At 42.8% G+C, this 72089-nt stretch overlaps 2 protein-coding genes across 5 annotated transcripts in view; both read right to left on the bottom strand.

The window, feature by feature from the left end:
- The window catches only part of ISOC1 (isochorismatase domain containing 1), a 22462-nt gene extending 13990 nt beyond the window's left edge, over window positions 1-8472 (bottom strand). For 2 of the 3 annotated variants that reach the window (XM_084834002.1, XM_084833999.1), the window contains exon 1: window positions 7438-8472. In XM_084834002.1, coding sequence (XP_084690128.1) covers window positions 7438-7899 — 462 coding nt within the window. In that variant the 5' untranslated portion in view covers window positions 7900-8472. The remainder of the gene's footprint in view (window positions 1-7437) is intronic. The other variant, XM_084834000.1, reaches the window with a different exon arrangement.
- A 5394-nt stretch (window positions 8473-13866) lies between these two features.
- On the bottom strand, window positions 13867-59973 carry SLC27A6 (solute carrier family 27 member 6). Of its 2 annotated transcripts, XM_084833997.1 has the most exons (11): window positions 59436-59973; window positions 58212-58418; window positions 56394-56552; window positions 55110-55234; window positions 45550-45744; window positions 31509-31599; window positions 27703-27901; window positions 23459-23556; window positions 19186-19316; window positions 17622-17781; window positions 13867-16631 (listed from the first exon to the last, which is right to left on the bottom strand). In XM_084833997.1, the coding sequence occupies exons 1-11, from the start codon at window positions 59917-59919 to the stop codon at window positions 16528-16530; spliced, it is 1953 nt and encodes a 650-aa protein (XP_084690123.1). In that variant the 5' UTR covers window positions 59920-59973; the 3' UTR covers window positions 13867-16527. The 2 variants fall into 2 exon arrangements, with proteins under 2 accessions (XP_084690123.1, XP_084690124.1); XM_084833998.1 differs by lacking the exon at window positions 13867-16631 and having other exon boundaries at window positions 17018-17781.
- Window positions 59974-72089: the final 12116 nt, after the last annotated feature.

The following is a 72089-nucleotide window of genomic DNA, read 5'->3' as shown; positions in this document are numbered from 1 at the left end:
CCACAAGATGAGTGGAACACGCTTTTGGATTTAAGTAAATACAAGACATGGATGAAAATCAGATCATGAACATGATGCTTTCAGCAGATTGCAAGGGCACTGTTAAGTAGCTTAGGATTCAAAAGTTACCACTCTAACTTCAGAATTCCAGTGTTTTTCAGATTTGACTACTCAACTGTACTTTTAAGTTACTCTTTGTAATGAGAAATGTATTTTCAGTAAAGAGCTGGGATCAAAAGCATGTGCCCACAGGCATTTGGGTTTCCTCTCTCCCTCTTCCAGCAGGAACCCCTTCCACCCACCCCCAAAAGACCCAAGAAAGTCAAAGGGTGCTCCAGAGGAAGAACTGGCTATTACACACACGCGCACATGGGTCTCTCTGCCTGTCTTAACCCATTTCTCTCATTTCTGAATCATATCGCAAACTATTTCTCTTTTAAATAATGCTAAAGTATTATCTCTCTTCATTCTTGTTGATGCAATTATAAGAGATCTTTATATCAATCATTATGACAATTAAATAGATTGGCAATCCTATCCATATTTATGTGGAAATAAGTCCCATTATTTTTAGTAAGATCTACTCGCACGCAAGTGTGCATATTATTGCAGACTGGAACGTTTATGTTGCAATCTTTAACATGCTTACTAGGGAATAAACCCCACTGAGTACAATAGGACCTACTTCTGAGTAAACATGTATAGGATTGCACTGTTAAAGAGCCTTACTTCTGAGAAAAACAAACATAGGATCGAGCAGTTAAAGTTTTACATGAAGAAAATAAGATACTTTAAACATAATTCACCTGACTATTTCATGCCTGGACTGTTTTTACATTTCAGATGGTTGTTGTTGTTCAGTCGTTAAGTCTTGTCCGACTCTTCGTGACCCCATGGACCATAGCACGCCAGGCCTTCCTGTCCTCTGCTCTCTCCCCGAGTGTGCTCAAGTTCATATTCATTGCATCGGTGATGCTATCTAGCCATCTCATCCTCTGCCATCCCCTTCTCCTTTTGCCTTATGTCTTTCCCAGCATCAGGGTCTTTTCCAGTGAGTTTTCTCTTTGCGTTAAGTGGCCAAAATATTTTTCAGATGGTATCAGGGATCAAAGTTGACTTCAATGGTATTAAAGCACTTTAAATGTATGCAGGATTGCAGCCACTGCAGTGCCTTGAAGATGGCCTTATCAATTAAATGCATCAGACTCTGATCATTACAATGTATCTTTGGTCCTTTTCTCTATTTAAAAAAGTACCTAAATAAATGGCAAATGATAAATATGTAACCTGTGCCATTAATGGAGGGAGCAATCCTGAGGCCACTGGACAGCGGCTAGACGGCCATAGCATATGTTGTTTTCCAGGAATTGACCTCAGAGCCCGCACTCCAAGGTCAGTTCCCAGAGAACCGACCTCCCCTGATTTCCGTGTGGCCTTGGAGGCAGCATGGAACAGCCCTGTCCTCCGCGCTCGCAAGAGGAGATTGGAGTGGCCAAAAAGGGGTGTGGCTGGGGGCATTTCTGGGGCGGGCGGAAATGCCTGTACGACGTATCCAGTGTGTCGTACAGCAGCCTCCTTCCCTGCTCTGTCCTCCTGCAGCTAGCTAGATATTTCGGCTGTCTAGCCAAAAATTCAGGGCAGGAAAAGCGCAGAGGGAACGATCCTCTCCGTGCTTCTCCTGCCCTGCTTTGGATAGGCGGTCGCCTCTGAGTTCTGAGGCAGCCGTCTATCTGGATAGGATTGCGCCCTAAATCAGTTTCTCAAATTGGAGAAGCGCACAAACTAAGGAATATGGGTCATCAACAACAAAAAGAAACACTGAATTAAATGTACTGCAAATATCTAGCTTCCAAGTTTAGTGAAATAAATCTAAGCAGTCTGTTTGAAAACAGTATCAAATACTTCTCATGCAAGTTTGCCTATAAACATCTGGCTGTTATAGAAAGCAGATATCTAAAGGTAAACCATTATTCCTAGCCCTTCAAATGCTATGTATTAGGGATGAAAATTTATTCCATGTAACTGGAAGATACTCAACTAAAGTTTTAACTGATTAATTGGTACAGGAAATTTTTAATCAATGGAAGCTCACAATAATTGGAGGGATTGAGATGGCTTCTTCTCTTATAGCAGTTTTGGCTCTTGTGTGTTACTTTAATGGGAAGTAAAAAATAAACATTGAAGGACTTTTTCTTCCAACAACCAATGGTAGCTTTGTTTCATAAAATGCAAGTTCTCACATTTTTAAAACATCCTGAAAAAGGGCATTACCACAAAGATACTGTTAATGCAGACATACATTTAAACTTAATTAATTTACCTATTTATTACTTAAAAGATCAATCAACTAAGGGTGCAATCCTATGGCCGCTAGTCAGTGGCTAGACTGCCATAGGATAGGTTGGTTCCCTGATAATCAGCCTCCACCCCCTCCCGCGCTGCCTCATGGGCAGCGCGGATTGGCCCCATGCTCTGTGCACATAAGAGCAGCATAGAGCAGCAAAAACAGGGTGCTCCTGGGGGCAGGCAGAAGTGCCTTTCCAACGCTTCCTATGCGTTGTCCAGCCTCTGCCCCCCCACTCCAATTTCCCGTGGCTGGACAGCCAAAATCAGCTGTCTAGCCACAAATGCAGGGCAGCTGAAGTGCGGAGTAGATCCCCTCCACGCTGCTCCTGCCCTGCATTGGATAGGCAGTTGCCTTCAAGTTCGGAGGCGTCCCCTTATCCTGATAGGATTGCACCCTCCAACATCTTTAAAATCAGTGAATATATAAATTAACAAACATTTGTCAGAATTATATGCTTGCAGCAGCACTGTGTAACATAGTGGCCAGGTTTATACATAACAGTAAGCCACATTGCGATTTGTTGAATTGTGGATTGTCTTCATGTCCAAACTTGTGTGCTGTATCTAGGAAAATTCTATAATTCACAGAACATCTAGTAGCTTCTATATTTATTTTCTGTTTCTTCTGTAGCACCTTTCAGCCCAAACACTCAAGGTTACAATTTAAAAATAATAGCTAGGAGTCAATATACAAAAGGAAAATGGGACAAAAAGAGAACAGCTCTTCTCTGAACAGTATTAGATTGCAGACCTTAATAAAATAGGTTGTTTTTCAACAATGTAAAATTAATATCTGCTATACTGCATTACCATACATTTAAGCCTTACCTTATCCTGTTCCACTTGAGGTGAAGCTTCTCTCAGACATTCTACATAGTTGTTGGAAGTACAGCACAATCTTAAATATGTCTATTAAGAAGTCCGACCAAGCAAGGGCACCCTAGTTGATGTGCTTAAGATTATAATCGTAAAGACATCATCATGGAACCCAAATGTGCCTAGAAGTGCAGTTATTTAGTACCTTATTCTTATACCTCCTTAGGTGAAAGTACATACACCCCACTAAAATCAATTAGATTTACTTTCAAGAAAATGTATTTACGATGGAGGTATTTCACACAGTATATTTTTCATATTTATTTTTTTTTAAACCAAATACTGATGTATCTGCAGAATGCATACTTTACTAATACATCCACATTATCATATAATACATCCAGATATCAGTGCAGTTCTGCAACTCCCACTTTTTATAAATTCAAACTTATTGACCAAGACAAGCATATTTTAACAATGAATCCTATGAGTGTAGACAGCATATCTAGAACTAGAGACTGTGTAAAAAAAAAAGGCTGCAGCTCAGGGGTAGACCATGTACTTTGCATGCAGAAGGCCCCAGGCTCTCGGTACCCAGGTAGGGCTGGGAAAGATTCCTGTCTGAAACCCTAGAGAGCGGGTCCGTGTAGATAATACTAAGCTAAATGGACCACTGGAATGACTCAATGACCTGGTTCGCACATCACGCTAAACCGCGGTGGGTTGTCACCATGGGTGGTTACAGCGTGGCTTAGCATGACGTTCAAACCCGGCGCGCCTTTTCAGTCGTGGGTTCTCACAAAAAAGCCACCCTGATAACCTATGGCTTGTGATAGGGTTGTTTAGGATGGCTTATTCTCAGGGTGACTTGTCGTGACATCTGAACCTGGCAAAGCTTCAGTGTGGGTTGTTCAAAACGACGACAGAGTCACCTGGCAAAAGTGGTGAAAAACCCTGCAAGTCACTCCTTGTGATCTCGCTGACAATATCCCCTCTCTATTACATCTTGAATTGACAAAAAGACCCACACACACACTGAATTTGCGCAAATCTCCCCAAAGGAAAGGAAAAAATTCTACATAAAACCCTCTACTCTGCTAATGAGCACAAATGCGTTCATTATCGGAGTAGGCTGCTGAGGCTGTGCTGCAAAGGCCCATGGGATATGTGCCAGGAGCAGGCGGGAGGACTAAGGGGGAAAGCAGTCACAGCAAGCCACACCACACCTGATCATCTGTTGGGAGTGAGTAACACAGGTTAGCAAGCGAACCACCCGCTGTAGCTTATTTTCAGGGTGGCTTATTATGATGTGCAAACTTGCCCAACATAAGGCAGCTGCCTATGTTTCCAAAAATATAGGATGGAATCTAAAGAACTATGAGCAGAGTTCTGCTCGTGCAGCAGGGCTTTCCCACCTGCTCCCTCATGCTGTTGCCCAACCCTGCCTTGTGTTCCTGTGGAGACCCTCCAGAATGGCACAGGGGGATGTAGCTGGAGGAAATCACTCTCCTCCCTTGTGAGGGTCAAAGTGTCTTACACAGGGGGCTCTCTGGATCTCACCTATAGTTTGTCAATATCGTGGGCAACTACTTTAGAGTCATTCTATGTCCATGACCAGCATGCATAATGTTTAAAAGATCCAAGCCAAAGCTTGCTCGACATCATTTAATGCAGATTGGCTAGCCCCTAACACACTTTGAGCATCCTTTTGTGCACTCGGTATGCTGTCAAGATGGTAACCCCCCCCCAGCATATTCAGTATGGTCTGCGACTTCCACTATCCTCTGTTCAACTCACTCATTATCATGAGCAGAGGTACACTAGCGAATGTTATTAGGTCTTACAGAGGAGGAGAAAACATGCCGTCACAGACACGTGCTTGCTTCCATTTCTATTCTCAATGCATTTACTGGGAATTTTCATTGATTTAAAGTGAAATTTACACATTAACAGCCTCATCTTAAAAACTACTCACCTAACCCCGCACAGGACCAGGCTGTTAGTGTGCTTTAAAGCTAAGGATGGTGGAGAATTCCGCCACGGATTTCAGTGAGGCCGAATGCACTGGCATTCGGCCCCCCGAAATCCGTGGCGGAACGGCCTGCCCCCTCGCCCCCCCGCGGATTCCCCCCGGGACGAAGCTTACATGGGGCGGATGTTCCGGATGGCGGCAGTTCTGGCTGGTCTTTCGACCGGCTGCCACAGCTGCCATTTGCATCCTGGTCTTTGCCGTGATAGGCTACGTAAGTATTTACGTAAGTATTTACGTAGCCTATCACGGCAAGCCAAGCAAAACAAAAAAAACAGCATATGCAAATGGCGGCGGCTACAGCGGCCGCCATTTGCATTGACTATTTTTCGCCGTTCTAGCCTACGTAAATACTTATGTAAGCTATTACGGCGGGAAAAAAAGGAAGCAAGTAGTGCCCACTACGCTATTTGCATTCCCCCTTTTTTCACCGTAATAGCCTACGTAAATATTTACGTAGGATAAAACTGCAAAAAATAGGGAACGCAAATGGCGGCTGCCGTAGCCGCCGCCACTTGCGTAGGCTGTTGGGGTTTTTTTGCCCAGCCGTGATAGGCTATGTAAATACTTACGTAGCCTATCACGGCAGCCTGGCTGGATGCAAATGGCAGCTGCCATTTGCATCCGCAGCAGCCCGTCTGTAGCCGGAAGTCCAGCTGCGGACAGCCCTGGCCAGCTGCTCCGCAGAGCCGCCATGGAGCGAAGCCAGCCGGGCAGGATTCCAGGGGGGAGGACTGGATCACCTCCCCCCCCCCCGTCGAGGATTCTGGGGGGACAGAGAGCCCCCCCCCACAAATCAATCCTGCGAAAAGGTAAGTGACTTTCGTACATCCCTATTTAAAACCACAGGCTAGTGAAGAGGCACTACTCATCTACTGTTTGTACCAATCATCTGTCCTTGTGTGTTGCGATGGATGATAAAAAGCTGCCTCCGTACATTGAGGTTCCTTGCTCTTACACATTTCTAATCTACTCTGCCTTTCACAGTGGACAAAAATCCAGGATTCTTTAAAACATGGACCAGCACAGCTACCTTTGCTTTTCATGGTGGATGTTTCTCTCGGCCTTTACGTGATTTGTCTCAGATACCTAATTAACCTTAAATGCATTTCCTAACATGTCATCTGTTCTTGCTTTTGTTCCAGATTAATGAATTGAGAATATCTTCCATGCCAGCTTTGAGCTAACAGGCATCAGAATTTCCACTTGCCACCCAAACATATTTGGGGATGCCATCTTGTACACATTTAGCAGGGTGTAAGCCCCATTGACCTTAGTGGGAATTACTTCTGAGTAGACATGCTGAGGATTACACATCTGTGAAAGCGTGGAGAGAATCCACCCCTTCTTGATGCTTTTGTGACTATCTCTGCCCTCCTTGGAAAGAACCAAGAATTTGGGAAGCATGCCCCTCTGCTCTTATCAGATGGGTATTTGGGATGAAAGGCATTTCTAGTTCCTAGCTGGGATTACAGCAGATCTCTAGTTCTAGTTTAATTCTCATCAAAACTGAGAAGGAACAAGTACAGACTTGTCAGAAGAGTTTGCCCTCCACCCCCCAAAATAGCAATCAGGCAGGTGGCTGTATTTGCGTATTTCTGAGTGGCCAGAATTTTAACCAAAGATGAAAGTGCCAGTCGGCACATGGCGGTAAGTCCCATTGAAATGAGCGGGCTTAACTTAGAAACGATCACCCCGGGGCCAAATCTCTCTTCACCCAAGTACTCCAAACGTGGCCTTAGGAGGCAAGTCATTATCCCTCAAGCTCAGCTCCCCACCTACCACAGAGGAATCGACCTACTTCAGAGGGTTGTTGTAAGGATTACTAAGCACACTCCGTTTGGAAGGGCCCGCTGTCTGCGGAGCCCTCGGAACACTCAAGGGCGCTCCAGAAATGCTTCCTATTCGCATTTATGCAAGTTGCTGCGTTGCACACCGCGCAGGAGGAACACGGCGTGCGCGTGGGAGGACGCGAGTTCGCCAGGCTCGTCCCTACTCCTGCTTGCTTGTCTGACTGGAGGTGGGCCACCGACGCCTTGCCACTTCTTTCACCTCCGCCGCCGCCAGAGTACTGTGGGAGGAGAAGGGAGGGGAGGGAGCCTCCCCTTCGCTGGGCTGGAGGAGGCCGTGCGGGTGCGCGCGCGCGCCACTGCGCAGGCGGAGGCGTCCTTTCCTCCGCGGGCGCCCGGGGCACCGACGGAGCGGCGGGCCGCCTTGCGCGCGGGCGCGCCCTCGCTCTCACCCACCTGTATCTGCAGCGGCACGAGGCGCACTCTGCAGCGCTCGCTCACCAGGAAGCCCTTGGGCAGGTCGATGTATTGGCTCCATTCCTCGGAGAAGAGCTGCGCCACGAACTTGCGGTGCATGTCGAGCTGGTCGCCGTAGAGGCTCAGGAACTTCTGGATCAGCGCCTCGTAGCCAGAGCCGCGCGGCACCGCCGAAGGCCTGGCGAACACCGAGAAGCAAAAGAGCACCGGCACGGAGCCGGAGCCCCCGCCGCCGCCGCCGCTTGGCGGGAGAGGAGCGGCGACGGCGGAGGCTTCCGTGAGCAGCTGCTGCGCCGCCGCCGCCGCCATGTTCGGGGGCAGCCGCTCCAGTTCCGCGCCGCCGCTGCTGCTGCAGCTCCTCCTCCTGCCGCCGCCGCCGCCCGGCCAGACGGGAGGCGCCGGCGGCCCCCAATCCCGGCTCCTGCTCCTCCTCCTCAACATAGAGGCCGGCCCTGCCCCCCCGGGGCGGGCCAGACCCAGCCAGGTGGGGGCGGGCGCTGCTCGGCTGTCCCTCTCCCAGACCGCGGCTGTTCTCGGCCCACAGCCGCCGCCGAGGAGGAGCCCTCCAGCCACAGTCGCCTTCTCCTTTGTGATCCCCTCACAGCAGAGAGAACGAGCGTCTCGCACGCTCGTCGTGCTGCCCGGCGTGCTGCGGGGGAGCCAGGCGGGCGGTGACGGCGGTATCGGGGAGCGGCCCCAGGGAACCGCGGCTGCCCGCCTGCTTGCCGCCCTTGCAGGGCAGCCTGAAAGCGAGGGGGGGCTCGGAGGGCGGGAGATTCACGACGGAGTTTTCCCTCTCGGTTTTCTCCTCGCTGCGTTTAATCTCGGTTCTCCTGGCGGGTGGTTGCCGCGTCGCATCCCGCGCCTGGCAGACTTCATCTCCAAAAGGTGCTGTGGCATGAGTTGTGCCAGTCAACTATTTGTTACAGTGATCAGATGCATGGTGAACTGAGAAAACGGTGGGTGTATAGACCCTGAGTTACGGTGAATTGGAGAACAAGTCAAACGTTTAGCTCATTTAAAAAAAAAAAAAATACTAAGTACAACTTTCCAAGGCATCTTACAAAATAAAATTTTAAAACCTATAATTATATACAACAATCAATATAATTATTAAACCAACAATTAATAATCCAATAACAATTTGCCAAAGGACTGTAAAAACAAAAAATTCAGCCTGGGAAAATAAAATGGTCTTCACTGGCAACTAAACAATAAAAGTTAATAACATAAGAGCCATGCTGGAGCAGACCAAGGGTCCATCTCCTCCAGCATTCTGTTCACATAGGGGCCAGAATGTGTGACTAGATGGCACCAAGTGAACATTAAAGGAGCAATCCTAGACTTGAGACCTGCAGGTTGAGGGGCTGTGGGATTTAATGGAAGTCCTGCCATGCTGGCAGAATGTGAGATATGCCAGCATCATCAAAGATATGATATACTGCTGGTGCAGCTGCCCCACCAAGGATGATACACCTGTGGAACTGCCAACACAGGAGAGTTGTGACCAAGATGGATGACACAGGGAAGGAGTACACCTGCATTGTATCCTATACTCCACCAGACCACAGTCATGGTGGCCCCGTTGGCAGTGAAACTTTATGCTAGCCCTGTACTTGGTGCAAGGCATTTCCTTCCCATTGACTCCCAGCAGGAGGGCGGAATTCAAAAGTAGCCATCCTCACATTGAGACATGGGCAGGTTGGTTATCAATGACAGAGCATAGCACATGCTGTACGCCCACACCCAATCATGGCCCACCACTAGTATATAAACCGAACATGGGGAAGCTCAGATGATACGGCGTGCAGCTTGGGGCTATACCTCTCTAACCTCACTCTTAAAGCTCGCTAGGGGGTGCTTTGGTGGGGAAAGCAAGAAGAAGGGGCACTTTGCACAAAACAGCCTCTCTCCAGAACACACATGGCAACTTCAGTAGAGAACAATTTAAAGGACATTATTTAAGCTCCTATGCATACTTTACACAAAAAAGGAAATCGTTACGTGCCATCTGTATTGGTTATGCAGAAGTAAATTCACAGTTCCAGTTCAAAGTGAAGGGATTATCCCAGATTTCTTATCTGCTGCTTTCTTTGCAAGTCATTGTGGCCCATTCTTGCTTACAGTTTATCCATACATTTTATGCAATTGCCATAGAGATTTGTTTCCAAGAGAATAATTACTGTCTGTGGTAGAGAGAGAGAGAGCACCCTGGGAAAGAATGGAGAGGGCCCTACTTGTTAACTTACCTGACCTGAATAGCTTGGGACAGCTTTGCAGCCAGTCACTCTGAACAAGTAACAGTTCCTTCACTAGTCTGATGCGGGTTCCAAGCTCCTTATTCAATCCGGAAGTGCATAAGTAGCCTGAATGATGAGCTGAACATGACACATTTTTGCCTCCCAAAATAAGCTTTGGGCCTGTCCATATACCCCTGTCAGCAGGAGACTGTCCCCTACAAGATACCCTGGCAAAATCTGTGGCCCATAGGTTTGTCATGCTGCTGCAAAATGCTTTTTCCCTGTGATGCCCCAAGACATATAAATAAGACCATATGAATAAGAAACGGGGGTCATAATTCTTTCCAGATGAGTTGCTTGCCAGATCTAGCAGACTGCCCTCTGAAACACTGGTATTAATAAATGTTATATGTATGAGAGTAGATAATTAGTATGTTTTTGAAAAGCTGGTTCCAGAGCAAGACTACGTACTCCAGATTCCTGTTGCCCCTGCTTTCACCATGCCTATAGCAGCCGGTGAAAATGTTCTGAGATTTGCTCAACTGAAGCAATGATTTCTGCAAACTTGGCCTTAGGATGCAATTCTATGCATATTTAGACAGAAATGGGGAATGCTGGGAGTTGTAGGACTTATTTCTGTCCAAATATGCACTTTAATGTGCTTTTTACTTTTCTTTTTTTTACTGCACCCTGCCACATTATGTGGCCAGTTTTGTTCTTACAAAAGCAGACTATTTTAATTATCCTTCTAGAGGTTAATCGGAAAGTATCTCATAGCTGTGGGCTACTCTCACATACTGTCTAGTGTGCTTGAATGGAAGAAACACAGGCTGAAATCCCTTTTCAGTTGAGAAGTTCATTGGGTGGCTTTGGGAAAGTCATTGTAGCTTTTTCAGGGTCACTTCAGCTGATACCTGAAAGGGCAGATCTAGCCTATTCACCCTTAGAGAAGTGAATGGGGCTTTCAGCCTAATCTAGTTTACAGGGTGGTTGTAATGCTAAAACACTGTTTAAAGAAACATTCAATATAAATAATAGTTATATTCAAACAAACAGGGTTGCATGCTGTCAGAGGAAAGGGAGGTGTAGTTCTCCTTTACAAATATGCGCATTTCTGTTTAGAAGCCTGACTTGGATTCTGGGGCTCATGCATCTGTGATTATATAAGCTTATCTTTTTTATGTATTTGTTTCTTAAAGTATTTTTATCCTGCTCCTGCGAAAAAAAGCTCCTGGAGCGATTACAATCAATCAGCAAAAACTAAAGTCTCTGCCTACAGGTCTACAATCTAAAAATCCATGACATACAAGGAAAAAGGGATGGGAGAGAAGAGGGGAAAAAAATGTCAGCAGGGCTGGTGGAATAACCCTGCTTCTTCTCATTCTGAGGGGGGGCAGTCCAACTGGAGTTCCCTTAGCCTGCTCTTGTCTCCCTTGCTGCTTCTTTCCCACAGGACAGTTGGTAGCCCTGTGGAGCTTGGAGAATCCAACTGGACCAGGCCCTAATGTTCCATTTGCCTGCTGCTCTCTCCCTCACTTTTTCCTCTACCAGCTCTTACATATCGATGGGTCTCACAATATATTTCTTTCCTCATCTTCCTGCTTTTCTACTTGTATCTTGTCTCTGAGATCTTCTATGTTAAAAGCATTGTTCTCATGCTGCCATGCTACCACCATCCAAATATTGTATCCCCAAAACTCTGTCTTATACATACTGCCACAAAAAGAAAAAAAATCTGTATTCAGTGGCCAATTATCCATTATTTGAATTACTCAGCAAGGCTTATGCTAATGCTGATTGAGTTCATGACTGCATCCAGTCATTTAATGCTGTTACAGCAGAAGCTTGCCAAGTGGTCAGTTGTATGAGCTACTCATTAACCAACTTTACTCGATTCCAGTTCCTTAATTGAAAAGTGATAGTGTCAATCCTATTTAGCTGTTTTGATATAATCAGCCTTAATTTGACATGTGTTACTGGAGAAACGAAGTGGACATTTAACATCCGGTACACAGTAATACTCAGTGTTTTACAGCTTCATTGTAAATTTAGTGCAGTTTTTATAAATGCATATATAACATGTAATAGATTCGGTTTTGCTTTTTGCAGAGAAAATGTGAAGTTATTCTGTTAGTTATTCTCCTCCCCCATCACATCCTAAAGTCTGCTATGTAAGAAGAAAGTACATAGGATCGCACCAGCACAACAACAACTATGCTAGAATGTCGCACATATTTAGCAACTCGGGGCAGGGATGAGAAGAACATGAGAAGAACGCAGTACAGTGGAGGCAAAATAGGGCTGTTGCTCTATTAAGTATAATCCAATCCATGTCAACCAAGCCAGGAAATCCCTTGCACTCCTGCAGTGTTACTCCTACAGGAGTCACATGATTATTTAACTTGGGGTCACCTTACCCGACACCAAACACCAGTGACTCAGAACGAAGGGCCACTTCATATTTATTTTTATTTTATTTTTTATTATTTTTTATTTATTAATTACATTTCTATACTGCCTTAATAGCTGAAGCTTTCTGGGTGGTTCACAACTCTTTTTTTCTCATATGCTATCTGAGCAGTTGGAGCACTTTCCCTACCATCCCTATTCTGAAAGATTAAAGCATTTAGGGCACAATCCTACACATGTTTAAGCAGGAAAATGTCCTACAGCTCTCAGCATGTGGAAATCATGGATGTATTATCCCTTCTATCCATATGGGTAGACACCATTATAGGGGGCACCCTTGATAAGGACACCCCTATGTTCTTATAATTAACTTACTGAATTCTCTCCCACAAGATGTGGTCATGGTTGGGTAGCCAGATGCAAAAGAGGACAGAGTTACTGCACCTTTAACTGTTGAACAGAAGAGGGACATTCAGCAGGTAAAGCTTGCATGAGAAGCTACAACAGCTGAAATGTTTTCTTCTACACAAATCAAAGGTGTAGGCGCCCTGTCCTCTTTTGCGCAACTGGCCACCCTAGGTATACCTCTATTTCCATAGACACACATACATCTCTTTGTTAGCCTCTAATTGGATTGAACCAGTACAGAAATCAAAATTGTTTCTGAAATTATGTGTCCCCATCTCTAACTTATGTGCAACATTTCAAGCATAAAAGCAAAATATATTATTTTGAATATGGAGAAAAGGGAAGCACAATTCAAAATTTGACAACAGCAGGCTACCTGCCTCCTGGAATATATTATAATTGGGAGCAGTAGGGTAATTGCTTTAGGGGTTTTGTGTAGAAAGCTGAGTTGCTGATTGACGTCAACTCCTGAACTTGAATTACTTTTTTAGTGCATATTCCTGCTTGAATCACAAATTAGCAGAAAATTTTATGTCGTTTGTGTGACTGGTGTCTTTCTGAAACAGTACGTCTGTTCGATGTAGGACATATGCACCATGCTGATGTGTTGTTTCTTTCTGTAATACTTTGGGTTTCCATTCATGCACTCATCTTCACCATTTTCGTTTGCATTTGTTATAGTTAGTGTTTAGCTAAAGATGTTTCGTCGTATGTGTGTGTGTAATATATAATATTCACAAAGGGAAATGCTAGAATGTGAGGGCTAAGCTTGTTTTCTTCCTTCTCATATTACTCTACAAGTTTCAAACTGAAAAAGCAGCAGTTAATTAAGGCCTAATGCTATTTTGTAAAGCATGGTCATCCCAACAACAACAACATCTCATTTCCGTTAATATGCTGAAACAGAAAAAGAATTGACAGAAGGATTGTTACAAATGTGTTTTATATCTGGTATGATGTATGTCTTTTTTCCATTTACTAAATGGAAATCAGTGAGATTATCTCCCAGCTTCTGCTTGTGGTCATAATGGAACAAATAGGGGAAATCCATTAAAAATACACTACTGGACATGTTGCAGATGGATAGCAGGATTGCAACTATTTAAATAAATAGATGTAAGCACGTTAAAGTCCCATTGATTTCAATGGATGATTTAAGTTATTTGAATCAAGGAAATGCTAAGTGTGGCTAGATAGCATCACAAGTGTTTCCCGTGTACCTTAGGTAGGGTGACACGACGCAAAAGAGGACACAGCGTACATTCCAGAGCTAAATCCTGAGAAACAAGCTGGTGCAAATGTATCCTAAGCGTATGATTATTCATGATAAAACTGAAACAGAACTATATTACATTTTTAAAATATCGATCCTTTAATATTTATTAGAGCAGTATATTCATATATTTTGTAATTTGAAATCTCAGGAAAATTATAGGAAGTTTCCACGTACCAGATTGGAGTACTTGTTCATCTGACCCAGAAATGTCTATTCCAACTGGGACCGGCTTTCCAGGGTCTCAAGCAGAGAAGGATTTTTCACAGAATCTGCCACCTGCGCCTTTTAACTGGAGATCCCAGTGACTGAAGCTGAACCTTCTGCATGCAAAACAGGTTTTTCACCACTGAGCTATGGTGCCCCACCACTTCCAGATTTGCATGCATTACAGTAGCCCTTAGATTGATACAGCAACGCCTTCAAGCAAAGTTATGCAGCTGACAGAGTTGGATACATTGTGCCCACCCCCGCTTGAGGGCAACCATGGCTGCTGGCACTGCTAGGCATGGCCCCAGCCATTGTACACTCCTGTGGATCCTTGAGGGAGTTGTCTGTCCCATCCATTCCTCTGAGAAAGAGCTGTCCCGCAGTCGTGGGGAGGCGAAGCCATATAACTGTCCCTCTGACTACTCCCCCTGGCTTCAAACTGTATTGATTGGACTGCAAAGCTATGCAGTGGTTAGGGATGTCTGCCACCTAGTGACTGAAGATGATACTTCAGGCTTCAAACACAGAGACACACTTAACTAAAATTAGGGCACAATACTTGCACCCTTGTTGATTGCACCCTTGATTGGAAGCCCCCAAAGTTGGAGGCTTCCAAACATTCAATGCAAGGCAGGAGGAGTGGCGGAAGTGATCTTCACTTCCCCATCCTACATATTTTGCTACAAAGGCTTATAATCCCATCTAGCTATGGCACTTGGGGCAGGGGGAGGCTGGTAGAGGCTCAGGATAGCTCATATCCTGGCCTCTCCGGTCTCCTCTTCCTGCCCATGGCAACGTCCCCTTTTCCCTCTCTCCAAGGTTGATTTTATGACCTCAAAGGGCAGCCAGTGTGGTTCTTTCCATGCTGGCTGTGAGGGGATGGAGGGGAGGTCAGATCTCCGACTTCTCGTGAGGTCGGAGTGCTGTCCCCAACCTTGGAGAGGGGAATCACCAGTATCCTATGGCCACTCAGTGTCTGGAGCCATAGGATTGCTCCCTCCATTAATGTGTTTTGAAAATCAAATAACCCCGAGGTGCACACTCCTAGGGCCCCCTTACTATGCATGCTAAATCTAAGTTTCATGTGCTTGGAGCTATGGCACTGATTAGACATACATTCTGTTTTATTATTATAAACAATAAAAATTAATACGTCTGTGTGAAATGAGAAAGGACCTCACTTGTAATTAAGTCAATAAGTAACATTTAAAGAATTGGTATTTTTATTTTATAATTTATGATTAATTTCCCCCACTGACTAGTAGTCTGCACTTCTGTTTCAACAGAATTGGCTTAGAAGTGTTTTAGGCTTTTTATGGTATATCTTACTCTTACAGAATTATCATCATCATGCAGAACAATCATGCATGGTGAAGTCAGTGCTGAAATCTGTCTTACAGCACAATCCTATAAATGTCTACTCACAAGTCCCATTGAGTTCAATGGCACTCCCAGGTAAGTGTGTATAGGACTGCAGCCTTTCTGCGTGGGTATCCTATTTCTTACCAACAGTGATTCCTGGTTCGCCACTCCTGACTTTTGTTCTGAGAATGGAGAAGGGCTTTCTTGACTCCCTTCTGAAGGCCACTGTGCCCCTGAAAACCTGTTTCTGAGGACTGGGGGACCCTCTGGAACAGAATGACATTTCACAAGGGATGGTTAGACAGGAAGGGAATCACAAGAATTGGGGGGGGGGAATGAGCGGAAGTGCATTTCACCTTGCACAGAACAGCTTTGGATCCAAGCCATAGGTTTCTAGTGCCCTGGTCCACTTAACTTCTCAAGAGACAAGATCACATAGAGATGTTCCAAAACAATGGATGTTTTGTCCATTGCATGCTTGCAGATAGAGGGCTCCTATAGCTAATGATCAAAAGACATAGAATCATAGAATAGTAGTGTTGGAAGGGGCCTGTAAGACCATCGAGTCCAGCCCCCTGCTCAATGCAGGAATCCAAGTCAAAGCATCCCTGACAAGTGGCTGTCCAGCCTCGTCTTGAATGCCTCCAGCGTGGGAGAGCCCACCACCTGCCTAGGTTCCATTGTCCTATTGCTCTAACAGTCAGGAAGCTTTTCCTGATGTTCAGCCGGAATCGCATTGTGCAGCTATTCCGTTATTCCTTAATCAATTTTTTTCTGTTAAGAAAAAAGATGGAAGAAACAGTGGGAAAGCTTGGGAGAGCTACAAATTGAAGACAACATTGTCTGGACTCCCCATAAAATTCTGTGAATTAGGTAGTGTGATTGCATAATAAAGATTCGTCTGGAAGCACCCCATGGGTCAGGATGGCATGATGTACAGGAGATAAACTTTTCAGTCTTTTATTCTGATCGGCCTTCAGTACATTCTGATGCAGAAAGTCAGGTTTTTTTAAAAAAAAAAATGAAATAAATCTTGATGTTCAGCTAGGAAAGCCTTTATTTTCTGGCTGCTTTATACATGACATCTTTCTTACATGGGGGTTGAAAAACATTTTGTACCCACTTGTAAAGGATAAGTATGTGCTTATTTTACCACACATACACATTTTAGGAAGGTGCTTTTCCTAATGTGCAAGGTGCATGTTCCAAACATGCAAAAGATATATGCATCATCTTCTCACATGACTGTACGCAGGTTTTCTTCCCCATACCTATATAGGGGGAAAAAAATCATGTGTGATCTTTGTTTCAGTCTTAGAATAAAATGTTAACAGCACAAACCTATATGTACCTACTCAAAAGTAAGCCCCACTGAATTCAATGGAACTTACTCCCAGGTAAGCGTATATAGGATTGTAATCTAGTCATTTCTGAGATTAGTGCAGAGCGCTAATATAAGCAGGGGCTGAACAAAGGAATATGGAATGCCATTGTGGTTCAGAAGCTATTAAAATGAGAAAGCATGTGAAAATAAAGAGGATGTTAGGAATTTGTGCCTCAGTAAAATAATGTGGCAGTCCTTTGGTGTGTCAAAAGTATCTCAAAACAATGTTTTTTTTTATAAAGATGGCAATCCAAAATTCCAACATTATTTCTCCTCCTTTCAACTATTTTATTAAAAAAACAACAACCATTTTTAGTTGAGGTGAATATTGTTGAAACCTGTCATCTATTGCAAATAGTTACTAGTTTTTGTCCAGTATAAGGAACATACACTATTAAATACACAACATAAGACAACTACACTGCAGCTTTATTTTTCCCCCCTCTGAACATCCTTTGTGCCTGTCATAAGATCATTCAAAGGAAGTTTAAATAGGATGACATTTTTGTGAAAACAATATATTGAGTCAATGTTTTTAAATATATTCAGCTACATTTGATATTTTAGTCTGCAATTCTATACACACTTCCCTGAGAGTAAGTCTTATTGAACTCAACAGGACTTACTTCTGAGTAGACATGTGTAGGGTTGCACTGTAAGAAGTAGAAAACAATTAGTACACACTGATGGTCAAAACAGAGAAAGATAATAGGAAGTAATATCCTGTCCTCCAAATGTTAACTGTAAAATTTCTAGTGTACAAATCTCACCCAGGAAACCACATTTATATAGCTACCCAACCATGTTTAAACTTTTATTATGTTGCATGCACTAGATTGCACAAATCTAATAAATCAACATTAAAGTTTGACCTGACCAGATAAGATCTTATCATGTAGGTCTTTGGTTAATAAAATGTAAGACTTTTTAGAACCGTCCAAAAAATAAAGTGGATCACTGATTGCAGATGGATTAAATCCTTCCTCCACCAAGTGAAATTTTTGTTGCTTGAAAGTTCCTGTAATTTCCATTATTTCCTACAGACAAAAGAAAAAAGATTTATTTTGTTTATGGTTGAAAAATTAAGCTTGTGGAATGAAGAACAAACTATTATACTTGACTCTATAGTGGCATTTCTTGAGCCCTTTATTTCATTGTGGCCTCAGCTTCCACCAAGTGCCCCAGCCAGAGATCTACTACCTTTTCTTTTTTTGGATTTGAGTATCTGCCGACCCCTTATTTGTCAAAGCATCAAGCTTGGAGTTCTGAAGCTTGCATACAGGATCTTTGAGCTAGAATGTATAAATAACAGCTACCCAAATCTGCTCTAATTGGCTGAGCTTTTCAGTCTATAAAATAAAGTTTGAAAACTATAAAACATAACGGTCATTTTACAGAAATCTTGAGTGATAATCTATGATACAAAAGGGCATCTTTTTCGCTCTCGGTAAATAAGTTTCCTCTGAGTCATACAACTGTCACAGACATCAATGACAGAAACGGCCAATTAGTGAATCTGGCTCATCTCTCTACCGAGACAAGATTTATTATCAATATCTGTTTGTGCTTTGCCCAATCTAAAGATATTCCTCAGGAGCCAATAGGGACAACTATGTTTATCTACCACTACAGGAATACATATAGTTACATTTTACTTTGACCCGGTTTTTATTTTCACTGTTATCCTACTGTAGTGCTAGGGGATATCCATAAGAGGTGTACCTGGTCACATTAAAAAGCAATACTTAAGGGCAACATATTTTATTCAAGATATATAAAGTTTTTCAAGATTCAGTTCCAATATGCATCTTTCAGTCTCACTCTGGAGAGCCTTCTTCGGTACCCAGTATCCCACACACTCACCCATGAAATTATTGAATTGTGATTGGTATGAGTTAGGCCCCCAAATATCCTGACTCATGCATTCCCATTGACAAAATCTAAGCCCAAAGATTCAAGGCTTTATGGAGACAGTCGTATGTGTGTATTGTTGCCAGCCTTGGACCGACTCTTGAATCGGAACCCACCATTACAAACATAACTGTATAACGGACTTCACTTTTCAAAGCAGCATGACACGCTAATGTAATTTCTAATGTGCTGTCCATTCCAGACACAGTATCCCTATGTTCCAACCTTTGTTATCTGCAACCCTGAATTTCATTTGTTATTCCCAGCCCATGCTTCTAATCTCTCTAATCCCCTTTTATTATCTTCCATGGGGTACACAACTTTTTCAATTTACTATAATCTGTAGTTTTCATTAGTGTGCGGTATAATTCCAGGTCATTAATGGAGATAGTAAGCAGGACTACTATGAAATACCCCAATAGATAGCTCCCTTGGAAGTCAAGACATATTTTTCAGTATGTGTGGATTCATAGATTGCTGTAGCAATGAAGAGTCTTGAAGACATGTCTACAGTACTTGGTGTACATTACCTGGAGTCTTAAAAACAGCGGACGAGCATAACTGGGCAGATACCTCACCACATATTCATAAAGTTGTTCCAAATCTAAGGACTTATTATGCTTTAAGATGATAGAGGCCATTCCTGCTTTCCCTTCATAACCTGTGGAAAATTATTAAATTATAGGATTAATGCTAAATCCATTCAAAGTTATAGATTTCCAACAATCAACAGAGATATTCAGCATTTCTCACAGTTTAAATGAATTCAAAACATTATAGTTGTTCTTGGACAAAGGAAAGAAGACACTGACCCTATTCCTACTGCAGCTGGGCAGAGCTTAATAGCCAAGGGATAGTTGATCGTGATGTCTGAACTGAGTATTCTGAGTTGTTGGGGGGAGACCCAAGAACAAACGATGAGTTACAACTCTGCGTTGTCTCTCCCACAATTCTTGGTTCAAACATCACAATCAACAACCCAGAGACAGAGCGTCCCTGGGTGCTTAGTGCATTGGGAATGGGCAGGTGGGTCAGAGTCAGCGTGCTCACTTGCTCCTGAGTATAATCAATGGGTAGTTGTGACATGCAAACTGGGCCTTGAGGATGATAATAATAATAATAATAATAATAATAATAATTCAAGGAATGTGGTCACCTGTCCACCCACTGTTTGCTTGAGCTTCTCCCCTTAATCCTTTATCCCAAGAACTGATATGGGCCCCTCCAAGTCATACCTGCCAAAATGAAGCTCAGCTGCTTCAGTTTCCAAGATGGGTTTCCAACACCCATGTTAACTGTGTGTACAGTTTTCCTTTTGCCTTAAGGCTCTTCCAGATGCCAAGACATTCTGGATTTATTAGAGTTAAAGAATGCAGTTTACATTAAATACATTAAATGTGGAAAAAAGAAGTTGCTATCAGCAACTGAAAAAAGAAGTTGCTATCAGCAACTGAAAAAAGAAGTTGCTATCAGCTCCAAAGGAGGAAAAAGACAGGAACAGCATCTTTACGTATATTTTATCTCCCATGAGGAACTAATACCTATAGGATATAGGTATTACTGCTAAATGTTCCTCCGTGGGGCAAATAACAGCTTTGGGAACATTTTAACTGTAAAAATGGCATGAGGAAAGGGTTAACTTACTCTCCTATAGTGCTGTGGTCACAATCCAACTCAAGAATACTTGCAACTTCTTTTTAAACAAATATTTAAAAATGTGGCAGATCCTAATCACAGCTCTCCCTTGTAATGTTAATTTGGCTGTCAGTTCTTTGGGGAAAGGGACCTGTCTGTATGTAACTCTATAAAGCAGGGTGAGCCTCATATGACCCATGGGCCTCATGCATCCTTTGGCCTGTTTCACAGTCCCAGCCTACTCTCAAAGCGCCACCACTGCTGAATTTCTGCTGACTTTTGGAGATGGCAAAAAGGCTGCATTTCCCCTTGAAAACAAAGTGCACAGTGAGTGTGTACCTTGTGTTGATGGGTCTTCCAGGAGCATGCTTTGCCTTTAAGACAAGGTGTATGCTCACCACATGCCTTGTTTTAATGGGGAAATGCAGCTTTTTTGCCACCACTACTATCACGTTACAAAAATTCAGCAGCAATTTGGAAGCAGCAATTTCAGTAGCACGGGGAGGTACAGCCCTAATTTGGGCAAAAATCGGCCTCTGGATTCTCCAAAGTTGTTCACCACTGCTGTAAGTGCCATGTGTATAAATGGCAGTATATAAATAATAGATAATTATTAAATAATAGAGTTCTGTAAATTAAAAAAGTCACAATTGGGTGGCTGGCTGGCTTGTCCATTATTCCTGAGAGATGATCACCCACTTGGTGGCTTGCTGTGGCTTGCTTCTCGCTTAGAAGTGTCAAACCAATTGGGATAAGCACACTGGTGAAGATAAATAATATCCCCTCAAAATCTGATATTATTCTATCTATCCTGCATGGGAAGCCTCTTGAATGAGTGAGACTACTGCAGTTCCTTGCCTTTTCCAGGACTAGATATTCATAGTGGAGCTTAAGGCCATTTTTACTGTTCAGATATACATGTGGTCTGGCATGTGTATATATTATTTGTAGTTTAGCAAGGTCCATGAATTTGTGCCTGAATTGGTGGCAACACTATAGTATCCTATAGTGTCTATAGATATGAGAATTTAGGTCTGAAACATGTCTGTTTCTATATAAGCCTATACACACATGCACGCGCACGCACACTCTCTCTCTCTCTCTCTCTCAGACACACACACACACACACACACCTTTAAACATACTAGACCATTTTATACACTAGACCACTGAAGAAGAAGAAGAAGACGACGACGACGACGACAATGACGATGACATGTTAGTGCTGTGCTGAAATTTTCTCCCACATTTTTTCCGACCATTCTCATTTGATCTGATAGAAAATAAATTGCTTTTGAAAAGCAATTCAATTGTGAAGAAATTTTGGAGAAATTCTCATGGGACGAGTGCAGGGTTCTTGTGCTTATCTTACTGAGGAGGTTGCTGAGGAGTGTGTTCACATGTCCTGTTTTTCATTGTACAATCATCTTTCTGGTAGCCGGTAGCTTCCCCGGCTTCCTGCTCTTCAATTAAAGCCCAGGGGAAGACATCATGAGGTAATTCTTCCCATAGGGCTATTTCAGATCAGGAAGCACAGGCAGCCTGAGAGCTGCAGAGCAATGAGGAGATAGAGCTGCAGAGCAACAAAGAACACACACAGCACCTCCGGCCACCTCAAAGGGATTAGGTAAGCTCAAAAAATCACAAAAATGAATGACAAAACACCCTAAGAATGAGGCAGAACAATGGAAGCCTCTTTTATGGAGGAAAAAAACTTTCAGTAAATTGGAGGACAGATTTTGGTTCAGTGCTAGCTCCATCTCTTCCCTGGAGATAGATGTGTGCTAAACATATGCACATTTCAAGGCAGAGCAAGGACTGAGTGGGGAGACATAGGCAAATTTCAAGGGACAAAGGTGAGGCAGATCACTAAAAATATGCAAATTTCATGGCAGAGCAATAAAATGAAGGGGAAAATTATGCAAAATTCCTAATAGTGGATGTTCACCGAAAATAAAAGTAATAATTCAGGACACTCTCCGGTGTCCTTTATTTAAGATTTTATGAAAAAATGTAAAAATCTATTCTGAGGTGAGAGCACTGAGAAAGGATGAGGGGCTAGCGAGATCTGAGGAGCAGCAGAGGTTTTCATCAATCTTGCCAGGCGATTCTCCAGCTGTTCCTGACAAGCCACAATGAAATTGCCTTGGTGGGTTGAGACATCTCAACAAGCCACCCTAAAGAGCCCTACTACAAGCCATGGATTCTCAGGTTGGCTTGTATGCAAGAACAACCCATGATGGAAAAACCATCTGGGTTCTGATGTCACACTAAGCCACCCTGCAACCACCCAAGATAGCAACCCACCATGGCTTAGTGTGATGTGCGAACCAGGTCGCTGTTAACAACAAATGCAATCTCCCCCCCGCCCTGTAAAACTTCATCTGGAGCAGACTATCACCTCTGGAAATAGCTAATATTGCATGTATACCTTTTAAAGAAGAGCAAAATAAGCTGCACACAAAACCAACACAGACTTGTACTGCAACTTCCAACTAGAAAACTGGCGTACATCTTATCTGTTCGGTGCCTTATGCTTCCCATTTATTGTAGGTTTTCTAAACAAATATTTTACTCTGATATTTAAAATAATTAAAAATAAAATGGGTCACAAGTTATATTATTTACATTTTAGTATTGTGTGGGGTTAAGTTGTTTAGGGCGCAATCCTATGGCTGGTAGACAGCGGCTGGATGACCATAGTATTATTCAGTTTTTGGGAATCAACCAACCTCGGAGCCTGCGCTCTGAGGTCAGTTCCCAGAAAACCAACTCCCTGCCCCCTCCCCCGCTGCCTTGTAGGCAGTGTGGATTGTCCTCAGGTCCGCACTAGGAACAGCAGCACAGAGCAGGAGTAAAGGGGGTGTTCCCGGGGGCAGGGAGAGGAAGGAACCTTGGAAGGGCTGATACGATGCTTCCTATGTGTCCTCTGGCAGGGGCCCCCCACCCACTCCGAAGCGCTGCAGCTAGACAGGTGAAATCAGCTGTCTAGCTACAAATGTAAAAGTCATTTCATTTGTGAGTGGGCCTTCTTTTCTTTGTAAAACATCACACAGTTTCCACCTCCCCCACCCCACCCCACCCCACCCCATCCCAGACTCCTTAAGTTTGCAATTCTATACAATGGGTTCACTTTATTTACAAAATGGAACAAGAATATTTTCTTACCTTGCACAAAAACCCCATAAACATTGGCTTCCTGTATGAAATCCAACATACTAATGACATCAGAAACATCAGTAGTTGCAACATTCTCCCCTTTCCATCTAAAATGAAAAATGTGCAGATATGTATGTATATATAAAAGCTCATTAAAAACTCATAAAAGCTCTCAACTCTAGTTTAAATTTTTAACTGATTATAGAAAGATATTAAGCTCTCATTTCTTTTAAGGACAGTTCTCTGCAAAACAGACATTTTGCTTCAATTGGGATTTTCATTGCATTCAGATATAATGATAAACTATGGTTTATATACATGAATAAACCTCAGGCTCATGCACACTCTTCTACTCCTCCTCCATCATAGCTGCAAGGAGAGCTTTTACCTTTTACCTTTTCCCATTTTTCAGTTAATTGCAGTTTAGGCATTACATCCAAGCCCTAAACTACTACTAATCTTAACCATTTTTTAAAAAAACATGCCAATTTCATAGACAAAGGTTTGAAGTCAGCTTGTTTTGATTAAACACACTGTGTCTGTGTTTGGACATAACACTAAACTGCAGTTAGTTAAAAAGGAAAACAAAAGCTTCCTATTTCCTCCACACAGCCATGCCAGAAGAGAGGGGTGGGAAGAATGTGTGAGTCTAAAGCCCACCACACTTGTTCATGTAACAATCTATCCAAATGCTTTGAGTTAAACATCTTGGGGAATGCAGCTTACAAAGGTATGCTATGCATGTAGTTGTTTTTGCTATATTAATTAATTTGTAAACGTCAAAGCAAAATGTAGCCATAATGAATTCCTGTGTTTTTAGTCTGCAAATATATTTTGTTTTTTACTCCCTTTGCTTTTAATTCTGAGGATCTTTTTTCTTGTAAAATATTTCCCAAGACAGAAAAAAAAGGTTGCGGTCAGTGGCTTGTTAGCAAAAGCATTACATGAAAATCTAAGTCTTCTGGACCATATAGGGCACAGTGTGCAGAGATAGAAAGTGAATGCAACATTATAGTCTCTCTTGCATAACTCAATGAAGCCATAAGCTATGCCGTGCAGGGCCACCCAAGACGGACAGGTCATGGCAGAGAGTTCTGACAAAATGTGGTCCACTGGAGAAGGAAATGGCAACCCACTCCAGTATTCTTGCCAAGAAAACCCCATGGAACGTATCACAAGGCTAAAAGAGATGACGCCGGAAGATGAGCCCCTCAGGTCGGAAGGTGTCCAATATGCTACTGGGGAAGAGCAGAGGGTATTTCCAAGTAGCGCCAGAAAGAGTGAAGCGGCTGGGCCAAACCCAAAAGGACACTCAGCTGTGGATGTGTCTGGTGGTGAAAAGAAAATCCGATGCTGTAAAGAACAATATTGTTTAGGAACCTGGAATGTCAGATCAATGAATCAAGGTAAGCTGGAGGTGGTCAAACATGAGATGGCAAGATTGAACATCGACATCTTGGGAATCAGCGAACTAAAATGGACAGGCATGGGCGAATTTAATTCAGGTGACTATCATATCTACTATTGTGGGCAAGAATCCCTTAGAAGAAATGGAGTAGCACTCATAGTCAACAAAAGGGTGGGAAAAGCAGTACTGGGGTACAATCTTAAAAATGATAGAATGATCTCAGTACGAATCCAAGGCAAACCATTCAACATCACAGTAATTCAAGTCTATGCCCCAACCACTGAGGCCGAAGAAGCTGAGGTTGATGGGTTCTATGAAGACCTACAACACCTTCTAGAACTAACACCAAAAAAAGATGTCCTCTTCATCATAGGGGATTGGAATGCTAAAGTAGGAAGTCAAGAAATCACCGGGATAACAGGCAGGCATGGCCTTGGTGTACAAAATGAAGCAGGACAAAAGCTAATAGAGTTTTGCCAAGAGAACATGCTGATCATAGCAAACACTCTTTTCCAACAGCACAAGAGGCGACTCTACACATGGACATCACCAGATGGTCAATATCGAAATCAGATTGATTATGTCCTTTGCAGCCAAAGATGGAGAAGCTCCATACAGTCCGTAAAAACAAGACCTGGAGCTGACTGTGGCTCAGATCATGAGCTGCTTCTTGCAAAATTTCGGCTTAAATTGAAGAACGTCGGGAAAACCACTAAACCGTTCAGGTATGACCTAAATCATATCCCTGATGAATATACAGTGGAGGTGAGGAATAGATTTCAGGGATTAGACCTGATAGAAAGAGTGGCTGAGGAACTATGGACGGAGGTCCGTAACATTGCTCAGGAGGCAGCAACGAAATCCATCCCAAAGAAAAGGAAATGCAAGAAAGCCAAGTGGCTGTCTGATGAGGCTTTACAAGTAGCTGAGGAAAGAAGGGAAGCGAAAAGCAAGGGAGAAAGGGGAAGATATACCCAACTGAATGCAGAGTTCCAGAGAATAGCAAGGAGAGACAAGAAGGCCTTCTTAAATGAACAATGCAAAGAAATCGAGGAAAACAACAGAATGGGAAAGACTAGAGATCTCTTCAAGAAAATTGGAGATCTCAAGGGAACGTTTTGTGCAAAGACGGGCATGATAAAGGACAAAGAAGGCAGGGACCTAACAGAAGCAGATGAGATTAAGAAGAGGTGGCAAGAATACACAGAAGAACTATACAGGAAAGATCTGAATGTCCCTGATAGCCATGATAGCGCGGTCACTGAACTTGAGCCGGACATCCTAGAGAGTGAAGTCAAGTGGGCCTTAGGAAGCATTAGTAACAACAAAGCTAGCGGAGATGACAGTATTCCAGCCGAGCTATTTAAAATCCTAAAAGATGATGCTGTTAAAGTGCTGCATTCAATATGCCAACAAATCTGGAACACTCAACAGTGGCCACAAGACTGGAAAAGGTCAGTTTACATTCCAATTCCAAAGAAGGGCAACGCCAAAGAGTGTTCAAACTACCGCACAATTGCGCTCATTTCACATGCCAGCAAGGTGATGCTCAAAATCCTACAAGCTAGGCTTCAGCAGTATGCGAACCGAGAACTACCGGAAATACAAGCTGGGTTTAGAAGAGGCAGAGGAACTAGAGATCAAATCGCCAACATTCGCTGCATCATGGAGAAAGCAAGAGAATTCCAGAAAAACGTCTATTTCTGCTTCATTGACTATGCTAAAGCCTTTGATTGTGTGGATCACAACAAACTGTGGCAAATTCTTAAAGTGATGGGAGTACCAGACCACCTTACCTGTCTCCTAAGAAACCTGTACGAGGGTCAAGAAGCAACAGTCAGAACCAGACATGGAACAACCGATTGGTTCAAAATTGGGAAAGGAGTACGACAAGGCTGCATATTGTCACCCTGCTTATTTAACTTATATGCAGAGTACATCATGAGAAATGCCGGGTTGGATGAATCAGAGGTCGGAATTAAGATTGCTGGGAGAATTATCAACAACCTCCGATATGCAGACGATACCACCCTAATGGCAGAAAGCGAAGAGGATCTCAAGAGCCTCTTGTTGAGGGTGAAAGAGGAGAGTGCAAAAGCTGGTTTGAAACTCAACATTAAAAAAACGAAGATCATGGCATCTGGCCCCATCACTTCCTGGCATATAGAAGGGGAAGAAATGGAAGCAGTGACAGATTTTACTTTCTTGGGCTCCAAGATCACCGCAGACGGTGACTGTAGCCCTGAAATTAAAAGACGCTTGCTCCTTGGGAGGAAAGCTATGGCCAACCTAGACAGCATAGTAAGAAGCAGAGACATCACCTTGCCGACAAAGGTCCGTCTAATCAAAGCTATGGTTTTCCCAGTAGTAATGTATGGCTGTGAGAGCTGGACTATAAGGAAGGCTGAGCGCCGAAGAATTGATGCTTTCGAACTGTGGTGCTGGAGAAGACTCTTACGAGTGCCCTGGACTGCAAGGAGGTCAAATCAGTCCATCCTAAAGGAAATCAACCCTGACTGCTCATTGGAAGGACAGATAATGAAGCTGAAGCTCCAATATTTTGGCCACCTAATGCGAAGAGAAAACTCCCTGGAAAAGACCCTGATGCTGGGAAAGACTGAAGGCAAAAGGAGAAGGGGACGGCAGAGGATGAGATGGCTAGATAGCATCACGGATGCAATGAATATGAACTTGAGCACGCTCCGGGAGAGAGCGCAGGACAGGAAGGCCTGGCGTGCTATGGTCCATGGGGTCACGAAGAGTCGGACACGACTGAACGACTGAACAACAACAACTCTTACACACATACACATACTACACAGACTGATTAGATTATATTGCTGACCTGAATGTATCCCCAGTTCTGTCCCAAAAGTAAAGAAAATTATCTTGATCTTCAACCATTAGATCTCCTGTATTAAAATAAAAATCTTCTTCCTTAAACACACCACAGAGTAACTTCTTTTCCGTTTCTTTTTTATTCCCAGCGTAGCCAAAGAATGGATTCTTTGAGTTCACTTTGGATATTAAAAGTCCAGGCTCACCTATGCATAAAATTGTACAGAGGAACATAGGTACAAGTTAGCTCAGTATAAATCTGCATTACTTTACCAAGTTGTTTGAAGATAGGCTATTAGAGTGACAGTCCTTAACCCACTTATCTGATAATAAGCCCTACTGATCTCAAAGGGACTTACTTCTGAGTAGACATGAAGAGGACTACATGGTAAAACACAGCATGCCTCTTGAAGCATGGTTCCAAGGAGCTAGCAACAAAGGTGGGTGAGTGGGTGTGATGGATGTGTATGTGAGCTTCTATTGCATTGCCTCTTTTGCAAGGAAATGAATCCACAGGTCAAAAAGCATGATAAACCACTCCATAAGATCTTCAAGGGAATGAGGGGATAAAGAAGACTTTATTCTGTCCTAAGCTATTACAGCTCTATTATGGCATGGCCATAAGCAGACTATAGGTACCATGCATTCTCCAGAACCCTCATCCAGATATATTGGAAACCGATAAAATGATATGACCCAGATACCCTCTTACTATACATTGGAAAACTATTGGAAAAGTGGATACTGTGTGCTTTTGAAATAAACAAACCGTCTTCGTAAACGGAATCAAATTGTTCTGGCTGCTTTGATTGTAGGGAAGTTATGAAATTGTGCCACAACATGTTTAGAACCTAAAGGTTCTCTCTCATTCAGGAGATCAAACACAGTTATTTCAAAAATGCCCTAGCTGGGCAATTGCAAGGTATTGGGAAGTTGCCAAGATTAGGTTTAAAACAATACAAGTGAGACGTGCAGCAAAATGTTGCAGTGTGTCTTCCTTCCTAAAAGGAGTGCTCCTGTTCAGGGTTCCAGACAGCCATTTCCTCCAAGCTGGGCATTCCACTCTTGCACGCCCGCATACACATACACACACACACGCACACGTATCATTTTTAAGTGTCACTCAACATTCCGTCGTACTCAGCATGCTCGGTCTTCTCTCTTAAAGACTTTTGTACTTCTTCAAACCACAGGTTCTGCCAAAAATGCTGATACCTCCCTCTTGTTTGTCTTGTTGGCACTCACTACCTGGGTTTGCAATTCCAAGGAGTAATAAATGTATTGTGGGTAAACATTAAAGTTAGGAAAGTTTTTAAGAACCCTTCAACATGTAGCACATATCTGAAAGGGAAAAAATGTGCATATTCTATGTTTCACAGAAAGGGTCAGAGGTTTCTGACTAGTTTGATGAAGTATTCCTACGGAATAAAACACATAAACCACCAAGATGATAAACTGAGCACAATCTTAACTAGGGATGCCTGAGAAATCTGGAATGGATTCAAATGAATTCAGATTGCTATGAATCTGAACTGCAGGTTATGCAGCGTAGTAGCTTTTTCCAAGTGGCACAGATTCTGTGGACTTGCAGAACAATTTTTTTTTACTTTGGGTGGGGGGATTTGTGCAAATTTACACTTGTGCTAATGTGCACCTCTGCTAAAGCACATTAGTGCTAATGCACGCTTGCACAAGTGGAACGACAATTTTGTCCATCACTTAAAAAAAAATCTGATTCTGTCAACGAGCGGACGATGCAATGAGAGATGCTGGGCAATCCACAAAACACAGATGGAACAAAATCCATACATCCCTAATCCTACCCCTCTGTCCACAGTGTGGATGGTTGGGGAGTATTACTATGGTGCATTCGTGGCTCTTCTTTTATAAGGAATTATAATAGCTCTCAATTAAACAAGAAACAAAGTAGTTTCACAGTATGGCCACCAGATGGCAGCAGTGGCAAGACATTAATAAACAATCTTGGCAACAGCAACACATTTAAAAATTCTGGATGCTTTAACAGCAAATGAAAATTAGCAGTATCTGTACAAAGTGGATGTATAAAGACCTTAAATCAGGGCAACAGTAAGGAAGTTATATACTAATGACAGCATGGACATTATATGGTAGCTCAGGTAAGGCATTTAAAATATGAATTATATAAAAACAAGCAACATAAGATTAAGTCTGTTTCCTTGTTTAGTGTGCAAGGAGACATAAAAAAGACATAAAACTGCACAAGTGGAAATGTGGACTCCCTAGAATCTGGTGTTCATCCTGATGAAGCTGGATGGGCTGTCAGAATATTGATTCATTCTGGACTAAATGAGAACCAAGTAGATCAGACCTACACCCAGTCATTTAATTAAAATTGTAAAATTAAAATTGGAAACTACCCTTCACCCAGCACATTGCCACTTTAGCTGGAAGTTGCAGTCTTTCATTTTAAGGTTTTATTATTATTTGGTTGAAACTGTCCAAATCGAACTTTATACAAATACTGCAGTAGTTGTAATGACATTAACAGTGCATTTCTCTATGTATCTATTCACAAGTAAATCCCATTGAGTTCAGTGGGCCTTACTCCCAGATAACTGTGTATAGAATTGCAGCCTGAATTACATAGTTTGTGAGATCTCCCTATTCTGGTAGATTAAGTTCAATCATTAGTATAATGGGCAAAGAAATCCTATGGTCCTTGAAAGAGTATCTCAGGGAGCATAGGATATGGTGGATTCCCACATTCAAGGCCGTAGACATGGCTATGACCTCAGCAGGGGGAATCCAACATCAGACCATTCCCCCTTGCAGCAACATGACAGCAACTGTTCCTCTGAAGTCACAACAGCGCCCTGGGAGGAGCTCAAAGAAGGCGAAAAGGGGGTGGGATGTTGGGAAGGGAGAGGAGTGGATCCACAGAATCCTAGAGATTCTCCATTGCCATCCCCATCCACCGCCATTAAGTCAGCTACGTGGGTTCAGAGGCCCATCTGCGTTTTTTTCCCCCCTAGGCAGAATGGGAGGTTAACTTGCCTCCATGGTTCCTCCCACCATGCCTGACTCTTGCCAGCAGGGCTTTGGACAGATGAGGGCACCAATCTCTAAAACATTATTATAGAACTGCAAAGTATTTTGCTGATATTCCATATCCTTCACCACTACATAGCATCCTTGTTAGAAGCAGCTATGTGTGTATATGAGACGGCCATTCTCCCTTAAAGCTTTAAAGTTTTTCTCTAAAACCATTAGGGCTAGAAACCTCCCTCTTTAAAACATTAAAGCTAAGATCCTCAACATTCTGAGTGACACAGCTTGATGCTGAGTTCCCTACTCATACCAATAGGCAACAGGATTATTCCCCTGCTGCCTAAAATGACATAGCCTGTACTACAGTTTGTGGTCTTAACTTGAAGTTTGGAAAACAGAGTAGATATTTTCAGCTATTGGTCCTTTCCACATCTACTGTTGCTTCTGCAGTTACCCACCACTACCATTGCTGTGACCACATCCCAAACCAACTGAAAACACATCCCCAAATGTTTTCATTTAAATTAGGTATCAAGTATACTTGCAGACTCTGCAGGGACTCTCTCAACCTGGAAAAAGGCAAAATGGGAAGGGCAGTGATGTAAATAGGTATGGGCACACCTATGGATGTCAGCAGGGTGTAGCCATAGCCATTGACTTCATCTGGCCTGCTGAGAGCCCCATGGGGGGCAGTTTGATTCCTCCACCTAAAACCTGTTCCCCACCATTCTGCAACACTTATTGCCATCAAAATGCATGATAAAATTTTGATAGGATTCTTACCTGTCTTAACTCTTTCACACCATCCATTTTTATTTCTGATTGGCTCTTCATTTTGAAAATCATACTTAATCAAGTCAAAAGGGAAAAAGAGCTTAAAATAGAAAGAAAAATGGGCTCAGTAATGTTTAGAGAGCGACATCTGGTGGCAGCACTCAATAATGTATATTAAATGACGCATTCCATTTAATTCTTATATGCATCTAAAAGTTGGAAAATATTTAAAATGTTGGACACCAACTAGCTATAAAATATAATATAGTCATACACCACTTTTTAAAATGCCAACATGGCTACCAAATTATACCAAAGATGTTTATATTTCAAAACTTTCATAGTTGCTAAATCATAAAATTAAAAAAATGTTAAATCAACACAAAAATGAAGAAATAGGAGAAATGGTGAAAGTCAAGAAATAGATCACCAGTTAATGAGTTAATTGTAGGGACTGACATCCTCACATTGTATTTGCATGTGTTCTTAAACATCAAAGTAGCTCATGATAATGTCTTTACAACAGGGTTCCCCAACCTGGTCCCCTCCGAATGTATTGGACTGCGATCCCTTCATCCTCTGGCTAATTCCCCTGGCTAATGACGATTTTATTTGTAATCCAATCCATTCAGTATGACCGTTTGAAGGAATCCATGTCTGTGTATCTCTGTAAAACAGCATAACTGCTATGTTCATCTCTAAAGCTGCAACCCTAAACACACTTATTAGGGGGTAAGCCCCACTGAACACAATGGGACTTTTGTTTGAGGAAACATACATACAATCAGGACCAGAAATATTGGAACAAGGATAACTGTTTTGGCAGTTGGCCTCTGTACACCACCACATTGAAGTTGAAAGGAAACACACCCAGATGGGAGCGAAGTCAGGACTTTCAGCTGTAATTCAAGGGGTTTGACAAAAGTGAGGCACTAACCATTCAGGAAATACAGCCAGTGGCAAACACCCCCCCCCCCATCGTTGGTGGCTCATAAGTAATGGAACAAATGGCTGACAAGCAGCTGCATGGCCAGATGTGGCCTGTTTCCTGGGTACCCCATGACCAATCAAGCAGATAAAAGGCCTGGAGGTGGTTCTGAGTGTTACATTTGCATTTGGTAGCTGTTCACTGGAACTCCCAACATGAGGCCCAAAGAGGTGTCCATGTGAGTGAAGGAGGCCATCATTAGGCTGAGGAAACAACATAAACCCTTCGAGAGAGATAGCAAAAACAGTGGGAGTGGCCAACACAACAGTTTGGAACATCCTGAAAAAGAAGGAATTAACTGGCAAGCTCAGCAATAGCAAAAGGCCTAGAAGATCACGGAAGACAACTAAAGTGGATGACCACAGAATTCTGCTCATGGTGAAGAGGAACCCTTTCACAACATCTAGCCAGGTCAAGAACACTCTTGCGGAGGTAGGCATGTCATTGTCAACATCTACAGTCAAGAGATGGCTTTATGAATGTAAATACAGAGGCTTCACAACAAGGTGCAAACCACTGGTAATGCTCAAGAACAGACAGGCCAGATTAGCCTTTGCCAGCAAACACCTAAAAAAACCTGCCCAGTTCAGGAATAAGATTCTTTGGACTGATGAAACTGAGATTAACTTGTACCAGAATGATGGGAAGAGAAAAGTATGGAGAAGGAACAGCTCATGATTGAAAGCATACCACATCATCTGTCAAACATGGTGGAGGCAGTGTTATGGAATGGGCATGTATGGCTGCCAATGGAACTGGGTCACTGGTGTTTATTGATGACCTGACTGTTGATAAAAGCAGCAGGATGAATTCTGAAGTGTATAGGGCTATACTTTCTGCTCAGATTCAGCCGAATGCTGCCAAACTGATAGGACGCTGCTTCATATTGCAGATGGATAATGACCCCAAACATACAGCAAAAGCTACCCAAGAGCTTCTCCAGGCGAAGAAGTGGGATGTTCTTCACTGGCCAAGTCAGTCACCTGATCTCAACCCAATAGAGCATGCTTTTCACTTACTGAAGACAAGACTGAAGGCAGAAAGACCCACAAACAAGGAGCAGCTGAAGGCAGCTGCAGTAAAGGCCTGGCAAAGCACCTTGAGGGAGGAAACTCAGCATTGGGTCATGTCCATGGGTTCCAGACTTCAGGCAGTCATTGACTGCAAAGGATTTTCATCTAGGTATTAAAGGCGATCCTTAAGTTCGAAATGTTGTTGGTTTGTTCCATTAGTTATGAGCCACCAACGATGGGTGTGTGTGTATGCCACTGGCTGTACTTCCTGAATGGTTAGTGCCCCACTATTGTCAAACCCCTTGAATTACAGCTGAAAGTCCTGACTTTGCTCCCATCTGGGTGTGTTTCCTTTCAACTTCAATGTGGTGGCGTACAAAGGCCAACTGCCAAAACAGTTATCCTTGTTCCAATATTTCTGGTCCTGACTGTAGGTTTGCAATGTAAATCCATTAGAATCTGTGTGATATAGTCAACAAGTGGGACCTTCAACAGAACGTTGCAGTACATCCTTCTTCTATCCTGTTCCTGTTCAGGGTTCCAGCCAGTCATTCCCTCAGAGCAGAGCATTCCACTCCTCTCCTGTTTTTCCATGTTTATTTTCCTGACGCTCAACATTCCATTCAATACTCATTGGGCTGGTTTTTCGGGTATGGCCCCCTTTGGGATAAAAATGTACAGGTTTGGGGGGTTCTGCAAACTTGGGGGTTCCCCCAAGCATGCTGGTAATTCCCTCCTGTTTCTCAGTGAACCCAGTCTGGTTCCATTTCTGTTGGCATTCACAACCTGTGTTTACTATTAGGTGACAAAATGTATTCCTGATCGGCATACTGTTCTCCCAAGAGGATGCAGGTCTATTACCTGTTGCAGCATGTGCTTTATTTATTAAGCCATACCAATGAATCTAATCACTTGAAAGACTGAAACAATTCTGTTTGGAAAGCTCACATACTTCCAGAATTGTAACTGTTTTCCAAAATCAGAAAACTTCTTTCCCCTCCTACTTTTCATTTCACTAAAATCACTGTGTCTGCATTATCATCTTGTTGAGAATCTTTTTGTAGTACAGTTAGGAAATGAGTTTCAATAATGTGTTCCAAGAAACATAATATGATAGGACCAGAGACATGAAACACGTCTTTCCAGATGTAAAAGCACAAAAGCTTCCAGCCTGTTCGTTGTTTACTAAGTGGTAAGGCACCCCCCTGCACAGCATTGTGAAAGCTTTTGGCTATCCACTCCCTCCTTAATAGCTGCTGCTCCAACAGCTGCAGCTTGTACTTGTTACCCCCTTCCTCTGATGAGGTTCTTTTGCCAGGGTTGGAGTTGCAGGACCAAATGGAGGATAGATTACAGAAGAGTTTAAGAAATGTAACTTCTGCTGAACTTCAGATGCCAGCACAACCGTTTTTTAAAAAGAATATGGAAGCCATGTAGGGGGTTGAGAGGAAAGGATTGATTCCTCCATAGCCATACTCCCTCTTACTAGGGTCAGGATTGGAAAGCAAAGTAGGTGTCTGTTAGCAGGGACATCGCGTCTTCCCAGCAACAGCAAATAGCAGCAGCTTGAGTGCTGAACAAATGTGGTCCTACTGGAGCTGATGCACTACCTGGGGAAAGACATCTAGATCGTCTCACACTAGATATTCTTCTCTACTAACAAGACATTGAAGTGCTGTCCAATTCTAATACAGCAGTAGAAGCTATTAAACAGTGACCATATAAATGTAAATGTTTAGTAACAGTGAGGCATGTAACTGTGTACAAAACCTAGCATGCCACTGGTGCTATATAAATGTTTAAAAGTAGTAATAATAGTACTTGGTTAATCAAAGTGAACCAATGGAAAAGTATTTTTTTGTCAAGGGGTGTTGATTTACATACAGCACAGTGCAGAATAGCTTAGGAGTGGCTTCTTCTTTATTAAAGCAAGTAGCTTCTCTTAAAGAATTCAGGTTGTCTTATATAAACTGAATAAAATAACTTTTATTTCTCTATCTAGGAAAACTAATTTATTTTTCCCACCGTTTCTTTTTTATTTACATTGCCTCAATTAAAAAAAATAAAAAGCAGGAACTAGTCTTTGCATTAGAAGAGTGGACACAATACTCTATTGTTTTTTCACTTGAAATATAATAGTTATTAAAAACTCAAGAAATCAAATTCCCAAATGGTATAAAAATGATACAGCTCCCACTGCAATCTATTAAGTGTCTCCTGGCTGCTGTTAATCTTTTCAAATGAACAAATGGCAGTGAACACTTTAATTCATAGAAAGCCTCTGCTGACATAAACTAACATTCCCAGATGGGAGTTGACTAACCAACTAATAGAATAAAAAAGGAAATAATGCTTCTTGTATTTCTGCTTTAATGTAACAGTAAAGTAAAATGTAGCGTGATTGAATTGTACCATCAGCTATTCAGTTTTAAGAGTGGGACACTACAATATATAAAAAACAGATATGACTCCGAACTCCCAACAAGAAGAAGCGCTGCCCAAGCCAGTATCCTCAAGAAAAAGAGGAAAATGGTTGGTATGTACATGGAATCGTTTATCATTACATCTGGACATACTCAGTGTTTTCATAATGCACCGCAACGACTGTTGTTTCATTTAGTCACCACAGAGATGCCCAGGGAAAAGAACCAACTCTTTAGAAAACACTTCCGTTCCAAACCACAGATGGACTCCTCATGCAAACTGGTTAACTCATGTCATAAGAGACAGGACAATAATACATTTATTTTATGTGAGTGGAAAAGAGGGGCTGGGTCTTTTTTTGAAATGTAAAGAATTTAAATTGTATTAACATAGGAATAGCTCTTATTTTAATACAAGCTACACAACCTTCTAAACGGATATGATTAAATACACATTTAAAAAAATACAAGCATTTTGGAAGTGATCCTGCACCCAATGAGCGTGCTGTTCCCTATTACAATGATAGGAGTTGCCTGCAACAATACATATTTTTTTTTAAAGCAACATAGTAAAGATTAAGAGAAATCACGTAGTGCTTAATGAGCCAAACACAGGAACTACATTATAGATATAAATATATATAGCTATTCTCTCTCTCTCTAGCAGGGGACTGGAAACAAAGCCCTATGAAGAGAGACTGAAAGAACTGGGCATGTTTTGCCTTGAGAAGAGAAGGTTGAGGGGAGATGTGATAGCACTCTTCAAGTACTTGAAAGGTTGTAATAGAGAGGAAGGCCAGGATCTCTTCTCGATCATCTCAGGGTGCAGGACACGGAATAATGGCCTCAAGTTACAGGAAGCCAGATTCCGGCTGAACATCAGGAAAAACTTCCTGACTGTTAGAGCAATATGACAATGGAACCAATTACCTAGGGAGGTGGTGGGCTCTCCCACACTGGAGGCATTCAAGATGAAGCTGGACAGGGATGTCAGGGATGCTTTGACTTGGATTCCTGCATTGAGCAGAGGGCTGGACTCGATGGTCTTGTAGGCCCCTTCCAACTCTACGATTCTACAATTCTAGAACAGCCTTCCCCAACCTGCCTCGTTCCAGATACACTGGACTACAACTCCCATAATTCCCCAGCCAGATATGCTTTCTAATCAAACACATTTGGAAGGTGCCAGGTTGGAAAAGGCTGCTCTAGCAAGATAAACAAAGAACACAACATCCCGGGCCCCATCTACATGGAGCCGACTGGGTCTATTGCATCGTTGGAGCCACGCAGCTCCTGTGCTGTGGATGCTCAATGACCTAGATATATGGGGGCTAGGCACTGCGCAGTTTTGCTGCAGCACAGGAGCCCGACAAGCGCTGTTGCCGCCACCGCAAGCAACGGCACCCGGCAGAGAGGGGCACAGTTGCTCGCAGCAGTGGCAGCATGAAGCTCCGGTTCCCTCTCCCATCGCAGCTGCAACCCTCTCTGCCCATCAGAGCCCCGGCAGAGAGGGGCGCAGTTGCTCTCTGCAAGCGCCGCTTCCCTCTCCCATCCCCTCTCCCATCGCAACTGCGGGCAGGATGGGAAGCGATTGGGAAGAGAGAGAGGGAAGAGAGGGGAGGAGGGAAAAGGCATCACACTGTCACTCACTGCCCACTCCACGCCCACCGCAAACTGCGCTGTCACCTCAAGGGATGGTTAGACAGAACAGAGCACCCTGCCGCACTGAAGCTGCAGCAGCTGAAAAATTCGGAGGAAAACTACACCTTGGAAATCCGCATTTTCCAGGTGGAAACCACGGAAGACTGCGAGGTGGCGACTGCGTGGTCTGATCAAAAGGACCTCCATTCACACTGGCCCTGGAGTAAAAGGCACGTCTAGACGTGCACCTAGATTCTAGGAATCTGTACTGAAAAGATTTCGTAATCTTTAATCTGTATAACACTGTCTGTAGCTCATCTCCAGAGACATACAAACCCCAGAGACATACAAACCCCAGAGACATATAAACCCGATAACTGGGTATTATGAGTTATTTGGGTGGGAATAGCACACATTCTTTCAGCCAGCTAGTAAGTATACCAAAACAAAGGAATGCATCCTAAGGGAGAGTCAGCTATTATGTTGGATTTCATCTGCAAGGGCCACAAATGGGACTTCTTCTTTTTTTGCAAAGCTTTAGAAGTAAAGCAGAGCCAGTCTGTATCCTGTGCACTGCTCCTCACAAAAGGCGATGCCCAAGGTTCCTTCTTCAGTCATGACTACTGCAAGAGCAGCAGTAGGAAGGGATGTTTGCTTAGGTCTCTGAGGAAAAATACCATCACACTCCTTTCTCTGTTCATTAAATTTAGTTCATAAAGTTTAGTTTTGAGAAATGCTTGTCCAGATTTAAAATCTACTCATTTTGATTTCTTGCTGCCTCCTTGGGTTGATGAGCAACTCAATGGAAGAAAAATGGGTTAAAGAAGATGCCACACCAGTGATTCTATCATCATCTATGGGTTTCCTAATACTTAAAGGAGAAGGGAGAGATGCATTTTAAGCTTTGAAATCCTTAGTTTAAAAATACCTATAATGCGCAATATATTTCCACAAATGTAGCAACAAGTACAAATTTACTAGCCAGGCATGTTTGAACTGAAAGCACAGGCCTTTTCAAATGTAATTTTGTCTTACAAAAGAGCAATTTAGTTAAGCTGTTAGACCATGTTTCTCAAAGTCCATAATTACTTGTCCCTTTTAGACTGCCACAGCTTGTCACTTACTACACCACACAACACCCATTAACTTGGAACAGATCTGAAATGAAAACTAGAAAAGTAATTATGTTCAACGGGCTCCTAGTACTTCAGGAATGCAAGACTGCCAGAATGCTAAGCATGTTACTGATTCAATCAGTAGCTTCTTTTCCATTCCCTTATGAGACACAAAGCAATAAAGACCCTTCTGTTGGACCAACATCTTTTGAGTGTGCAGTCTAATCTTTCAAGGTTCACAAGAATGAGCCACTTTGTAAAATGGGCCTCTGAAACATTAATGTTTATGCTGTCTCCCAACAGAACCTACTGCAATGCAGGCCATGGCAGAGGATGTAAAATCAATGCTTTAAATATATATATCTATATCTGTATATATTTAATGTTCCAAACTGAGTCCTTCCATTCCTGGATGGGTCTTTGATCTAACAAAGGCTTCTGTGAATGGAAGGGTGCGGGAGAGACTATATTTGCTCATTCTTCCTTCTCTCTGCATCTCCCTGTGCCTCTCAGAAATCTGCTCCAGTGGCTGGGGAACCCTCAGAAACAACATGGATGTGATGTGGAGGGCTACCAGAGAAAGCATGAATGCATGAAAATTGCCTCCCGCCAGTTTCCATTCACAGATGCCTCCACTGGATCAAAGAACTCTCTGTGAATAGACAGACAGTTTGAATGGTATTTGCTCTTCAAGCAGACTGGGCAGTGGTGGAAACATGGAGGGGAAGGAGTGAGGCTTAGCCAGAATCCTATCTACACTCAGGGCTTATTTTATTTTATTCCCATTTTTTAAAATGTCTTATCCAACTTTCCACAACTCAAGAGAGCTTATAATAGCACAGCCTTCCCCAAACTGGTGCCTTCCAGATGAGCTCGATGCTGGGAGTCATAATGGATGGGGAAGGATGCAACAGCAATTAAAACAAGTAGCTTTTTCCTATGAAAGAGGTAGGGCCAGTTAAAACACTCCCATGTCACTGGAGAGCCCAAGATGGCTGGCTCATTTTCTTATGTGCTATCCATAATAGAGGATAGGACTTCTTCTAATTTGCTAGACAATCATGTCACACTGCCAGTGTTATATCGTGGGGCATTTGATGATGTTCCTTTACTAAATTATACTGTTACTTTGACATGCCTCTTGAGGGCAAAACAGATGTTTTATGGTTTCATTTTCTATTCTGGTTTTGATAGGTGTTAGTTGTGTTCATTCAAGAGCCAGAAGAAGGAGAACTACTGACTTGACTCTAATAAAGCTTTCAAGTTTTACAGTGCTTATGGAATTATTATAACCACGCTGAAGGAGTTGCACTGGTTACCAGCTGTTTTCCGGGCCAAATTCAAGGTGTTGGTTTTGACCTTTAAAACCCTATATGGTTCTGGCCCAGCCTATCTTAAGGAGTGCCTCCAGCAACACCAGACAGGCCACTTAACAAGATCAGCCTCGGATGGCCTTCTCTCTGTCCCATCAGGCAGGACAGCTAGACTGGTGGGGATGAGGGAGAGGGCCTTCTCTGTGGTGGCCCCCACTCTGTGGAACTCCTTCCCTAGGGAACTCCGCCGTGCCCCCTCTTTAATGAGCTTCCGCCGTGCATTAAAACGTTGTTCAGGCAGGCATTTGGGGTGGGTTAGGGTATTTTAATGTGTTAATTATGTTTTAATGTGGAATTTTATTGTTTTAGACTGTTTTGTTGTATGCTTTGTACATCACCCAGAGTGGCTGGGTGGCTGGCCAGATGGGCGATTAATAAATTTAATAAATAAATAAATCAACAACAAAACAGGAAGGACTGGTCACAAATGCTGATATTCCTAGAATCCTTACAGATACAGAAGTTTTAGTAATATGTTCCAAAAATACAGGCTAGGTTCTACCATACAATGGGGAAAGCAAAAGAAAGCACAGTCCCTTTTGTTGGTGAACACCAAACACTTCATATATTGGTACATGATTAAATACAACTCATTATTGGCCAGAGCCAGAGGTCATAACACTCCACTAACTGTCTCCGGAGTCTGAGTTCTAGTCCCACCAGCTACACAGGATAGGTAAGTACTGCTAATACAATTGCATTATCTAGCACAATAGATGAATTCCCAGCTTAAGACATCAGGAAGAGTATCCACTAAGTGCACACCCAATGGGAGAATGTTAAGTTGGGGCATGTAGAATATTACAACATTTAAACGATGACACACTTTCTTAATTTGTGACATACAGGAACAATAGTGCAGTTAGGGGTAATGTTAGACTCAGAACTTAATAATCTTACAGGGTCACCCTTCTTCAGATTGTAACGTGTATTACTTCACTTGCTTCATAAGCCAGCCAGCCCTGCTGCATATGAGGCCCTTCCTGCTCACTCTGCTGCGTGGGACCCTGGACTTCTGTCCTGAACCTTGCCATCTTTCCCTCCCAGAGTTACTGTGCCTTTCAAAAGTGCAAGACAGTACTTCTGGTTGGAACTGATGTCACTCTGGCAGCTTCCCACAGCTTCTCCCATGGAAGCTTTCTCAAACAGCTATTTAAAAGGTTGAAAAACATTTTCATCTCCCCCCTGGAATTAAAGGGGGGGGCAAGGCAGCATCTGGACAACATCTTGGAGGAAAGTACCCCCCGTGAGATGGGGGGGGGCTGGATTCCAGGATTATCTCCCCAGAGCTTTACCAATGCAAAAAGCTGTGATGAGACTCCTATTTCATAGGAGAAAACAGGGCTGACGTGTTCCATAAAAATATATGCTTCAAGAAATATCAACAACTCCTGTGGGATGATTTAAGAAATATTAACAACATCTGAGGACCTGTAAGATCTGTTTGAGAGAAACATGAATGCACCGAGGAGAAGAAAGGGGATGGCTTCATCGCCAACTCGCCCCGTACCTCCTGTGTCAAAAGTTTCGAAAACAGAAGATATAGGGGAATTAGTTACTCTGATAAAGACTTTATCTTTGCAATTTATGGAGCAAGCCAGAAGGTTAGATTTAATCCAAAATTCCATCACTGCCTTGCAAGGAGCCGTCGATTTAATTAATGCGTCATGGCAAAAAATGGAGACAAGAATTAATGAGCTCGAAGACCGAGTAGCAGCGAATGAAACTTCGACATAAATTTGTTTTAAAAATACCTCTGACAGAATTTCTCAACTGGAGGCCTTCACGCGAAGATCCAATGTACGTATTATTGGGATTAAAAATCTGTCTAATGATGTAAAATTGCCTGTTTTTGTGGATAAACTTTTGCATGAGATATTCCCTATCTCATCTGATTATTTACTTGATATTGAGCAGGCATTTCGTGTGCCAAATGTGAAAGGGATTGACTATACCATCATAGTCCAATTTGCAAAAGTCTCCACAAAGTATTATATCCTGCGTTTGGCAAGAGAAGGTGGAAGCCTTTCCTGGAAACAAGATAAAGTTATGTTATTTCCAGATTATATCAAAGAGGTGGCAAATAAAAGAAGGCAATTTATCAAAGCAAAAAATATGGCAAAACTAATGAACTTACAATATTACTTAAATTATCCTGCTACACTTTGTATCGTGTCTGAAGGTCGGATGAAGAAGTTTATAAATCATGAAATGGTGGAGGCATGGCTGAACATAAAAATGCACAAGATTCCTGTTACAACCCCATGAACTGGAATCTTTAAACAAGCTTTGTTAACTGTTTGTGTTTAGTCTACATGATCCAGGCTAGGTCAGAAGATAAATGATTATACATACATATATATATATATATATATATATATTTGTTTATTCTCTTTCATCTTTTGTTTTTTCTTGCTTTTCTTTATATTTTTATTTCAAAATAGATATGGTATGCTGTATTTAAATTAATTGTTTGAGGGTACAATGAGTATTTATATATCTAGTATAAAATATTAAATATATAATTGACTGTTGAAGGTTTATTTAAAGTTTTATTATATAACATTATATTCCTTTTTTAAATTATTATTAGTAGTAGTAGTAGTAGTAATAATAATCTAGGCTACTGGGAATGAACTGTAGACCTGTTTCTTGGATATAAGATTGATATGATATTGAAATGTAAGGTTGTTTATTAAACTGTAAGATTGTTAAGGTTATAGATATAGTTTGTAAAACAGAATGGCATCGGAGGCTGGGGAGTATTGGAGTTTAAATTTAATTCTTTAAGGGGGGGCAGAGGAAAGAAACTTCTTCCTTTTTCTTCACCTCCCTTCCTCCTCCCTTTGCCTTTTTTCTCTTTCTTTTTCCTTCTCTTTTTGTTATTATGGTGTCCTCATCAGAATATTGTATTGTTGGGAAATTCTAGTATTGATCAGGTTGTTGGTATGTTTGGTATTGTATATTTCATTTACAAAGATAAAATAAATAAAAATATATTCAAAAAGAAAAAGTGCATGACAGACAGAAATGTTATTGTGAACCCGGATCCTCTCCCTTACAAAATGCTTTCTCCCATCACACAGACGCCGCTATGAGTATGTTGGGTGCACATAATTTTATGTGTGGAAGCATTGGTACTACAGTAGGACTTAAACCCTTTCCCTGGAGAGTCCCAGCCTTATAGGATCTCCATCCAGGCCTCCAGGCCACAGGGTTATGGGATTTAGTTAGCTATTGTGACTTGGGTGGCACTATCCCTGTCTGCCTCCCGCCCCCAGCAAGTGGGCTGTTTTGAGGCAGCTGCTTTCACTATTACTGTGGCTCAACTGCTGGCTCTGTTTGGCTTGCTTGGTGATCTGAACCCTCATCTCTGGGATGCCTATAGCTTGTGGCTATAAGTGTCAGTTGCTGCCCTCCTAACTACTGTACCATCAGGGCTTGTGCTGATGAAAGTGCCATGAATTCTTTATGGCAAGCATGCTGTGTATCGAAGCTTGCATGGACTGCACGGGATGAAGTTATTCCAGCTGTTTGACTGGCGCTCCATATTGATTGGTGTCTTTCAAGCATGACTAATATGGGCATCATTGGCAAATGTTCTGATTGATGAATGCTGGCTGAGTTGCCAGGGCCTCTGCAGGAGAACCTACTTGTATTACTGCATTAGCTCTTGAATTTGCTGTTGTAGTGTTTTTGACCTGGCTGCTGGGAGTGCATAGTTATGGCTTATGGGATCTCTATCCAGGCCCTGGCATCAGCCCAGTCCATCTAGGCACTGGCCTCAGCCCTGGAAGAGGAGTTGCCAGCATAGTGGGACCATAGTATCACCCTGTTAGTCATCATAGCATCAAAATAAATTGATTTTGTAAGATATATTTGAAAGCATTTCACAATGAGCTGTTACATATTACGCTTGTTTACAGGCTGCTATACTAGTACTAACGTCTACACCAACAGCTCTCTGTTATCACTATTCAGGTTCCCACACCAAGAGATCTTTCTATACACTATTCTGCATGTATTCCATTCCCTACGTGTAGGAGTCCTGCTGCTGGACGGTTTCATCCACGTACAGCTGAACAACAACAAGTCTCTGAAAGGCGTTTCAAGCAGAAGTGTGAAAAGTACACAGATTTAAGAGCAAGATACCAGTTTTCTCCAGATATGATAAAATACAACATTAAGTTACACGATCCCAAAATAATGGTTTTCCATGAAGCCCTGCTGGTTAAAGCAACTTTTTTTTTTACTTGGAAAGGAAAGCAAATATTTGGGCTGCCTTCACATTTAGAAAAAATTGGCAAAGTTTCAAATACATACATTTGTACAAACAACCATGCACACATAATGACCTGGTTTGCATGACATGACAGCCCACTGTGAGTTAATTTACCTGCAAGGGCTATCACATGGATGCCTACAGGGGCCATTTTTGCATGACACATGGCTTGTCATGTCATGAGAACCCAGACGGCAGGGGTTGTGTGAGGGTTAGATGACCATGAAATAACCCTAAAACAAGCCATAGGCTTGTTTCTGCCATATAAACCCTCATGGTTAGAAACCATGGGTTTCTAACCAGGGATTTCTAACCCCTGCTGCCTGGGTTCACGCGACACAAGTCACAGCAAGCATGACACAGCAGCTCCTGCATGTAAATTAAGCCATGGTGGGCTGTCATGTCATGCGGACTAGGTCATTATCTGTCAAGAATAACTTGAATTGTCCAGGAAAATGCCCATTACGCAGTCAATAACTTGATTATTGACATAGGGCTAGGTTTAAGGCTTGATTTTGCATGGGGCAGCAGCTTCCAGCGAGTGATTCATAGTGCAATCCTATCTATTTCTACTCAGAAGTAAGTCCCATTAATGTCATTAGGGCTTACTACTAGGTAAGTAGGAATAGAACTGCAGCCTCAAACCATAAACATGCTGACTAGACTACTGTGCTATTGTCAAGTTAGTCCCTCAGGTTTTTTTTTTTAAATGTGCTCTTATTATTCTGTGGCTGTGTTCATTTGTTTTAGAGCAGGGGTGTTGAAACTCTTTCAGCTCCAGGGCCAAATTCCATTTCAGAGAAGCTCTCAGGGGCTACATTCCAGTGGTGGGTGGGACCAAAGGCAAAGGGGTGGGGCCAAAAACACCACATATTTTAGCTTAAAGCTCTTGCTGCGAGTAACTAAGCCTTAGGAGAGGCATTTCTATCTCTTAGAACTGGGGAAAAAGCAGCACAAAAGCCAGGAAACTGCCAAAAATGGTCAAGGGAAGGAGGTGGGGGGGGAACCTGGGGACCCAGACTGGGACCCCAGGAAAGCTGGATTCTGCACCCCTGTTTTAGATTTCACATAATGCTCTTCTATGTTATTATTTTACTTCCATTTTATGAACTGCCCAAAGAGCTCAGGCTATTTGGCAGCTCAGAAATGTAGTAAGTAAGTAAGTAAAGTTAAATAGTCATTTCTTTCACATAATATGTACATGTAAATAGTCACCTTATAAAAGAAATTAGTTCGGCCCACAGATCCAACTTTGCCTGTGTGGTTCATGAAACAAATGTTTCCTTCAGTTGCACCATAAAATTCACATATCTTGATATCACCAAATCGGTGTAAAAATTCCTTCCAGACATCTGTTCTTATTCCGTTCCCTACTGCAAGGCGAACTTTGTGATTTCGTTCTCCCTCGTTCTGCAAGACATTTTAAAAGAACAAACAGATACTTAAACTCAACCCATCATTTCTGAATCTATAGCAGAGATTCCAAACTTGCTTTTTAAAACTGTTTTTTCCAAGTCCTGTCTTGAGTTTATCTGCAGAAAGGAAATAAAATCCACATCCTGCAGTACAATCTGTCATCCAGTCACAACCAGATTCAAGAACCTTTGTGTTCTGCCTCTAAGGCTAGAGACAGATGATCTGGATGTGTTGAAGATGATATGGTAGAAACATCACTGCCCATGGTATATAAGCTTATTCCAATTTCATCTCTGTTAAACAGGTTTCACAGGATTTTTCTAGTGTTCAAAATCCTGCAAAACCTCTTAGATTAGCAGTGATAACAAGGCAAAATAAAGCTCTGTATACAGCAAGGGCAATGACACCTCTGTCATACCACTTGTGGAGAGCAATGCTACAGCCACTAGACACTGTCTAGAGAGCCATAGGATTTTTCAGTTTCAGAAAACAGAGGTTGTCTGGCCTCGGTATCCAGAAACCACGCTCCCCACCCCTTTCCCCACCCCCTCATAGTTGGCGTAGTTCTTTCCACGTCGTCGTCATCTCTGTGCTCATAACTGGAGAGCAGAGAAAGCAAAAGGGGAGCAGTCCCAGGGGTGGGAAGGAGACCATGGAAGCCACTTTAGACAGATTCCTATTGGGTCTCCGGGCCTCTTCCCTCCCCCTCCCTAAAAACATGTGTCTAGCCAAGAACATAGGGTGGGAAGAGTGTGGAGGAGAGGATCCCCTCTGTGCTCTGTCCACCCTGTACTGGACAGGCATCAGCCTCCAAGTTTGGAGGCTGATGTCTATCTCAATAGGATTGCTCCAATTCTTAAAAAACTATCATCTGTCCCCAGCTTATGAATTTATCTGCTTGGAAACCCATTATTTAACATTTGTCTGGTGCTGATTTGTAGAGCTTGTACTGCGTTTGGATATGACAATATGCCCTTAAAATTGTTGCAAAGTCATAGTTGAAGGCCAGTGTTTACAAAGCTGGGGCTATCCCATGTCTCTAGTCTCCCACCTGTATTCATTTTCATCCTCATAGATTTTCCTTCTTTACACGGTATGCAGTCTCCAATAGTGTCAGACTGAATAGAAAATGCAGGAGAGAGAGAAGCAAAGAAAAAAATGGCCAGAATGCAGCAACCATAATGAGAGAATAAGGGCAGGGATCCATCTCACTTTTCTCCCTACCATATCATTTTAACCAGGGAAGACGTTCCTTTTTAAGGTAGTATGTGAACTATGCAAATACAGTCTCTGGTGTCATCTGCACTAGTTCAAAAATGTTTTGTGTACAGAAATTCCAGATCAGCTATCAATTAAATCAACTTAAACATAGGAGTTCACTGTTTGTGGTCACAATTATTAATTTATAACGGTATATAATAAACACAAACTAGAATGGCCCAGTTAATATGTACATTCCCTGGCTTGCTAAACTATAGTTTTGCAGCCAGGAACTAGCATCAGTACCATATGCTCGTCGTTTCCTCTCCTCCCTGCTCCCTTTCTCTACACACCAATCCTGGTTAGCGTAAATCCTGGTTAGTTTAAGTATAGTTCCCCATTAAGTCTGAAATGAAGAGCCATGGTTTAGGATGAAATCCTATGATGTTTTCTTGCTCATGCATCTCAAATTATATAGTTTTTCATGTTGCATATTTACCTCCAGGGAATCAGCTACAACAGAATTGATTTAAGCATCTACTTCTAAAGGAATTGGATGCCTTGTTTTCCATCTTTGCTAAATTCAAATTAACATGTCATTTGCAACACTGCAGCTACCTCTTACTGAGGTCACTGAGTTCTGCATTATTCAGATGTAAATCTTGGTAACACCAGACTAGACACAAAAACAAAGAGACTTTTATTGGGACCTTTTGTTCAGTAACAAAGAAAAAAAAAACCCCAGCTCAGACTGAATAGTTTATTCATAGGCCTACAGAAATTGAAATTCTCTAGCAGCTAGTTTAACAAACAGTTAAACTTTGTTTCCATTTATCCACTGCATTCACAAAAGAAAGCTTTGTTGATTGTTGCTATCCCAAACCAGGAGCCAGATTAATTCAAAGTTGCTGAAGGCTGCAAGTTGCTTGCAGCCTTCATACATTACACATTCACAGTTTCTGTCACAAATCTGGTGCAATGTGTCCCTACCAATTCAACAAACCTCAAGGCAGGAAACACTTTGATGCTAGAACCAAAGCCAAAGACTTGAGATTAGAGTCAGGAAACAGGCATGCATAGTCAAGGGCAGAGATGCCGACATCAGGATGTCTTCTGGAAATACCATGAAGACACCTAGGGCCCAGAGATCCGGCGGAGAGGGGCTGGCTCAGGCTGGAGCCCCATTACAATGAGGGAAAAATTAGGTTAAGATCATTCCTGAAGATATTCACAGAAATATATTTGCCTGGATCTATGTAGCTATTATCCATAACTTCTTGGCTAGAGCCAATCAGAATCAGTGTTACAGCAGAGCAAGCCACATTCCGAACAGTACATTGTTGGCTGAGGCCTTCTCTGAAACAGGAGTGTGTGACTGCAATTAAACCAGGACTTGCAGCTTGACAGAAAGAGATTTGTGCTTCCCTGTGCGACATGCTCTCTCAAGAACTAACAAGATTCTTGTGCATAGGCAGGACGGAGGGACAGCTAGTGGGAAGGAAAAAGCACCACAACAATGAGGTACCAAATGAGTAGCCATGTTAGTCTCTTGCAGCAAAAACAACTATGAGTCTTGTGGTACCTTAAAAACTAACACATTTATTACAGCACAAGCTTTCATGCAGTAGCCCAATCCTCAGTTGACTGTAAAACATCCCCTTGCAAATTGCTCTTGGGTCAGACCAGGGATGGGCAAACGAGCAATGTCTGTGCTCCCCAAGATTCTCCGAATGTTATCTCGCTGCTCATCTCTCCTCAATTTGTGATTGCTGTTTGTTTTGCACTAATGGGGAACTTGCACAAAATCAACAGCTAGCGAACGTGAAAGCTGTGCAAACAATTCCCAAATTTGCACGAATTTCTCCCGTAGACTAAACTGTGGGTGATTTAAAATGTGTGCATGTTGAGAAAATTGTGCGTTTTTAGGAAGTTGTGCATTTTGAGAAAGTTGAGCATTTTGAAAAGTTGTGCATTTCGAGAAAATTATGCATTTTTCAAGTACATATCTTGTGGACCTGAAGGCAAGTCTGGGAATTTTTGAACACTTTTGGAAAAACTGTGTTCCTGTTTGCATTCGGAATGGTGAACAGGGCATTTTTTAGTGATTTGTGAATTGACATGGAATTCTCATACATCCCTAGATCAGAGTGCCTGTTTGGTGTGCAGCGCTAAAAAGGCTAGACCTGTTGGACAGCTCATTACTAGGTGTCTAGCCTCATTACAGACGTTCCTGGAAAGAGAAGGAAGAGAGCAAGCGGGTAGGACAAAGCCCAGCTGGTAAGCTGAAGCTATGAATGGAACTGGCCTGGCTATGGGTGAGGAGCATGAAGAGGCTGAACAGGCTGCACCATGTTCATCTCTCCCATTGATTTCCTGATCATCACAATCTCCCTGTCTTTTTAAACTATCCAATGACTATGACATATATGTCTTTGCTTTCTGTATGTAAGTGACACTTGATCACATGCTAACTGCATATATTCAGATTCTTCCAAGAACAAAATGTCATCTCAGGGCTAAAAAAGGTTCAAACCCCCAGACACCGATATACAGACTTTTTATATTTGCTAAAAAAACACTCTTACAGCAGCTGTCTGTCTGTCTTCTTTCACTATTGAAATATCAGCATAAAAATACTAAGTACAAAGCTTATTCATGCATAGATTCAAACACATTTTACATTCAAAATCACACTAAGTTAAGGCTTATGCAGAGCAAAACAATTCAGACAGCTCACTAATCTTCTTGCTACTGGCAATTAAAGGGGGTGGGGTTAGTTCTTCCATAAGTGAACTCTGCTATTATGTCCCCTGGACCACCTTTTATACCTTTTAATATTCTTAAACATGCTTTAATACTCTTGAACATGTCTGTTTTCCTTTCATTTATTTAGGTCCCATAAATAGTTTGCCTGTGCCATAAAGATACATTCCTAAGGATACATTTCTATTCCTAAATCAGCTATATATAAACAATAATACTAACATTCATACCTCTTAGTAAGTTCTATGGCTACAGAAATATGCTTATAATAACATGTATGAATCCCCTGACATGCTTACAACACAAGAATTATTTCTCCTACTGTACCTGTTTGTGTTTCTGTGTTTCCCAAAACAGATCCCCTCTACTTGCAATAAGAGAAACTCTTCCTGGGTCCCTTTTCTGATGACATCCCTAAGTTCTTGTAAGTTCTTTAAGTTCTTTTATGACTTAATGGCATTGTGGCTCTTTTGGTTTACAAATTCTGCTCTGGTATCTTCTATCTGATTTGAGCACCAAAACGTAGCTATTGCTTATATCCTGGCACCTGTGTCTCCTTCTGAGAAGACTCAGAGACAAGGCATGTTTTCATTCTAATAACTACCATTGGCTCTTGGAATCACATCATTATATTTTAATACAGAATTTGCTTGGGGGCATCTGATTACTGAATTTCCCAATGGTGTAGCTAGGGCAAGGTGTTCAAGATATGTGACAGGCCCACATGGCACTCTTGGAGAGCGGTAGAGACAATGTCCCATTAGGTGGTTGTTCTGGATGTTCTCTGATTGGGCAATGAAGCTGTTTATGTAGACAGCTGATAACAACCAACAGGACGATAGTGCTGTGTTGATCAGTGATGTCTCCTTCCTCAACCTGCAGGTTTTTATGGCTTTCAACATGTCTCCCATAGTTTCCCCCCACCCCCAGGTTTCAGTGAACCTGTGTATACCAAATTGCTAGGAGTAAAACTTTCACCACAACCAAGAAAAGTGCAACTTTCCCACTTAAGACAAACAACTGCCACAGTTTTGGCTTCTCTTTAAGACAGCTACAGTGATTGAAAATGGTGTTGTGTGTCTCCCCACCACCACCACCCTGTTTTATTTTATTATAATTGCAAATAAAATATTAAAATGAAACAAAAGAAAAAGAAAATGGATCTCAGCTTGAGGGGACATTGGGAGGCACCCCTCAAATCAACGGGACTGTGTGTGAATATTGGGGGGGGGAGACTACAACATGGTCAGTTATGAGGGACACAAGCCAACAACACAACTAATAATAAAGAACCTAAGGCAGCGACTTAGGAATGATGGAAGCCCAATGGGCAAGCAGAAAGCGTCCTACAGAGTGATGAGGTTTGTGAAAAGGCTGGGCATTCCAGGACCCAGCACATTAAAAGGGGGTGCCAGTCAACTGATCATTGGGGCTCACCATTCCCTGTAAATGACCTAAAGACTGAGCCATGCTCTCAGAAAGTTCAAGGATGGAGAAGGGGTGCTTCTTTAAGAACCCTGGAAGGCTCCTGGAACTACCTTTGCCAGGTTGTCTTCTGATTCTATATGTGATATTCCTCCACAAAGAGCCCGAAGAAGTGTCGAGTCAGCTCTGGATACTTTAGCAGCAGCTGCAGCAACCCACTCATTGTCAATATCCTAGTTTTCCACTCCCCCCTCCCAAACATACTCGTGATTTTTCTTAACTTCTACTTTTCGATCAGTAATTTTCATATACCTAGCACCCTTACCCTACTTGCCTCTTTACATATGTATGTGAATGGTGTGCTGTGCTAGAGACCATGAGGTGTAAAATGTGGATGAGCTGTCTATGAAGACCTCAAAGTGACCACAGAAAGGTGAAAGGAAACTAGGAAGATGGAAGTTGGTTGGCACAGATGTAGAATTGTCAGTGTGGAGCAGGAGCTAGAGATAAAGAGATACATTGCAAGAAGGCTTGCATACAAATCCTTGTTCGCTATGGATCCAGTGGGCAAGTGGCAGGATTGCTTGGTCTTCATTTTTGTCTTCATCGCCACCCTCTCAATATGTACAAGTCTTTCAGGTTCACCTTCTCATTTATGAAATAGTAATAATGACTACCTTCCTTACAGAGCTGTTGCAATGGGGTGTATATTTAAAAAGAACTCACTGCAGCTTCCATCCAATTTCACATCTGAATTGACAGATATGCATATTGAACTGAACAGTGGCTCATTTTCAAGTGCTGTTCCTAGCCCCTCACGTACATCCTCTGCCTCCTTCTTACCACCCAGCTGGGAAGCGTTAACAAAACACACTACAGCCAGATGCCTGAAATGGGCAGAGGCAATGCTTCTCACACCCTTTGTAGCCCTGCACAATGCCAGAGGATCTGGCTTGCAGAGCTCCATCCCCTTTGGTTGCATTGTTGGGGAGAAGTCAAGCAATTTGCCATGCCACAGATGGCTCTTAAGAAAGGAGTGTAGCTTTCTCCTGCCTCAAAAACCCAGGTGCAATGCACTTGATTAAATGTTCACTAGATAGAGAAATAGTACCAGGAGGGCAAATGGCTAGATGGAGAATAGACAGTTTGATGGCTGAATAAGTATTCAGTTGGCCAGTATGCACAGTTGTCTTTCCAAGCAAGAAGCTCGGTTTGTGCAGTGGCTGAAGAATGCTCTATGTTCTCTTTTTAATATTATGAATGTCTTCATCCAAAGACTATAGAGCAAGTTTCACACTGAAGATTTGATTCAATATTTAAATAGAAATGATAGCTTTTGTTTCATTAGCTGTGTTTAATTCAAGCAACTACTCCATTAGAACAAACTAAGTTGCAGACTGAATGTTTGCCTGGTTTGCAGCCAGGGTGGCCGATGCAAAAGACACCAGGGCTCCTGCACCTTTAGTGAGAAGAGAAGAATTTCAGCAGGTATAGTATAAAAGCAAGCAGATAATCTTTTCAAATAATTGGCTGCCTTAAAATATATTTGGCTAAGATCCTTGACTTATGAGAGGTTTATATGTGCTTAGCATGAGTGAAATTCTTATAGCCCCCAATTTTTAAAAAAGATATATTTACATTGTTTTGTAATCAAGGGGACAAATCCAAAGAGGCTTACTTAAACTAGAAACCTAAACTGCTGGAATTTATTCTTATTCACATTTTATTCAGATTTGTCCATGTAAAAAGCCTTGAAACTAGGCTTTTCTGAAGTAATTTGTGGACTGCTATCATAAACTACTTAGAAGATTCTTACGATTCTGGTACGAACTGCTCCGAACAGGGCCTTCTGTTGATTTCCTGAAAGGTACTTCTACACGCAAATAAAAGCTGGGCAACCCAGTAAGTCATCCTCCTCCTGTGAACTAATGGAGGAAGCTGGCAACACCATTCTATTAGGATTTGGTATTACCAGCCTAGAAGTAAAAAAAACATGGATCTATTGTTGGGGAACATGCTTGCATGTGAAAATCTGTGCAAATGGTGTTTAACCAGCATAGGCAACTAGTGTAGAATTAAGGTCTGCAATTTGTACCAAAGCTTTGAAAAAGTGCCTACAGATCACCAGATTCTTTTATAAGCTATTTGCATGGATTTTGAGATCTGGGTGTTTCTACATGCATGTTACAATGAAACAAAGAACCTTAGCTAGGACTGAAGTAGAGTTAAACTACATTAACTTTAAATAAAACTGTCTTCTTAGTGGCAGTACAGATCAGTGTATTTGTTTTCCCTAAGGGAATGCACAAGTTCCAGTTTAGGTGCTAGAAATCCTAATTATACCTGCAGTGTGTGCATCACCTGTGTTCTAACTATATTTACTCAACTATATTTACAGCTAAACACTGGAGAATTTCTGGCAGGACTCCTATTCCTTTAACAACTGCTTGACAGGTAGAAGTTCAATAGTGGGATAATGAAACTTTAAAAGCTGTGGAAATGCATGATTTAGCCGAAATTAAGCACAATTTAATTCCCACTGATTTCAATGAGAGACTTTTAACATACTAATAGTACAATCCTATCATAAGTCCCCATTATTCTCTGGCTGATCTTACTCCTTGGAAAATGTGCACAGGATTAGAGCCTATCCCAATAAAATTAACTGAACTTACAAGTACGGTGGCCAGATGCAAAAGGGGGCATGGTTTCTGTACCTTTAATATTTATTTATTTTATTCATTAATTCATTGCATTGCTGCCAAATTTTATTTTTGATTTTTATTTTATGCTGTTTTAAACTTTTATATTGTATATCATCATGTTGTGTTTTATGGTTTTAACTGTTGTGAACCGCCCAGAGAACTTCCGTCTATTGGGTGGTATAGAAATGTAATAAATACATAGATAAATAAAAATCATTCATTCATTCAAGTTTATTTTTGAATCTCCTCTCTGATCAATGAGGCAATGTACAATTAAAAAGAATAAAAGAATAAATGGTCTGCAAATGAATGCCCCTGGTTGCTGCATTTTGCACCAGCTGCAGTTTCTGAATGCTTTTCAAAGGCAGCCTCATGGACATCATGTTACAGTAATCTAAACACGGGGTGATTAAGGTATGGGTCACTGTGACCAGATCCGCAGCCACCTGTCCATCCAGGAGCAGTGCTGGATCCGGAAGCAGCCCAAATTTCCATACCTGATCCATCAGGCAGAGTACAACCCCATCCAAAACAGGCTATACTTCTAATACCACCTTAGGTTGTCCTCTGACCAGCAGGATCACCATTTCATCTAGACTCGGCCTACTATACCTACTTCACTACACCCAGACACTGGTTCAGGAGTCCTACAGACTCATTGGCATCAGCTGAAAAGCATCAAAACGCATTTGGTTTAAGGGAAAAGTTAAAGCTTTACAAAACCACTCATACACTCAAAAAAGGTTTCCACTTTAACTTGTGTACCATGTGAGAAGAAAATATATTGTCCCATCTTATATATTGTGCTAGGTCACAAATTATGCTCCTTGTGCCCACACCTTCCCATGCGGTTTGTGGGGTGTCACTGAAGCAAAGGACAATTATAAAAGTATTGACCCCCTGCTTTCCTATACACTTTCTTTGGGGTGGGGGAGAATTTGGGTGGGAATTTCACATGCAGTAATGAGGTGTATGGGAAATAAGGTTAATAGAGGCAGGAGGTGATCAGCAAATTAGCAAGAGAAAGGGTCTTGAATTGGAGTCTGCGTTGGCAATCATGGGTACTGAAATCCCCTAGTGTACTGTAAGTTCTTTTTTCCAGCATGAGTTCTCATAGAGGAGGTGGGGGAAGGGTGGACAACAGGAATATACAGAAGACTTCTTTTTAAATAAATGAACGTATTTCAATGAAATTGCAGAAAATAGGAACAATATTTGTTCAGCAAAGAGCACATTTTAGCACTGATATTATTTGAATGGACTTACCACAGGCTGTTTGCAAAGGTAACGGCACAGTTCCCCAATGTACTGAACAACTGTCACGTTATACTTCCTGCAGTCATTCCAGAATTGACTAGCTGAAAATTTCTTCCTTAAAACACATGTTGCGCCTTGAAAAAAATGAAATCACACTTTCAGGATTTATGTTAATTATTCTGTATCAGGGCCATAGACAGATTCCAGTGGGTCCTCGGCACAGTGCTGCCAAAGGGCCCTCTAGCCCTCATGCCAAAACACCCCCCACTGCCAAAGCAGAGCCACCCACCTGCCTAAGCCCCCTGCCCACCCTCCACCTGCCTGCTCACCCAAGCTCCCCTGCCTGCCCCCATCCCCAAAATCACCAACCTGTGCCCGCCGCCCACCTGGTTCAGCTCATTGCTACTCAAATGTAAAGTTTTAAAAGGTTTTAATTTCTGTCCTCCTGGTATTTGGATGTAGGTTACACTGCTTATCTAACTGCCCCTGCTGTGCCCTTTTGTGTACAAGGAGCACATACCTGTACATATCAAAAGGTTATTAGTTGGAATCAAAGTGAAATCTCACCCCAAAATTCCATTTTTCAGATAATTTGTTTCCTTGGTTAACAGGAAATGATACTGCAGTATGAATGTTATTTGACAAAATATTATTTCATCTACTTTGGGTTTTTTTTTTCAGTACTACACCATGGGAAACAAAATATGTTTATCACATTATAATCTGGAGTTAGTACAACACCATCTAAAAGATTACCCTTCTGAAAGAGAACTGAAGGGAAAAAGACACAAAGATCTCCTGAAATGCCTGTATCATCAGCCCTAATGGGTGCCACATGTATTAGGTGGGGCAGGTGACAGCCTTCCCCAACCTGGTGCCTCCAGATGTTTTTGGACTTCAACTCTTATCAACCCCAAGTAGCATAGCCAATGGTCAGGAATGCTGGAAGTTGTAGTCCAGAACATCTGGAGGGAACTAGATTGAGGAAGATTGCCCTACAGACTCTTACATCTCCCCCTGTACATCAATTATAATTCTGTCTTGCTTAAAGAAATTACCTAGCTTGTCTAATTTGGGACCCCAGGAAAAGGACTGAATTGGATTTGAAATGTAACTTAAAACAGCTATCAGTAATATCTCAGTGCTATGATTGTTTTTTATAGTTGTTTGTTTTTTGTTTTGCTCATTCTAAGCATTTCAACATAGAATTTGACCATTAGGAAAACCTGTTCAGCTCCTTTTTAATGCACTTCCACATTTTAGACAGGCATTATTAAAGATTGTTTGTCTTACCCAATTCAATACATCCACTAATGCCAAGGAGAGAAGCTGCACTGTGGTAAAGAGGGAGAGTTATATAAATGATATCATCAGGACTTGCGCCAAATGCCCAGAGTCCAGAAGCTCCTTTAAGGACTTGCATATGACTGATAACCGCAGCCTTTGGTAAACCTGAAACAGAAAACACACACACTTCCAAAGTGGGTCAAATTGTTTAAATATCTAATACCAATAGCTAGCTTTTCACATCTTAGAATGAGAATGTCACCTATATGCCTGTTCTCAACCTGTGAAGTCACCGAGAAACACCATCAGTGTAGTAGTCTTATACTTTTTAGAAAAGTTTCCTTTTTATTACTAATAGGGTACAAAGTGAATGTATGGTGTATGTATGCTTTTTTTTAAAAAAGGCAAACAGCCTGCCTGAAGCACAAGGCAAGGGCAAGCTGAGTCAGCACTCAATTCACTGGGATATATATGTGGGAAGTCAGGCTGACATGGTGGCAGAGGGTCAGATTATGACGACCTTCTTTTCATATTATGGTGATCTTCATTCTAAGACAAGTGCAACATCTTTTTCTTAATAGGCATATGATCCATCCTATTGGCCAGGAAATTTCATGATAGCAATCAGTTACTTAAACTGAATACTCATTCTCTGTCTCTCTCTCTAAATCTCTTTGCTAGGGTTGCTACTTGGGCAGTTTTAAACTATGCTGAGTTTCTGTTAACAGGCAGGCTTTTAAGATGCCCAGTCTCAGGAAATTTTAAACCTGTATTAATTTAAATTAACCAACATGAACAAATAGAGGTTAAAGTCACATTCCAAGTTTTACATTCACCATTTCTGAGCTTTGCTGATGTTCTGGGTTCCAAAGATATATAAGTATTCAAAATATTCTCTTTGGGCAGAGGGGAGGAGGTGAAATAGTGTATGTGCCAACCAGAAAAATTCAGGTATGTCTACATTCCATTAATTTAGACACTTAACTGAAGATTTAAGTATTACTCCCATGATTCCAATAACACCTAAAAACAATTGGAATTGTGCACTACATTGAAACTGTGAATTAAAATTGATCAGGAAGTACTTCTAATCTATAGGTATGTTATATGATCAGAAAATGTACTGTTGTTATGCTACTATTGTTATGCTTTAAGTAAAATGAGAACTTTTCTGTAGTGCTTTATGTAAAACATTTGTATATAATAAGTGTAATACACTGGCCATCTGGAGAAACTGCAAAGGCTACTACTATCTAGGTTATGGAGTCAGAAAGCTCCAGTAGGCAACTGCCCTTAGAAGAAGTTATACCTTTCCGGCAAGCCAAATATTTGTCCAAGCAATACTCTCAGAAATCAGTGTACATTTATAGTGTATTATTACACTAGGTGAATCATGAAAAATAGAAAAACACAATGACCTCGTGCACACATAATAGCCAACTATGGGTTAAACAACCCATAGTCAGGCATGGCTGTGCTGCAGTGAGCAAGTGCATTGTCTCTCACACACTCATTGCCTCTGCTTTACATCCATTCCATGGAACAACCAAGGAATGCCCGTTCCTGGGTGGTGGTTGAGACATGCACACCTGGTACTCTGGGTTGTTTGGGGTTAAATAACCCAGAATTTTAACCCAAGAACAAACCATGGGTTCAAAGTTGTTTCAGAAAGTAGAAGCAGATGAGCAGGTGGAAGCCAGCTCATTCGCTCACACATGCTCACAATCAGCCCATAGTTTGTTAACCACAGGTTGTTTTATCGTATGAACCAGGCCAATGCCTTCTGCACAACTCAAATCTACATTACTTTAAAGAATATTGTACCTGTTGTTCCTGAGGTGAAAATGTAGAGGTGAGGGTCCTTTAGGTTATTAGAAATATGAAGATTAACTGGTACAGGATCATCAGGGACAAACTCCAGCTTGTCTAAAATGGTATCAACATGTGGCAAACTGGATTCTTTTGTCATCACCCAAATGCTAATATCTTCTTGGAGGCTAGGAAGAATTTCCTCTAAGGTCCCAATCATATCTTTAAAAAAGTAATATTACAACATATTAAATACACTGCTAGATTCAAGTGATACATTTTTGCAATTAAAACAGTCTTGTGGCATTTGTCATGAATGCTGTAGTTGCATCCTGCACTACAGATTTTGCATTGAGCAGGGGGTTGGACTAGATGACCTCCATGGTCATTTCCAACTCTATGATTCTACCCAGCAGTCTTTCTCCTACAAATGTACCTCCTCTGCATTCACATTACCTTAGCAAACACAGGTTTAGGAACACAGAGTGCACATTTGCAGAGTTAACATGTCATTTTGCTCTGACAAGTAAATCTGCAACAGGTAGAATAAACCGCTTGCTGGTCCATGCTTCCAGTCAATAACATGTACCAGAAGAATCATCAGTCTTTTCATAAGTGCATATGACTAGAAAGTGGAGAAATCCATCCACTTAATCACTCTTTAACTAATTTGCTTCTAAATGGGTTAGAGCACAATTTATTTACATGAGCCTGAATAATATTGTGGATGTGCCCTAAATCCCTTTACACTTAAGATACGAGCAATATCATGATGCCTGTTATAACCAGCATCAAGTAGAACATGGATCTCCTTGGTACTGAAGCACCTTGATTTTTTCATGAACACAAGTTAGAACACCTTCACCTGCCAAAATCAGTTTATGCATTCAGGTTTCAAGTGGGGAGGGGAGGTGTCACATGGTTGAATGCTCTCCCCATATTTAAAAACCTTCCTGCACATACAAACCCAGACTGTCAGGGAGCAGGCTTTATCCTGACCTTCTCCGTGCCCAGCTAAATTCTGTCTTCCCAGGACTTCTAATATGGAGAAGTATTCAAACATACAACCCCCTAACCTGCAGCCTCAAGTAGTGCAGTCCCCAGAAAAAGAAAAACAACAACAACAACAACTTCATCTCGATTTTCCAGAATGAATAAACTTTAGGACATGTTGGGGAGGAGGAATGAAGTGTCACATAGGAAAAAGGGAAAGCTGCAAAGACCGGGTCTGTACTGTACCTGCTCCCACCACCAGCATCTTGGGCCCACAACTACTGATGCAGTGCAGGAGGGACCTGGAGCGGATGTTGAAATTGAGGAAAGCCACCACGCAGCCCAGCTTGGCCAGTCCAAACCACACGTGAATGAAATCGGGCTCGTTGCTCATCAACAGAGCCACGGTGTCTCCCCTTTCCAGCGTCCCTTCCTTGAGGAAAAGCTGGGCTATCCTGTTACTCCTCCTGTCCACCGCCTGGTAGGTGTGGACCTCGCCTTCGTAGACGACAAAGGGCTTGTCGGGCTGCCTTTCCGCCAGCGTCACAAACCGGTCCAGCACGGTGCAAATCCTGCGCCGCAGCCGGTAGACCTCCACGGCCATCCCGTACTTCACCACTTTCAGCAAGAACTGCAAGTCCGCCCAGAAGTACGGGAAGAAGCGCTTCTGGAGGAGGTGCAGGCAGACGACGAGCCCAGCGGCCGCCCCCGTCACCCAAGAGGGCAACATTGGGGTCAGCTGGAGCAAACCGGCGCCGGTCACTGGGGCCACCCTTCCGCCGGCAAACAGCCGCCCCTTCGCCCCGCAACACGCGCGCGCGCGGAAGGGGTGGGGGCGCCTCTCCTCCTGAGGTAAAAGAAAAGCCAGTCAAGACAAGCTCCGCGGAAGCATCTTAGAGGAGGGCCGGAATTTGCAGCGCGAAGCGGGGCAACAGGTGGAAGAGTCCAGAGGCACCGCCACGCCCGGGGAAACGACGACGAGTCTCCAGTGGGAAGGAGCGCAGGACTTGGCGGCAGCCTACCTGCAGCTGGCCTCCAAAGACGCAGCGGCCTCTTTCCCTCCGCCGGGCAGAGCGCCTGTTCTGCAGCTCCTGGGGGGCGGGGGGGGGGGAATAAATACCGACCCAGGAGTAGCTTCGCCAGACAATAGCTGACTAGAGCCTCTGCCGAGACGACGATGGCGCGAAGAAAGGGGCATGGGCGCGCGCCGGCGCTTCAGGCCTTGCTGCCCGCCGGCCCGGCCTCCGCCCCTTGCCCAGGGCGCTCAGGCTTAGCCCTGGTGCCCCAGCAAAGTCCGCCCGCCCCAACTAGCCTTGGAAGAGCTTCGTAGCTCATGGGACGTACCGTACAACCCTTGGCTGGGGGCAGCCCTGGGAAGTCAGAGCAGCTTGGGATGGGGATGGGCAGCAGCGCAGCCCCCGGTAAGGCATGTGCTTTCCCTGTTGTGTAATCCCTTGAGAGCTGCCAGATGGCCTTTGTTTTAACTTTTCGGCAAATGGCCTGGATTTCAGGACCCCACAGCTTCAAAGAACATTTTCACACATGGGCTTCAATTCGCTTTGGCTTTTGCCACTAGAGCTAGCTCCAGGCCCTGGGGGTCCCTCAGTGACAACATGCTTGGGGGGGGGGGGGGGTTATATTCTTTGCTCTCTAGTCAACCCGGTCCTACCCATTGTACAGCCAAAAGAGAGAGGTATACGTTATAAGAACAGTAACCTGAACTTGTTTTTTCCCCCTCTTCCCTCTCCTTATTCCTTCTGTGTCATGTCTTAAATTTAGATTGTAAGCCTGAGGGCAGGACTATCGTGCTATTTGTCTTTCTAAGCGACTCTGGGAGCCTTTGGGGCTAAATGGGGAGGGTTTTAAAAAAATACTCAAATATTAAGTGTGCAGAGATGGTAGATCACATTCTCTCTCGCGCGCTCTCTCTCTCTCTCTCTCTGGGCAGTATAGTGGAGAGAACTGGACTCGAAAAAGTGTGCAAGCTGCAACCTCAGCCTACTTACTGGCCTTCTCTGGGTGGCACAGCAGGGAATATTGGGCCCAATTCCCGTCTCTGCAATGAATGCCTAGAGTGAGGGGGCATAAGTGGCCAGATGTGGGACCTCATGCAAGGAGCAACCACTCTGTCCTCTTGCGTGCTCAACTGCAGTGCTGGCACCAGGTATTTGATGGCCCTTGGGCAAGACACCCTCACTGGGCCCCCTCCCTCAGTGAGTCTGCCTTCTCACCGCCATTGTCACCAGCTACTGTTGCTCCTCGTCCTCTTTCTCATCATTACTACTGCTTGAGTAACAAGAGCCATGCAGGGTTCATCTAGTCCAGCATTCTGTTCACATAGTAGCCAACCAGCTGTCGACCAGAAAACCACAAGTAGAACATGAGTGCAACAGCCCATGTTCCCTAGCAACTGGTGTTCATAGGCATACCGCCTCAGGTACTGGAGGCAGCACATAGCCATCAAGACTAGTAGCCATTGATAGACCTCTCCTCCAGAAATTTGTCTAACCCCCTTTTAAAGCCATCCAAATTGGTGGCCATCATAGAATAGTAGGGTTGGAAGGGGCCTATAAGACCATTGGGTCCAACCCCCTGCTCAAAGCACCCCTGACAAATGGCTGTCCAGCCTCGTCTTGAATGCCTCCAGTGTGGGAGAGCCCACTACCTCTCTAGGTAATTGGTTCCATTGTCGTATTGCTCTAACAGTCAGGAAGTTTTTCCTGATGTTCAGCGAGAATCTGGCTTCCTGTAACTTGAGCCCATTATTCCGTATCCTGCACTCTGGGGTGATCGAGAATTGATCCTGGCCTTCCTCTCTGTGACAACCTTTCAAGTACTTGAAGAGTGCTATCCTATCTCCCCTCAGTCTTCTCTTCTCAAGGCTAAACATGCCCAGTTCTTTTAGTCTGTCCTCATAGGGCTTTTTTTCTAGTCCCCTGATCATCGTTGTTGCCCTCCTCTGAACCCTCTTCAGTTTGTCTGCATCCTTCTTAAAGTGTGGTGCCCAGAACTGCACATAGTACTCCAGATGAGGCCTAACCAGTGCTGAGTAGAGGGGGACTAGTACTTTATGTGATTTGGAAGCTTTGTTGTTGTTTATTTGGTCAGTCACTTCCAACTTTTCATGACTTCATGGACCAGCCCACGCCAGAGCTTCCTGTCAGCTGTCGCCATCCCCAGCTCCCCCAAGGTCGAGTCCGTCTCCAATAAAACAGGAGAATATCATCCATCCATCTTGCCCTTGGTCGGCCCCTCTTCCTTTGGCCTTCCACTTTCCCTAGCATCAGCATCTTCTTCAGGGTATCCTGTCTTCTCATTATGTGGCCAAAGTACTTCAGTTTTGCCTTTAATATCATTCCCTCAAGTGAGCAGTCTGGCTTTATTTCCTGGAGGATGGACTGGTTTGATCTTCTTGCAGTCCAAGGCACTCTCAGAATTTTCCTCCAGCACCACAGTTCAAAAGCATCTATCTTCCTTCACTCAGCCTTCCTTATGGTTCAGCCCTCTCGTAGCCATAGGTTACTATGGGGAATACCATTGCTTGAACTATGCAGACCTTTGTTGTCAGTGTGATGTCTCTGCTCTTCACTATTTTATCAAGATTTGTCATTGCTGTCCTCCCAAGAAGTAAACATCTTCTGATTTCCTGGCTGCAATCAGCGTCTGCAGTAATCTTTGCACCTAGAAAGACAAAGTCTGTCACTGCCTCCATGGTTTCTCCCTCTATTTGCCAGTTATCAATCAAACTGGTTGCCATAATCTTGGTTTTTTTGAGGTTTAACTGCAACCCAGCTTTTACACTTTCTTCTTTCACCTTCGTCATGAGGTTCCTCAGCTCCTCCTCGCTTTCAGCTATCAAAGTGGTATCATCTGCATATCTGAGATTGTTAATGTTTCTTCCAGCGATTTTAACTCCAGCCTTGGCTTCATCAAGCCCAGCACGTCGCATGATGTGTTCTGCGTACAGATTGAATAGGTAGGGTGAGAGTATACAACCCTGCCATACTCCTTTCCCAATCTTAAACCAGTCCGTTGTTCCATGGTCTGTTCTTACCGTTGCTACTTGGTCGTTATACAGATTCCTCAGGAGGCAGACAAGATGACTTGGTATCCCCATACCCCCAAGAACTTGCCACAATTTGTTATGATCTACACAGTCAAAGGCTTTAGAATAGTAAATAAAACAGAAATAGATGTTTTTCTGAAACTCCCTGGCTTTCTCCATTATCCAGCGGATATTGGCAATTTGGTCTCTAGTTTCTCTGCCTTTTCTAAACCCAGCTTGTACATCTGGCAATTCTTGTTCCATGAATCGCTGGAGTCTACCTTGCAAGATCTTGAGCATTACCTTACTGGCATGTGAAATAAGTGCCACTGTTCGATAGTTTGAACATTCTTTGGTGCTTCCCTTTTTTTGGTATGGGGATATAAGTTGATTTTTTCCAATCTGTTGGCCATTCTTGTGTTTTCCAAATTTGCTGGCATATGGCATGCATCACCTTGACAGCATCATCTTGCAAGATTTTAAACAGTTCAGCTGGGATACCGTCATCTCCTGCTGCCTTGTTATTAGCAATGCTTCTTAAGGCCCATTCAACCTCACTCTTCAGGATGTTTGGCTCCAGCTCACTGACCACACCATCAAATCTATCCCCGATATTATTATCCTTCCGATACAGATCTTCTGTATATTCTTGCCACCTTTTCTTGATCTCTTCTGCTTCTGTTAGGTCCTTGCCATCTTTATTTTTGATCATACCCATTTTTGCCTGGAATTTACCTCCGATGTTTCTAATTTTCTGGAAGAGGTCTCTTGTCCTTCCTATTCTATTATCTTCTTCCGCTTCTGCACATTGCTTGTTTAAAAATAATTCCTTATCTCTTCTGGCTAACCTCTGGAATGTTGCATTTAATTGGGCATATCTCCCCCGATCACTGTTGCCTTTTGCTTTCCTTCTTTCTTGGGCTGCTTCCAGTGTCTCAGCAGACAGCCATCTTGCCTTCTTGGTTTTCTTTCTCTTTGGGACGTTTTTTGTTGCCGCCTCCTGAACAATGTTGCGAACGTCTGTCCATAGTTCTTCCAGGACCCTATCTACTAAACCTAGTCCCTTAAATCTATTCTTCACCTCCACTGCATATTCATGAGGAATATTAGTGGGCTCATATCTAACTGATCTGTGGGTCTTCCCTATTCTCTTTAGTCTGATTCTAAATTGTGCAATAAGAAGTTCATGATCTGAACTACAATCAGCTCCAGGTCTTGTTTTTACCAACTGCATAGATGTCCGCCACCTTTGGCTACAAAGGATGTAGTCAATCTGATTTCGGTGTCGACTGTCTGGTGACGTCCGTGTATAAAGTTGTCTCTTAGCTTGTTGGAAGAGAGTGTTTGTTATGCACAGTGAGTTGTCTTGGCAAAATTCTATCAGTCTATGTCCTGCTTCATTTTGTTCTCCCAGACCATGCTTGCCTGTAATTCTAGGTGTCGTTTGACTACCCACCTTAGCATTCCAGTCTCCGGTAATGAAAATAACATCTTTTTTTGGCGTACTGTCCAGTAGGTGCTGCAGATCCTCATAGAACTGCTCTACTTCTTTTTCTTCAGCATCTGTGGCTGGGGCGTATATTTGGATCACTGTGATGTTAAATGGCTTACCCTGAATTCGAATTGAGATCATTCTGTCATTTTTTGGATTGTATCCAAGCACTGCTTTAGCCACTTGATTATTAATTATGAAGGCTACTCCATTTCTTCTGTGGTCCTCTTGTCCACAGTAGTAGATCTGGTGGTCATTTGATGTGAAGTGGCCCATTCCAGTCCATTTCAGTTCACTGACACCCAAAATGTGTATATTTAATCTTGACATCTCCCCAGTAACCACATCCAATTTGCCCTGGCTCATAGATCTTACATTCCAGGTTCCTATGGTGTGTTGATCTTTAGAACATCGGATTCGTCGTTCACCACCAGCATCATCAGCTGCTAGCCGTCCTTTTGGTTTTTAGCTAGCTGTGTCTTCACATCTGGGGCTAGTTGAACTTATCCTCTGTTCCTTCCCAGTAGCATTTTGACCATCTTCCAACCTGGGAGTCCCATCTTCCGATGGTATACCAACATATCTCTGGTTGTACTGATCCATTTAGTTTTCATGGCAAGAATACTGGGGTGGGTTGCCGTTTCCTTCCCCAGGGATCATATTTAGTCTGACCTCTCTGCCATGACCTTCCCGTCTTGGGTGTTTCTTCACGGTTTAGCTCATGATGACATTGAGGTGCTCAAGCTCCAGCACCATGACAAGGTAACAATCTCCTTTGCTGAAGGATTTGAAAACTATACTTCTATTAATGCAGCCCAAAAGAGCATTTGCCTTTTTTGCAACGACATCACATTCTTGGCTCATATTCAGCTTGTGATCTACAACAATTCCAACATCCTCACTTGTAGTTGAACCAAGTAGCCCCCATCTTGTAACTGTACATTTGGTTTCTTTTTCCTAGGTGTAGAACTTGGCATTTATCCCTATTAAATTTCATTCTGTTGTTTTCTGCTCAGCGCTCCAGCCTATAAAGAGCACTTTGAATTCTGTTTCTTTCGTCCAAGGTATTAGCTACCCCACCCAATTTGATAAGCGTTCCTTGCACCTCCTCCTCCAAGTCATTAATAAACATGTTGAAGAGCAGTGGGTCCAGGACTGAGCCCTGCGGTACCCTGCTCATTACCTCTCCCCAGTTTGAGATGATCCCATTGATAAGCACTCTTTGAATCCAATCCTGTAGCCAACTTTGGATCCACCTGATAGTTGTTTCATCTAGCCCACTTTGAGCTAGTTTGCTCATCAGGATATCATGGGGCTTTTTGTTGAAAGCTTTGCTGAAGTAGAGGTATATTATGTCCACAGCATTCCAGATAGCCTTATAGGCCCCTTCCAACCCTACTATTCTATGATACTATTCTATGATCACTACATCTTGTGCTAGTGAATTCCATTAACTATGTGCTATGTGAAGAAGTACTTCCTTTTATCTGTCCTGAATCTCCCACCAATCAGCTTTATGGGATGACCTTGGGTTCTAGTATTATGTGTGAGAGAGAAAAAAGTCTTCCTATCCACATTCTCCACACCATGCATAATTGTGTACACCTCTATCATGTCTCGCCTTACCCTCCTTTTTCCCCAAGTTAAGTAATCCTAGCTGTTGTAACCTTCTCTCATAGGGGAGATGCTCCAGCCCCTTGATCATTTTGGTTGCCCTTTTCTCTACTTTTTCCAGCTTCACAATATCCTTTTTAAGGTGTGCTGTATACAGTATTCCAAGTGTGGTCACACCATAGATTGCAGTATGATATTAGCAGTTTTATTCTCAATTCGTTTTCTAATTATGCCTAACATGGAGTTTGCTTTTTTTACAGCAGCTGTACACTGGGTTGACATTTTCATCGAGCTGTCCACCACAACCCCAATATCTCTTTCTTGGTCAGTCACCACTAGCTCAGTTCCCATCAGGTCATACTTGAAGGTGGGATTTTTTGCCCCAACATGCATCACTTTACACTTGCTTACACTGAACCACATTTGCCATTTGGATGTCCATTCTCCCAGTTTGGAGATATCCTTTTGGAGCTCCTCACAATCCCTTTTTGTTTTAACCATCCTAAATAATGCGGTATCATCTGCAAACTTGGGCTGTGTTTCCACCAGTGATGTACTCCAACCTGGCTGTAAGGTGACCATTCAGCACCAGCCCTGCATTTTAATGCGGAAAAACCACTTCTACTGAGACTGGTTATAGTCTGACTTTTCTAGCTTGCTTCAGCTCCATTACTGATCTGTTTCCACAACCACACTTGGTTGGTATCATTGTCCTGCCCATGGGGTGTGTAGCCCGGCCTTTGTGGGTGTGTCGCTCAGACCTCAGTGACCCAACCCTTTCCCTCCCTGTTTTCTGGAAGTTTCATTGCTGTTTTGGAGCAGGATGCTGAGGGACCAACTTTTAAAACATCATTGAAAATAAGCACCAGACCACAGCCCATGACCCCAGTCAAAAGGTGTTTCTCCCATTGTGCTGAATGAGGCTTGCCCTCTCAGTGACCACAGAAGTAACAGAGAAGCCCCTCAACTGACATAGCACATATCAAAGCCCAATTCCTTAAATGCGATTAAGTGCAATCTCAAGGCTCCAGTCCATTGCCTTAGGATGTAACTCCTTCACAGCTTCTATACAGAGACCCTGTGCATTAAAATGGGGACTGGTTTCAGTCTCTTTCCCACAACAAACCCATTAGTGTCTTCTCAAAAGTAACTCCCATTGCGGTCAATGAGGCTTGCCTTTGAATGCCCGCATCAGAACTTACAGAGATTCCCCCTCAATTGAAATGAAGTATTTTAATGGTTGCTTAATTGCAAGCCTTAAGTGCGATTAAGCAACCAAGCAGGATTACCTGGCTCCGATGAATTGCCTTAGGAAGAAAGTACTTCACAGCTTCATTATAGATATCCTGCGGGTTACAATGGGGGCTGGTTTCTGTCTTTACTGCTCTGTTTCCCCCAACAAACCCATTACTGTCTCTCAGAAGTAACTCCTATTGTGGTCACTGAGGTCCTCTGGGTTAAAATGGGGGCTGGTTTCCCTCTTTGTGTTCTCCCCCCTTTCCCAGCACAAGCATATGTGTGTCTACTTGGAAGTAACTCCCATTGTGCTCAATGAGGCTTGCTCCTGAAATGCAGGTGCATCTGGACTTTCAGGAGAAAGGGGGGAAGCCTCTTTTCATAGCAAAGTAATTCCTTTTTAAAAATCTGCATAATTTTTAATTTTAATTACTCCTCCATTAGCTTCTCCTTCTGTTGTCCTGGACACATGGCCAAGGAGGCGGAAACACTGATGAGGTAATCAGACCCAACCCAGACTCCACTCAGACTCCACCCAGCCATCAAGAAAATAATTCGATTAGAGCTCAGTGGAAACAGCACAGACCTCAGGCTGTAGTGATGATAAGCCAGGTCTTTAAGGGCTGTGGAAATAAGAAAAGGAGAAGATGCTATTGGGGAAACATCACAACAAAGTTGCAAACAAAGTGAAGCCAATAATGTGGAAACATGCCCTTGGCCACTTCACTGCTCACTCCTAAGTTGAAAAGCATTGGTCCCAATACAGATCCCTGTGGGACCCCACTATTTACTTCCCTCCACTGCGAGAATTTACCATTTATTCCTACTCTCTGCCTTCTGTTTTTTAACTAGTTACTGCTCCATAAGAGGACCTGTCCTCTTATTCCATGACTACTAAGTTTGCTCAGGAGTCTTTGGTGAGGGACTTCGTAAAAAGCCTTTTGGAAGTCCAAGTAAACAATGTCTACTGGATCACCCCTGTCTACATGTCTATTGACACTCAAAGAAATCTAAAAGGTTAGTGAGTCCAGACTTGCCTTTGCAGAAGCTGTGTTGATTCTTTTTCAGCCGAGCTTGTCCTTCTACATGATTCGGTCCACATGTCATCAACAACCCACTGTTAACAAATCGTGGGTTGTTGGGGATGCAGCAAGAGTGAGCTTGCATGTTGGTTCCTGGACACCTGCCCACTTCTGTTGCGATAAACAACCTAGGGCCCTGGGAGGCTTTATGTGGGGCTTCTTCACACGGAGCTTTTATCCTGCTATTGAGATGATCACTGGGGATGTACGAATCCCTTACCTTGTTCCGGTGGCGGCGTCCGCTGGAGGGGGGAGGCGCTCTGTCCCCCCCCGGAATCTTCGACGGGGGGGCGATCTGGTCCTCCCCCCTGGAATCCTCGACAGCCAGCTCTGCTCCGCGGCGGAGCAGCCGGCCAGCCCAGGCCAGGGCCGTCCGCAGCCAGATTTCCGGCCACGGACTGGCTGCTGGGTAAAAAAAAAAAGCGTACGCAAATGGCGGCGGCTGCGGCTGCTGCCATTTGCGTTCCTTATTTTTCACCATCTTAGTCTATGTAAATATTTACGTAGATTATTATGGCAAAAATAAAGGGGAACGCAAATAGCGTAGTGGGCGCTATTTGTGTCCCTTTTTGATTCGCCGTTTTAGCTAAGGTAAATATTTACGTAGACTAAGACAGCGAAAAATAAGGAGCACAAATGGCGGCGGCCATAGCTGGCGCCATTTGCATACGCCTTTTTTTTTTTTTTTTTACTGGGACGTGATAGGCTACGTAAGTCTTTACGTAGCCTATCACGTCTCTGTAAAAAAAAAAAAAAAAAACCCAAACGACAAGATTGCAAATGGTGGCAGTGGCAGCCGGTCAGAAGACCAGCCGCCGTTGCCCGGAACACCAGCCCCAGGTAAGTCTCATCCTGGAGGGGGGATCTGTGGGGGGGGGGTGGCAGGCCGTTCCACCACGGATTTTGGGGGGGCCAAATGCACTGGCATTCGGCCTCACCGAGATCTGTGGCAGAATTCTCTGACATCCCTAATGATCACTTACAGAAGTTTGCAGGTCCTTTTCATGATATCAACCTCCAGGGCACATCCAGAAGTGTTTCCTGGTTATTCTATCTCAAAAGATCTGGAAATAATGAACTAAGTCGGGATGTTGTGCTATTAAAATAGCCACTAGATGGCATAGTTTCACTGAGTTCTATGGAACCTTGAAAATTAAAAGCTTCCCCTCTCAGCAATCACGTGGTCGCCTCTGTAAATGTGGAAAAGCTCCACAATGGGAGGACTGTGGGTTTTTTCTTTAGTGTAAAGGCAGCCGTGATGTCCGGAACTCTGGGTTGTTGGGGGATGAACAACCCACAGTTTAACCATGGTTTGTTAACTGGTTTGTTGGCAACATGCAGACTGGGTCTATGTGACAATGCCTCTCTAATGATGCAGAGGAAGGGGGGCTGACCACATGCAGTTTACCTTTCAACAACCAGATATCTGTCCATTGCATGATGTCTTGCTTTCTCCATCATCATTACCTAACAAAAATCCATTTTAGAACCTTTCGTTTCATTACATTTAAGAGAAAGAATGGGGTGCAAAAGAGTACATGCATAACATTCCTTAACTTGGAATATTCACCTTCCTGTTTTACTCACAGACTTAAAGAACAGTGAATGTATGGATGGATACTCCACCCATCCTCCTGACAACAGAATGAAGTGAGGTTGCATTTTCCATTAATAATTGTGAATAAACTCTGTGTTGGCTAGAATATCCATTCAATTTTAAAATGGCTCACTTTCAGCCTGGATAACTTTAAAAAGTAATGCATTCCAGGCCAAACTGTTCTCTGCATAAGTTGTGAAACTGCCTTACTCCCCCATCCCCCCACCCTCCACATGTTTTTGCTGATGTGGATGCCACTGTTGCATCAGAATAGTGTAACATGAGAACAGAAACGTGCGCACGCGCGCACACAGCACCAACACAATTGTCACAAAGATCTCACTTTGGGACAGATTATTTATGTATTTATTTAAAGTATTTTTATCCCACCTTTATCCCACTATGATATCAGGCACTATATGAGAGGCATAAAAAACAACAACTAAACCTGGCACAGTGCAATAGTACTATATTTTGAAAATTCAGATTTCGCAGATCTATCCATGGGTGAGGATCATCATGTTGCTATATCTCATTTTTCCAGTTGGATGTGCGAACTGACCATAAGTTCCAAAATTGTCAATAATTCTGTACATGAGCCTTCCAGTTATGGTTATTATTTTTTTCAAGAAGAAATGAAAAGTAACTGTGTGAGAGAGAGAGAGCTTCATTGAGTCAAAAGGGAGCTTCATTGAGTAAAAAGGGAGCAGCTTAAGGTAATGGAGTGGAACTGAAACAACAACAGCTGATTCACCCGAAACCTCTTACATATCCAAGGCTGGACCCCCTCGGCGACATTTACCCAGATTGCTGTTTAATCCTGTTGAGTCTGATGACCTATGTGATTTTGTTTATGAACATCCATGATCCTCTGACTATCCTTATCATAAAGTCCTCATTTGTCCAATGGAGAGGCTGATGTACTGAGTATTAAGTCTGTTCCAATGTGAGATTTTATAAGAACTAGCTCTTGAAATTCTGAGATACTGTTTATTGTGGCCAGGTTTTGTTGTTTTAAATTGTTGCTCACAACCTTGATGGCTTTTTAGCAGATATGGCAGTATATAAATGTAAGTAAGTAATTAAATACTATATAATGTTAAGCATGCCTCAATTCTTCAAGTGGCCAGACGTTTCAAGGGTGCAGTGCTTATCTGGGTTGGTCTTCATGGAAAGAAGAGGATCACTGGTGGCTTACTGGCATTTTGTATTATTTGCATTTATTGTCAAATACACAGGTTGAACATAGGTGATGGCACAATATTAACCACTCTGACAGATGTCCCAAAGTTCACTGTTCTCCTGTCAGATTTTTAGGACAACAGACAACATCTCCACAGCACTCCCCAAAACCTCAGTCCCCTGGTCCATTTGTCAGTCTGAATCAAACTACAAGTTCGTTGGTTTGTTTATATTGTTATGTGGCTCACGCCCTCTCCCTGGATAGTGGTGGGAGAGAATAAGGATGAGTCATCTCTACTCATGGTTTGTGCCTGATACACATCATCTGAATACTACAGGATATCAATTGCCTTTCCTCAGCATTTAAGAGGTATTGCCTCAGGGCAACCCACATTAATAGTTCTCCTCACAGAACTCTGATATGAAACCCATAACAATACGATTATGTTTGGAAAAGACCAATGTAAGGGTAATAAATTTGATCCTAAAGTTGAGTTGCTTTTGATGTTTATGCTTCAAAAACAGGTCCCTACAACCCTGCCCTACAAGAAAAGAGATGGATTTGGAATTTGAGATCTATTCATTTGACTAAAAGAATGCAGTTCTGTAGCAAGCTTTGTTAAAAGGAGACTGCTCTGTTGAAAGCAGAAGA

This window comes from Heloderma suspectum, chromosome 2 (genome assembly GCF_057233095.1).
Source record: "Heloderma suspectum isolate Gila_16-S chromosome 2, 16-S_ref, whole genome shotgun sequence".
Classification (NCBI taxonomy): domain Eukaryota; kingdom Metazoa; phylum Chordata; class Lepidosauria; order Squamata; family Helodermatidae; genus Heloderma; species Heloderma suspectum.
This window is presented reverse-complemented; position numbering and strand designations above follow the sequence as displayed.

What these genes read in the sequence shown, in the direction of transcription:
- SLC27A6 (XM_084833997.1), bottom strand. Translation starts at nt 59,919, where the DNA reads ATGTTGCCCTCTTGGGTGACGGGGGCGGCCGCTGGGCTCGTCGTCTGC. An exon ending in GATGCTGGTGGTGGGAGCAG is followed by an intron (nt 58,419 to 59,435) that starts GTACAGTACAGA and finishes ACTTTTTTAAAG; the next exon opens with ATATGATTGGGACCTTAGAG. An exon ending in ACATGATAAGATCTTATCTG is followed by an intron (nt 16,632 to 17,621) that starts GTCAGGTCAAAC and finishes CCCCCTATATAG; the next exon opens with GTATGGGGAAGAAAACCTGC.